At 35.6% G+C, this 72,089-nt stretch overlaps 2 long non-coding RNA genes across 2 annotated transcripts; one reads left to right on the forward strand and one right to left on the reverse strand.

The window, feature by feature from the left end:
* The first annotated feature begins 22,115 nt into the window (after positions 1 to 22,115).
* On the forward strand, positions 22,116 to 45,730 carry LOC141385855 (uncharacterized). Its single transcript, XR_012406967.1, has 3 exons — positions 22,116 to 22,618; positions 35,725 to 35,773; positions 44,360 to 45,730. It is a non-coding gene; the product is annotated as an uncharacterized lncRNA (long non-coding RNA).
* LOC110439827 (uncharacterized) lies at positions 23,538 to 38,160 on the reverse strand. The gene is made up of 3 exons (XR_012406966.1): positions 38,098 to 38,160; positions 37,299 to 37,414; positions 23,538 to 23,596 (listed from the first exon to the last, which is right to left on the reverse strand). It is a non-coding gene; the product is annotated as an uncharacterized lncRNA (long non-coding RNA).
* Positions 45,731 to 72,089: the final 26,359 nt, after the last annotated feature.

Consider the following 72,089-nt stretch of genomic DNA (forward strand, 5'->3'; position numbering starts at 1 on the left):
AACCTTAATTTTTATATATTTACCAAGGAAAATGTACAAAACATCTTCATGAAACATGATTGTTGCTTAACCCTCTACCGCACGGTGTTGCCATATGGCAACATGATATTTATGTTAATTTCTCTGCCACTGTTTCTTTAAGACCAACATTATATTTTCATTGTTGGAAAGAGAAGACCTTAGTTTAGCCAATGATGTGGTTTGGTTAAGTCACATGATGTGCAATATTTTTCTGTGGAGCAATTTCTGACATACTGGCTTCTATTGCGAGTAGTTGCTGAATGCAAATGAAAATGTCAATAAAAGGATTAACTCATGTGAGATCCCCCCAAAAAATCTGAAACCTGACACATTCTGATGACACATTTTAAAGTAAAAAAAAAAAATAAATAAATAAATATATATATATATATATATATCAAATTATTTTTTTTGTAAATGGATCAAATGTATGTGTTGCTAAATGGTAACACTGTGCACTAGTGCAATGTGTAATATTACAATAGGTAAGCTTGCTAGCAATGCTAGCTGTAATCTTTTAAGTTGTAACAGCAACTTGGATTAGTCATATGTTAATTGCATTTGCATAACGGATAAAATTTCATTTTAATGGCAATACTTTTGATTATATATAAATAAAAAAAATGCAGGGAACAGTGTATTACTGAGGACCACCATGTTCAATTACATGGGTGGCCAACCCTGTTCCTGGAGATCGACCTTCCTGCAGATTTTAGTTGCAACCCATATCAAACACACCTGCCTGTAATTATCAAGTGGTGTTCAGGTCCCATTTAATTGGTTCAGGTGTGTTTGATATGGGCAGCAACTGAAATCTGCAGAAAGTTCGCTCTCCAGGAACAGGATTGGCCACCCCTGTTCTATGATAAGTAAAAGAAGAAAATTAACTGCCTCTTTCTGCAGATGAAACTAAGGATGAGATGGGTTTCTAGTGACCATGAGAATGATGCAGATTGGACATTTGATAAAGGCAATGATGAGGAAAGTTCACATAAGTTAACTCACAGGCAGATAAGACAGGTGTAGTATAAAATATAAACATTGATAGCTAGTGGCTACATTATTCTGATGCATCTGGATATATGAGACTTGTCATTTATTTGTTATAATAATTACTGGAGGAAATATTTATACCAGCTATATGTTGTATACGTGATTATACAATATTATGTTTGGTTTTTATAATAATTAGCAAAAAAGAATGGACTAAAGGAAAGCTGTTGGAATTTCAGTTGTTGAAAAGTATGTACATTGTAAGGTTTCATTTATACGTTCTGTGTTAAAGCTTATAATACTGCTACATAATCTATTTGTGTTTGTGTGTGTGTGTGTGTGTGTGTGTGTGTGTGTGTGTGTGTGTGTGTGTGTGTGTGTGTGTGTGTGTGTGTGTGTGTGTGTGCGTGCGTGTGTGTGTGTGTGTGTGTGTGTGTGCAGTCTACAAAAAATACCAAAATATCAATAATTTACACTTTTTATTACAATAACTAAGGGTAAACAAGAACATAAAAAAACGTCAGTCCCCCATCCCACCCTCAAGGAAAAGAATGAAAAAAAGAAAGAAAAAAAAAACCCACAACATTAGCACCTAGAAGAATTGTCAATACAACTAAATAAATATGTATAAAATATGAACAGCAGACATACAGATTGATTAAAAGAGCAGAGATTTTTCTTGAAAGAAAAAAAAAGTCTTATAACAAATATATTAATAAGGAAAGATCTAAATTTGAAATTTCTAAGCTAGATTTATTATGATTGATTATAAAGTGTATTTGGCATGCTGTCCCAGGAGATAGTCCTGAGCTCATTAGATCTTCAAGCCCAAAGGCCCCTCCTATTTGGGAGGCGAGAGGGGAGTTTGAGCTCAGGTAGATCTCGCAAACTCCCCGACTGTAGTAGATAATGAACAGATTTTGATTAGAGATAGGAGATAGGAGCAAGTCTATGCTGGCGATTTGGATTAGTCAATTAACTTAAGTTGCATGTTTTTTTTTTTTTTTTTGGATGGTGGTAGGACACCGGCGAACCCAGAGGAAACCCACATTAGCACGGGAGAATGTGTAAACTCCGCATAGAAACATTGGCTGGCTTGGTAAGGACTAGAACCAGTGACGTTCTTTTAGTGAGGCAACAGTGAGGAGTAGGGTGGAAGAAGGGGAGTGGAGGGTTCTAGGAACTAGCGGCTTAGATATTGTATGACTGGTTAATTATAAACTGAGTAATGCGGGGCCGGCTGCAAGCCATCATAAGCATGTGATCCTCTTGAAATTAGTTCATTAATAAACTATAGGCTTCTTTAAAAAAACATTGTCCTCATTTTTTTTTTTTTTTGTTAAGCCATACCAAGAAAAGGAAAACAGTCAAATATAATTTTTTAATGATCTATCTTAATGTGTGTAGTAGAGGGTTTTAATATTATTATAGTTTTGTTGTTGTTGTTTTTTTGTTTGTTTGTTTTTTTTTTTTTTTTTTTTGCATAAAAGAAAAATCTAAATTTGGACTCATTCAATATATTTTCAGCTATTGCCAAAAATATCCTCATGCAACAAATTGGTCTAGCCAGAGCCACACATGTAATATTCAGCTGGCCGGCACTGACCGTATTATGGCATGACATTCATTTATAAGCAACCCTCCATTTCTTACCACATAATTATTTTGCAGACTTGGTCGTAATGCTCTTCCAATACATGTCACATGACCTTTGGCGAGTGTTCAGCATAGTAATCTCCCTCTAATATTAAACATCACCAAATTTTACTCAGTGGTCGAAGTTCCTCAAATGTTAATCATCCCAAACTTAACCGTTGGCCATTGTTGGAGAGGTCAACAGAAGCACATTAGCTAATTGGAGATTGGCATTTTCTAATTAGTTTTAAGAATGACAAGAACAAAGAACACAGGTTTTCTGCACTCTATTCATTGCCTGCTGCTTTGTGCGCTTAGACTGAGGGAAAGTGTGCTTTGAATGTAATTACTTCATATAAAGAATTCCACCTTAATGCATGTCTACGGAAATAACTGAAGAATTTCAGTCAGGACAAAGCGCCCTATCTGCACTAAACTCACTTTCTAGCAGAGAGGATAATGGTGTATCCTCAGTCATTAAGACTTTATCTTTGCTGTTGCTTAGAAGACAGAGTCAATACACTTGATCAGTGGTGAGTATGGAAAGGTTATCAGTGTTTAATAATTCATAGTGTTCTGACAATAAGAAACTAGGTGCAGTAGTAAATGGAATTTTTAAATGTGAAAACTGTCATTAATTATTCCTTGAATGCATGAATGTTTTCTCCAATCAATGACATATTCAGATTTTTTCACACATTGGACTGTAACACACGCTATGTTTCCATTTAACTATTTTTATGTGCATTTTAGAAATGCGCATAAAAAAAAAAAAAACTGTTGATAAAAATGCCATAATGCACAAAAATTTTGAAAATGCACATAAAAAAAAACACATGCACATAACTGAGTAGGATAAACTTTATTCGAGATGCGCATAAACTACGATAGAAATGCTTTTACTGAACAAATTCCAGTATGCTCATTAAAAAAGGTAATGGACAAACCAGCAAGCTGAGCACATTGTAAAACATCTGAAATGTTGTTTTGGTCATTCTGAAATGCCTTAACCATATCAGTATTAGTGTTATTATATTATTGATTACTTCCAGAACTGTCAAGAGTGTCTGTGCTCTGCGCCTCTTGCCTTCTAACGCCACACATGTTCAATACATTGTCTTCTGAGGCGCAAGTAATTTATTAAATGCAGAAAAGATTCCCACAGCTTCTCCAACCACATCAAATTTTGTCTTTACTGTTGATATTTGATGCAAGTTAATCAGGAAATGACGATTTTGTTCTCTTTGGCTCATTGGATAGAAACGGTGCTTTTGTGCAATAGTTCAGTTTTTACATTTAATTTGCATCTTTGGATGGAAACATAGATACAAATGGATCTGCAATGACAAGTAGATCGCCTGATGTGCAAACATAATTGCAAAAACATAAAATAAACATTTAAAAACTTTGAAGAAGAGTTTTTTTTTTTTTTATCATTACAGTCGGTGATTTCTTCAGGATATTCTGCATATTCCTAAAGCCATATTTTTAAAATGATCATTTTGTCCTCTTCAAAATCAATAATTAGATTATTGTCAGGTCAATCAAAAGTGACAGAAAAGCTTATTTACATTTAGTCGTTAAGACACTTTTTCCAAAGCGACTTAAAAATGAGGAGACATCAAGTGATTGTATGATTTTGCTAGCAAAATATAAGCTAGGTTCATAATTTATTAATTAAATAATTAATTTGAATTTAAGCTAAGATGTGTCTTTTGAACACCATATTTGAAAGCATCCACTAATTCCAACAACATTCAAAACAATTTTGAGCTTTGCTGATAATATTCTTTAGTTTTGATGGCTGTGGTGGGTATGAGTGAAACATCATGTCTGTATTGCGAACTGTGCTTGAGTCATCAGATATTTAAATATTGATGCTCAAGGAAAATAACTAATGTCACATTTTTACATGTATTTAGCTCTGATATTCAATGCTCTATAGCATTGAAAAAAAAGTGCTTTAAAGCAAATAAAGTTGGTAGCACTTTATTTTGATGGTCCATTTGAGTATTAAGTATTTTAAGACTGTCGGCTAAATATCTGTTGATACTGCTTCTTCAACAGACATTTAACTGACCAAGAAACTTTGCAAGTACATGTCAACTTACACTAACCCTTACTCAAACCGTAACTCCGATCAAACAGTCTACATATAATCGTATGTGAATTAGTTGGCATGTAGATGCAATGTAACTTAAATTCAACAAATGTACAACAAAAATAAAGTGTGACCATAAAGTTATCTGTATTCATATTTCATAATGTGTGCATATATAAAGTAACTGAGGATAAAGCAACTAGTTTTCTGTAGGTCAGTAATTTAGTATACTGTTTGAAGAACAGTACTACCATGAAAGTATCAATAACTTCTGTTGTCAGTACTGCCAACCTAATTTTTACCAAGTAGGACATGTTCCTGGATAAAAGTCTGTGTTGATCCTGGAGCAATATTCCAATCAACCAATCAGAATGCAGGGATATGTATGTCGTTTATGTTAAGTTTAGGCTTATGGTTTACGTGTATGCACTTCAACGTGATTGACATCCAACTGATTTTTACCTCTGATATTGAAAATAATTTACAGTTCTGGTTGGGTTTAGGGGTAGGAAATAGAATTACATTTTTTACAAAGTAGCAGTAGGTGATCTGCCAAAATGTTAATCGGTTAGCATATTAGCTTTGGACGGCAGAGGAAGGATTGTGTTTCAAAGTCATGCCTCCTTAGTTCGCGAACGCGCCCACCGCAACACAACAGCAGACAACTCACTAGCAGTGTTGCCAGATTGGGCTAAATTGCTGTAGAAAGGTCCCTTATGAAACTGAAAGTAGTCACATCAATGTTTCACTGGGATATGTCAGTGGCTGAACAACACGTCTGCATATAACCCATTTGTAACAACATCCGCATCAGCTCTGCATGATGCTAAAATAGTTTTAAAACAAAAATGTACCTCTCTAACAGAAATACGTTAGCCATGTTGTCGTCCTAGCTTCCTCCAGCATGCAAAAGTAACTCCAATACTGATTCAGAAGTTTAAAAAGTTTAAATTTTGATTTGGCCCTGACTTTGATTGTCTATTGTGCACGTATCGTGAACGCGCTGGCCCACCTAGGTGTGCACACGGTAATGTATTTTTTTGGACAATATTTAATTGGATGAACATTTTTTTTGTTTTATGCCTCACCCAGAATATAAAATACATATTAACACATTTAGATCATTTACTGTAATCATTAATATTGGACTGTGAAGAAACTATCAACCAGCACAACAAAAAATGTTTCTGAAGACAATCACCTACTGCACCTTTAATCCTGGATCGCATCGTACTTAGCAAGATCATGACATGCCATGTAGAGCATGTAGAAGACCAAGTTGGAGACTTGCACCCGATTCGAATGTTATCATTTGATTGAATGGGCGTTGTCAGTGATTATCAGCTAATAAAGATGAGCCAGTAGGAGCCTTCTGTGCATACTAGTAGGCTCAGAAGGCTGTTATCATCCATCCACATGGTTAATCATTTATACTAATAGAGAAGACTTTAGATCCTGATCTGTTTTTACATTACTGTGACTGTTGGGTTTAGGGTTTGGGGTAGGGGTAGACGTTAATAAAATACAACCAGTGAGAAATTTAATAAATAATATAAATAATTCTCATTAACTTCCAACTGCAGCCGTATGATATATATAGCTGATTAACCATGTTGATGAATAATAATAGCCTTCTAAGCCTATTAGTAGGCGCAAAAGGCCCCTACTGCCCCATACCTATCAGTTGATTACCATTGATAATGCCCATTCAATTGAGTGATGACATTCAAATCAGCTGACACTTGGACACTTTTCTACTGGTTAACACTTTATTACTGGTTAAATAAATAAGCTTTAATAAACATTAGAAGACTTGCGGTTCTTACTGAAATGTGTCTCAAGTGATTGTGCGTTATTTGTAAAACAAAAAAAAACAAAAAAATTAAATATTTTATTAAATATAATGCATTATTGTTTTTATTTTATTGATATTTTATTTATTGCACATAGTGTTTTTATAAGTCTCTTGAAAACACATATGTTTATTCACAGACTACTTTAATTCCAATATCATCTACTGTACAGGCCAATGGATCCTCTCTGAACTTGTCAAAAAAAAAAAAAAAAGGATAGACACCCTTGAAACCTAAAGATGAGTCTTTGAAACTTGTAAGGCTTTAAGATAAAGCTGGCAGGTTATTACACTTTTCAATTCCAGAGTCAAATATAAAAATTTCTATTATAAGGACAATTAATTACCTTGCAAAATGGCAAATGTGCATCCTTGTCAGGTGGAGTGTACTCTGATGGCCTTTCCTCAAACACTGGATGGGCAGATTTGATCTCTGCTAATGGTTCTTCTGGAAAGGGTAATTACGCCATGGTCAAAGCTAATTTGCTCTCTGCCAGATGAACTGTTGTATTTTATTGTAGGCTGACATTTGAAAGTAATTATGGTACTGTTGACCCTGGACCATTCCGGGTTTGTAGCACTGTCTGTGGTGGCCTGGCTCGCTCTTTCTCTCTGTCTCTCTCTCATTCTAGTTCCTTGGCTGGTAGTCAGAATTGTAACAAGCCAATGACACGGACCAGGAACACCATATGGGGCTCCGGTGAGCAGCCCAAATGCACTTGCTCTGGCTTCATCAACACCCGCCATTGAACACGGAGCAAGTGGCGCGTGATTTTCGTCCATGTCTCTCTGTTCTGTGTAGATCCATGTATCGGTAAGTGTGCCATTATGTGCTTCAGTGATCACCTCTGCGTGGCCTTATTGCTGGGGAATTAAAATAAGCAAAAGGTCACGCTGGGTTTCCCTCCCAATATTGCTCGCTCCAAATGAAGTGCCGATGAGAGCAATTATGGATATTTTTCTATCTCAGCTTTCAGTTTTCAGTCTTTGAATACCGCAGAAAATTAGAATCAATAGAGGTCTTTTTACCCTTCCTGTACAGAAGCAGCAGGTTATCCAATATATCTAATAAGCTACACTACTCAGATTAGGTAGCATATTGGGGATCTTTGGCTTGTAACAATACTAGAATTATTAAGTGACAGTTCACCCAGAAATGAAAATTTGAGTTTCTTTTTTTTGTTGAACACAAGAGAAAATATGCTGGTTGCTGTTTCCATTAGCTTCCATATCATTTATTTTAGTAAGTCGATGGATTGCTGCAATCTTCAACATATCTTATTTTGTGTTCAACAGAAAAAAGAAACTTTAAAGCATGGGTGTTTAAACTTTGTTCATATAAAAGGCCAACAACCAAATATTATTATGAGTCGTGAGTCAAAGGTAAATATACAAAACTATAGTTGCCATGGGTGAGTTCTTAATATATTTCATAATATTTTAAAATAATAATAAAAAAGTCATTACTTTAACCTGTATTAACTAATGCAGTGTAACTTTAAATATTTATTGTACTTATTGCAGTACAAATATAACTGAAAAGTGGAGTTCAGTGCTGAAAACAATAGTCAAGCAGAATCTGCCTTTACTTAGATTTGCTGACCAACTTCTTTGCATTGTCCTATGTCCATCAGGTGACAGTGTGAACAGTTAGGCTAAATTAATGTTTATTATTTAATTCAAACATTCAATTTCTGTTAGCTTTTAACAATAAAGCAAAAAGCAAAAGTTTGAGAATCTCTTAACCATCCCTATCATTCTTCCTCTCCTCTCAGATGGGGGGCCAAATCAAAGGTTGCCATAGGCAAACTTTGGCCCACGGGCGCCCTAGTTTGAACATATGTGCTTTAAGGTCAGGTTTAAAACCAACGTAGGGAGAGTACATAATTAGGTAATTTTAATTTTGGGATGAACTAAACCTTTAGGCTATTTATAAAGGACAATGATTCAAAATGCTAAAGGAAATGAATACCCAGATAGCAAAACTCAACTAACAGATCTGACCCAGATGCATTAGCAGTTCAAGGCCAGATCTGGCAAATGGTCTAGGGCCAGTGTCTGTTGGCCCAATAAGCCAATACTGGCTCAGAAGTGTTTTACTTATCTGAACCAGCTCTGGGCCAGATCTGGTTCAGTTCTGTTCTGGATCGGGTCCACTGCCATGCCAGATCTGCTGAAGATCTGAACTGAATCTGGTCCAGCATCTGGTTACTAAGGGTTGACGGTGCATTATCTTATTTTAAAGATAATGTTTTTTTTTTTTGTTTTTTTGTTTTTTGTTTTTTGTTTTGATGAAGATACTTGCTAATGATTAAATTATAGGTAGGAACACTTCAGTAATTGGTGGATATTGGTGGGGACACGTCCCCTCGGTCCATGCAAATTCTAAGCCCTTGATAACAACAAACTATAAACCATTTATTAAGCATTAGCAAATAGGTAATTGATTATTTTTTAAGCCTTAACTCTAAATTAGCAAATGTTAGTAGCAGTTTATTACTGCAGATATAAATGTTCTATTATTAAGTATGATGCGCTTAATAATTGTATTTTCATACTTTGTTTATTTAAATTTTTTGATGTATTATTTATTTAATACTGAGCATTTAATTGTCATTTATAAGGAATTTCATTCTTTATTCATTTTCTTTTTAGCTCAGTCCCTTTATTAATTCGGGGTCGCCACAGAGGAATGAACCGCCTACTTATCCAGCAGGTTTTGCCCTTCCAGCCGCAACCTATCACTGGGATTATAAGTGATTTATAAAGCATAAATAGTCATCACTTTAGATAAAGTAACACAACTGGATGAAATTGAGTTATTAATGCATTTATTAACAGAAACAGTTAACTCTTAGTATATGCCAGAATAGTAATAATAATAATAATAAAAATAATATATATATATTTATATATATTTTAACTGTAATTATTTTTACTGGCCTGGCCGGAGTGTTACAAAACCCTGTTTCTTCTCCAGCCATATTATTATCTCATCTCCATTAGTTAGCAGTGGATTAATCCATCCTGTGTCTTTGTTAAATTACAAGACATTTTAATCAGGGACGGGAATTATGTTAGTCCATTGGTAATGATCGCTGACAAATGGTGCTACAATTGAGCCTCAAAGTCAGCCATTAGCTAGCGTGACAACCTCCAGCACTGAAATCGCTGGAACATCCCGATCCCAGGTAGCCTTGCCAAGTTTTCTTAATTCACGACACATTAGGTTCCTTCGTCTGGAGCGGAGCTATTATTATTAGCCTTTATTTCTCTCGTGCGCCGTCCTTCTTGCTATCTCTCATTGGCCATCCTTGCGCTGAATGTAATAAAGACTGACACTTGTGACACTTCAAACATGTAGCCACCAACAGCTCTGCTACAACAAAAGGAGTTCTCCGAGCAACACAAATTAATAGTGGGGGAGAAAGAGGGCTTGCTTGGGCCAGCTCAGCAGGTGTGCTCCCACATCTTTGCACCTCTTAACACCCCCTCTCATTCCGCCTGACACGTCGGACAATGGCACAAAAAGCCCTTTACTGACGTCTGCACAATGAGCCAGGCGCGGAGACAGACCAATCTTTTGCTGTTTGCTGCAATACGCCGGCGTAAACACTCTCCATTGTGAGCCGGCTGCACTCGAGGACATGATGAAAGTAGAATTCTAAAAGGCTTGGGATTGAGACCATGGCTGGATTTGACAGTTCTCACCTGAGAGTCTGATAACCACTTTAGCGTGCATCAATCTTTGTATATTGTAGAGTTTTTTTTTTTACCCTAATCAAGCTCATTAGCATAATTCCTAATGTTGTCTCAGTGTGATTTCGTAATTGATAACACATACGCCCACGTTTTCTTTCTTTTAAAATGAGGTCTTGTTTGAAGTTATTCGGATAAGCAATCCGCTAGCCCCTTATTTGATTTGTGCAACACTAAACAATTAGATTTGGGGATCAAAGCCCCGTTCAATTCTATAAGCAATGGGGGGTGTAAGTGAATACGAAGGCCCACTGAGCATTGAACAGCTCTCAATTCCCTCTCTGTATTTTTTTTCCATACAGCCACATGCTAAAGGAACCAGGACACAGCTCATCATATGGTCTAACAATGCATCCACGTGATACCGATGTATATGTTGTGCTTTAGATTCTTCTTAATCACGACAGTTAATTCGTTAACAATGAATGCAATTAATGCACCTAGAATCCACAATGAAGCGCTCAGGCGTTCTATTATGCGACTCATATATGGCTTAGCCTCATCCATTAAAACCAATATTAAGCTAAAAAGAGCCTATTTGTAATTGGTTTGGATGTAAGTGTTTGCTAGTGCCTGCGCGCTGTTAAGTGAATGTGTACATGCGCTTCTCTAAATCCACCTAAACGGATGACTAATTTTACCAAAATGATTTTCTGGTGAGCTCCACACTTCTTAATCACCTTATGATATTTAAAAATACCCCCTTTTATGGGTGGATTTTCCTTTTTTGGGAAATCAGCTAACAAAAAGACTGTCCCCCAGTGTACTACAAATCTGCATCAAATTCAATTAAAACTATGCTAGCCTTGTAGCGAAGTCCACTGGATATCTCTTCCTCGATAGATCACGAGAAGATCTATTGAGCGTCGACTTCATCCGCATGATTCTTTTTTTATTATTATTACAGCTGCTTGACCCTCTTATGGATTTGCTACAAGACTCTGGTAAGAAGCATCTCTTTCCGTACTGCTTTCTGGGTTTGAGGTCTAATCCATATTTGGCTTGGATGAGGCACGAAAAACGGTTTCCTAATTCATCTCGCAATCAACCAAGCATATAATTTAAATACTTCTTTGGGAATTAGTGTAATGTTATGATAATTATGCTATGATTTGGTGTAATAATTTCACTCCGCTTTAAAAAATGATGGCATAAAAGAGAGCGTTATAGGAGAATTTTAATTGCTTAATAAATTGTTGGGAAATAAAAACGAAGAGGGATCGGGGCTGCCGCTTCATTTGACCTGCTACAGCTAGCGTCTATCATAACACGAGTAAACATAGACAGTTGTGCTTCTTCCTCTTTATTTTCTGTCCTAGAGGAGTGAGGAGAAGAGATGGGATGAATGGGGAATAAGGAAATAGAGAATAGAATAGCTGAATGGAAGAGGCCAAGGCAAGTCAAAGGTTGGAGGGATTAAGCTTTCATTTCCTATTCTCCACGCTGGGTCTGTTTTGCATCCAGGGACACTCCCTGACGTCCTGCTGCTGTTTGAGTTTGTACAGTAGACCTTGCAAGGGCCTTGGTCCGGTTTTTGATCTCGGCCGCAAACGCAAGGCTACAAACATACATAGATCTTATTTGAATTCTGTCCCAGATGTCTCTTACTTTGAAATTGTAAGTTCTAGAAATGTTTCTCATACATGTTTTTTCCATGTCACTTGCTGTTTTTGCTTCCGTAAAGGCTGTACATATCTAATAGCCTTTTCTATTTTAATATATTTGTAGGAATATAAAAAGTAATTCACAAATAATTGAAAATGAGATGATTTATTCATAATAATTCTCTATGGTTACTACTGAATTATTTACAAAATAACTGTAAAAAATGATAAAATAAGAAATGATAAAACATATGATATAAATTGTACCTAGCTTAAATGTAAAATTAAAATTACCAGAGGTAGAAGGAGAGACACAGGGGAGGGAGAGAGAAACAAAGAGAGCAAGTACGCATCAAAGAGGCAGAAAAGATAAACTCCAGAGTAAATTTCAGAAAAACTGACTGCAAAGGATCCCGGGTTTCGGCACCATCTGTAGGAATGGGTTTTAACCACTGCGGTTCGAACTGTAATCCTGCTGAATGACTAAAACGTTCTCAGCATGATGGTAAAAAACTGTACATTTCTAGTCAAACCATTTTTCTGCAATCTCATACCAAAAACCAAAATAAGGGCAGTATTAATAGCTTAAAATGTGGGAGAGTGTTGATATTATGTATTTGTGTTATATTGCAAGATGGAGCAATTAAAGCATATGTTAAATCAAAAGTAATTCACAAATACTTGAAATAGAATAACAAAATAGTCACAAAACAACTGTAGAAAATGATAAAATATGAAATGATAAAACATATGATATAAGTTGTACCCAGCTTAAATGTAAAATTAAAATTACCAGAGGTAGAAGGAGAGACACAGGGGGAGGGAGAGAGAGACAAAGAGATCAAGTAGGCCTCAAAAAGACAGAGAAGATAGACTCCAGAGGAGGAAAGGAGCAGAGCAGGAAAGCCCAGTCCAGGAAAAGAGACAGAGCAGAGTTTTACTTCTATTTTGTATCTTTCTTGACCATGTGACTAAAGCCCAAATGCTGAGACATTAAAACTGAACAATCAACATGTGACCACATCATAAATCCCCAAAGTCCACATACCAGGCCCTGATATTTTTAGTATCTGACTTTGGAGTCAGTATGGACCTTCTTGAGTCGAAAAGACATGTTTTGACAAATGCATATGATAATTTAGCCTCTTAATTTTTTTTTTTTTTTTTTTTATATAACAACTATGTGTTGGAATCTTTATACATTAATTGCTATTTTATGAAGTTTGAGAATTTTCCAAATATCAAATGCTTCCTATGAACCCTTATTGAAACCCTTATTTTAATTTTACACTATTTTCTAGGTAAAATCAACACTACGGGTGAGTTTAGTAAGCAACACTACGGGTAAGCTCTCTAGCTTACTTTGCACGTTGTTGTACTTTTGATGCAGAGTGCTATAGTCTGTGTACAGTGAAGAATTGTTCTACAAAAGATATAAAAGCAATGTAAAATTAAGGTAAAACTATGCGTTGTGATTTACTTTATCTTACATATACTTTTGAAAACACTGCTAGTTGGGTTAGAGGAAAAGTTTAGGTCAGTGGTTCGCTGGGGAATTGAGGTGTACAAGTAGGACATGTTTCTGAAACTAATAACAAAACACACATAAACATTTACAAAAATGTACACAGATCCATCTAATGGATTTGTCATTTGAGATGTCCATTTAAACATAACTGAAGCAATATATTTAACATTTTGCAAACATCTGAGTGGTTTTAGAAGATAAAATACTTTCACATAATAGATTTTAATTTTGAATTATGTTCGAAATGCAAACTTTTAGATTAGTATAGATTAAATCTGAGAGCTCCCTTATCCTCCATAAAAAAACAAAGGTCTTGAGGCATTTGGAGTCCAGAAAAGGAACCAAATACATTGTCAAAACAAATATAGGGACACAACATAAAACAGGCCTATTACATATAGTTAACGTGCACTCTGATTTGATTCAGGAGACACAGAAAAAAATAAAGTTGTTTAAACAGATTTTTGGTGCTCAAAGGAGCTTTGTGTGATTAAATTTGAACTATTAAAGTCACATAGAAAGTTTTTAGTTCCTTTTCTGAACTTTAAACATCTTGGGACTGTTGTTGTCTATGGAGGATGGGGGAACTCTTGGATTGAATCTAAAATATCTTATATATTCTAACGTTTGTGTACTGGAGATGAATGAAGGTCTCAGGGGATTGAAACAACATGAAACAACATTTTAGCAAAACAACATGAAACAACATTTTAGGATAATTTAGCAGAAGATTTAACAATTGATTTGGGGGTTTTTAAAACTGAAGTTTAATCATTGTAATGAAGATCTACTCAAATTAAACCATTTATATATTTCAACCTGGGTTTATGCATATGAATGCATGCCCTGCGTCCGAATTTGCAAACTTCCATACTTTATAGCACACTAAAATCAGTATGCGAGCCGAGTAGTATGTTCGAATTCATAGAATAAAAAAAAAAAAGTATGCGAGAAGTCCTTAAACAACTTACTACCGGAAGCTCATCTTCCGGTGAGATACTGAAGTGCATATTCGATAGACGCAACACTATCCCATGATTCCATGCGAGATAATTCATGAATAGGAGTGAATCGATGCAACTGAAGCGGGTAGATTACATGATTATGACAAAATGGCGGATGTAGTACATCCGAGTTCCATTTATACTGCCCATATTCATATCGTATAGAACAGGGGTGTCCAAACTCGGTCCTGGAGGGTCAGTGTCCTGCAGATTTTAGCTCCAACTTGCCTCAACACACCTGCAAGGATGTTTCTAGAAAGCCTAGTAAGACCTTAGCTGCGTCCCAAATCGCATACTTATGCACTATTTTACGCCATTTTGTAGTATAAATAGTGTAAGTAGTGTGTTCACATTGAAAACTCTCAAAATAATAAGTGCACTTTAATTACCCGGATGATGCACTCATTCAGCTGCTAAAATGAAGTGTGTAATGATGGACACTTCACGCACTCAACGACCGCAGGTTTGCTTACGTAGCGGAAGGGGCGGAGCTATCTGACGCACATGTTGAATAACTTTATTTATTTTGGATGGTGAAAGCAAAATTCTCCTACAAGAGTGATTATAGCGCCTCCCGATGGTGAATGCGGTTATACTCACGGCAGGTATTACTTGATAATTCAGTCGTTTATTTCACTGATTTGGCAACAGTCAAACGTCATCAGGGAAACGGTTTGAATTTCCGCTTAGTAAAAAAACATTAGTGTGCCATTTGGGACAACACTACATACATATACTATCCTGTTGAGTGTGTAAGTGCATAAGTACATAGTGCATGAGTGCATAGTGTATAGTGTGCCATTTGGGACGCAGCTCTTGATTAGCTAGCCCAGGTGTGTATGATTGGGGTTGGAACTAAACTTTGCTGGACGCCGGCACTCCAGGACCGAGTTTGGACATGCCTGGTATAGAACATGCTTCTTTAAACACTGAGTAGTAAAATTTAATTCAAATGCAAATTTTGTTAATTATGGATGTAGCCAAAAAGTTGAATTTTATGTGGTATGTACATACAGTGGATATTATGGGGTGAAAATATTTTTCCTAGCTTCTATGTTTAGTTGTATCGCAGGACACTGTGCATGTTTCACTTCATAATCCATCAGATATGAGTTAAAGGTGGTTAGAAATGGCAGATGATTTGTTCTGACACTGCTGTGTGAATTGGAAACACAGATGCTCAAACATTTTCTGTTTTCTAACTATAGTCAGACCTAACAAGCCACAAAATTGCGTGTTAGCCAACAGTATGAACGAATAGCAATGCAAGGGGGTGAAAAATAATTAGCTGTGAATTGATTGATGTGTTCTAGATGGTTAATGAAATGTTCCTGTATCAGTTAAAGTATTCAGTACATTGACAATGTCTCTACTCAGCATCTTCAATACATCTGAATGAAGTTTGGTTCAAGGTCGCCGAGCCCTACTTGTTCTTGTACACCACAAAGGGTGAGTGCATTTAATGTGAGCGTGTTGTAAGGCTCGCATATGACTGTAATTTCCAGCCTGGGATCACAAAAGAAGATGTGGAAATTGCATTTCTGTTCACACAGTACATACTACCATATTTCCTTGTCTCTTCTGCTCACTGCTAACCCCTTGGAGACAGAAAATCCATTACAAAGGAGTGACACTCATGGTAAAATGCTCCCAAAGCTTGGCATGTGTTGTTGAGGTCTCTATCCAGCTATCAGCAGGAACACTGGCAGACTTTTTCACCTGCCTAAATCCCACCGCATTACACCCTTAACATCCGGGTCTCTCTGCCGCTGACCTGAATAGACAATGTAGTGTGCTTAGAAAGAAAGTCACAGACACTACATCCCACTGTTCTTCCTTATGCACAAAATTCCTAGTTTTGCTCTAATTAAATAGACATGTCAAATAAAGTTAATGAAAACATCAAGAGAATAGGAATTATTTGTTATAATGGATGACAAATAAATATGTTGTTATTAATTAGGTGTAGATTTAGTTGCCGCACCTTTACTGTACTATCGCTGTTTTTCAGAGAAACTCAATTGAACTTAACCTAGTTCTAAATGTCAGTGTATTTTAATTAAGTCATCATCATTTTTTTGGAACAAGAGGATTTTATTATATATATATATATATATATATATATATATATATATATATATATATATATATATATATATATATATATATATATATATATATATATATTATAATAGTCAGACACAAAATTATCCATGCCCCACAATAATGCTTCTTGTACACTGTCCAACCCTGGCTCATTCTGATTAAGTACCCCTATGTACATTTATGGAGAGTACCAAACACATCCCAGGAGCTACGTTAATTTGCAGTTTTTTGTTTTTGCGAATCCACCAGAGGCCACTTTGTTCGCTTTTTTAGATCTCAAAATTCTCTCCTGAATGCTGTTTGTGTCTGCTCTTTGTGTAAATCCAACAGAGGCCACTGTCGACTGACTGACTGACTGATTGACTGACTGACTGACTGACTGACTGAACGACTGACCCACCCTCCACCTTTCCTAAATCCAACTAATAGTGTTTTCAAAAGCACTGATTGACCCGCTTTTTTGGCCTTACCTGCTTTCTGGAACTGTTCTTCACCAGACTCGAATCCTGTCGTCGTGGTCAATTCCTCTCCTAATCTCAAGTCTGCCAACGTACATGGCGAGCTTCTGGACAAACTGGTATACGGGAGGTAAGCAGCCAGCTGGTAACCATAAAAAGGAACTGCATTATACCACCCCATATTGTTAGTTTTAAAGACGAAATGGAGCCATACATACTTCGGAACAGCAGTGTTGGAACAGCTTAAGTTGAACTTAAGCTAGTTGTAATCGTCAGTGTATTTTAATAAAGTCATCATTATTTTTTTTTTAGAAAAAAATTATGATTGATTTTATTTATTATTTTATTATAACAGTCAGACCGAAATTATCCATACCCAACAACGATGCCTCTTGTACACTGTCCAATCCAGGCTCATTCTTTAAACGCAATACTAAATACATTTCTGGGGAGCACCATGGTGGTAAATTTTTTTTTGCAGATTTTGTTTTCTCGAATTCACCAGAGGTCGCTGTGTAAGCTTGTATCTCAAATTTCTCTCTCGAGTGCCATTTGTGCCTGCTGTTCTTGTGTAAATCCACAAAAGGTTGCTGTTGACTGACTGACTGACTGACTGACAATCCATTGACCCACCCTCCTCCTTTCTTAAACCCAACCAGTGCCATTTTCAAAAGCACCGATTGACCTGCCCACCCACTTCCTTAAACCCAACCGACAATTTTCAAAAGCAATCCAGAAAAACAAAAGCCCTCACCTGATCTTTAGCACGTTTTCACATTTTACCAATTCTCACCATGTTATTTACTTGTTTATTTTACTTTGTGGCATTTATTTTTGTTTACGTATTTTCTGGAACCGTTTTTCACAGGACTCGAACCCTGTCATTGTGGTCAACTCCTCTCTGCATCTCAAATCCACCGACATATAGCGAGAAAGCCATCCAAATGAAGCTAAGCTGGGACCTTATTTCAATGGTAGCATTCATTTTAAAGACGAAATGCAGACATGTGTACTTCTGGATACATAATTTGTGATCTCCAGAAATGTATATGGGGCTATGTTTTCAGAATGAGCCTATGTTGACACTGTTTTATTATCTTTTGGGGAAGAAAAAAAAAACTTGCTGGTTAAGTTTGACAGGGTTATGAATAATTTTGGGATCGACAGTAAATAATATGCAGTATATATCTGCAGTATACTTCTAGAATTGCAATGCAATACTGATATTTGTAGAAAAGTATCAAATGAATGATGCTTGAATCATTACGCTTACGTAGTTCTTGCATATGCTGCAAAACGTTAAATATTTAGCAGGGGAAACAGATTTGCTGAGCATACTTATCAATTCACTCTAAGATACTTAAAATGTGAGAAGCATGGATGAATGGTGACGGGGGTACAGTTTAAGGCTTGACTGACAAGTGTTTTATATAAGTACAATGTTCTTATTGAAGCACCCAACATCGAGTGGCCAGGCTGAGTAGAGCACTGAGTGACTGGAGGTACACGGCTCAATTTTAAACTGATTAATCGGCTCCCCTCTGAGACAGAGCCACACAAAAGACGAGCAAAGCCAAAGCTATTTTACAGAAACCCAGATTAAAGAATGAGAAAATAGGAGCGAGCTATAGATGCGAGGGATCATGATTGGGGGTGTGCTTACTTTTACACAAGTTGTAACCAAAAAAGAAAAAAAAAGTGCAGAAATGAAACTAAACGAACCAAACATTTATGCTAAACGCTAAAGAGACGTGCATTTTCACGGATGACTTAATTTGCTGTGAGAAAGCTGGCGACTCCTCTGAAGTGCTGCCTCTCTGAGCTGCGCCATGACCTTCATCGCCACTCCACCTGCAGGAAGCCATGTTTGATTCTCTGTCCACCGAGACGGACGCTTGACAGCAGAATGGTATCATAGGACCCGAGTGGAGGAATTTCTCTTTCTCTGTCATCATTAAGGGGCGTCCCCCCACAGTGAGGGGAATGAAAAGTACGATTTAATGTTCTCACGAGAGTGGCAGGAGAAGAAAGGCTCAAAGCCTCGCACGCTGCTTTCTGAGTGGGTCACTCTAGCCCTTGCAGCGAATGGGATGTCCCTGTGGAATTTGACATAGACTTGCCTGAAAAGAAAGGGATTAAGGCCCTTTTAAGGATGGAAATGTAACAAAAGAGCACTTTTATGATGTAGCAGCATAAAATGAGGGCCTCCATTGTGGCGCTGATTGCAAAAGATCTTTGAAATGAGGCGGCCCGCAATGTGTTCTCCGTCCCCCGCGGGCGTTAGTGGTTTCTACAAAATGACTTGTCTACATTAGAGGCACTGTGGCTCGCCTTCAAGAGGCAAAGTACAAGATTATTGTTTTGTTTCTGTTTTTCGGCTTCACCGTTCTCTCTCACTCTAGTGTGTGCGCGCGCTCTGCCTTTCTCCCTCCTTTCCACCCTTCCTCCGAGTGCGGCAGGTCCCAGTGAAAGTTGGTTAATTTGAAGAGAGAGCGCATAATTAGCGTCCCCCGCAGGCTAGCGCCCCTCTGTCCTTCTGCTTGTGTCCATCATTTTAACACACTGTAAGGAAAGACAATTAGAAATTGTCAGATTTGAAAGCTGATGGATCAGAATGGTAAAGTTAATAGGTTTCTTTAGGTGTTTTTAACATAATATATATACATATTTTTTTCCCAAGCAAAAATGTTTAAATATGTTTAAACATATTATTTTATTTTCTGTCAAGAAGTGCATCATTTATGGATTATTTTCAGGATTATTTGATGTGTATGCTTACTTCCAGGGCCATTTATATTGAAGTACCATATTGGTGTTTCGTAACATCTAGTTTTTATGAGGTGGGTTGTTAACCCAACGCTTAACCCCAAACCTGGAGGACCAGGACATACATGCATACACTACGGACAATTTAGCTTGTTCATTTCACCTATAGCACATGTCTTAGAACTGTGGGAGAAACTGGGGCACCAATAGGAAACCCATGCGATTTCTCACACTCAGGTGTCACACTCACACTCACTTCCTTTTTTCTGTTAAACACAAAAACTAACAACCAACGAAATCAATAATGGGAGAAAAAAATACAATGCAATTCGATAGTTACTGGTCATTTGTGTTTAACAGAACAAAGAAACTGTAACAGGTTTGAAACGAGGGGATAGTTAACAAATTCTTTAATTTGTATAAGCAATCACTTTAAGCAAAAATCCCAGCAAACTTTAAATTTATTACTAAATTGTTAATAAAACTGTCCCTGCTAATATTAATTCATTTTCTTGTCGGCTTAGTCCCTTTAATACTCCGAGGTCGCCACAGCGGAATGAACCGCCAACTTATCCAGCAAATTTTTAAGCAGCGGATGCCCTTCCAGCTGCAACCCATCTCTGGGGAACATCCACACACACATTCACATACACACACACACACACACACACTCATACACTAAGCACAATTTAGCCTACCCAATTCACCTGTACCGCATGTCTTTGGACTGTGGGGTAAACCGGAGCACCCGGAGGAAACCCACGCGAAGGCAGGGACACCATGCAAACTCCACACAGAAACGCCAATTGAGCCGAGGCTCGAACCAGTGACCCAGCGACCTTCTTGCTGTTAGGCGACAGCACTACCTTCTGCCCCACTGCATCGCCCCCTTCTAATATATAGTATAGTTTTTTGAGTCTAATGAGTCGATTTTGTGGTGCATGGATGATTTTAGTAGTTACTATTTTAGAACTGTCAATGCAAAGCTGGGAAGGGCTACAGTATTATTTAATATAACCCTTACTTAACAATTTTTCCATTAGTAAACTCAACATATGAGTGATATGTAGGCCTCAAATAAAATATGGGGTAATACATTTTTTATTTCACTTTATTTTACAGCATGTGTACTTAAAATGTAAATACAGAGTACTTATGTAACAACAACAACAAACAACAATGTCATTGGTAAAGGTCAGGTTTAGGTATAGACTTCTTAATTATTATCTAGATCATGTGCAGAAGTAACTATACCCTCCTAAGGCCCAAGCTGTTTTTTGCATGTACTTTTTTTATTTTTCTTTGCTATTTTGGCTTATTGGAACCTAATTAAAATTAAGCCTAAGTATCATCTTTTGATTTGATATACTTTTAGAGAAAAATGATGTCCATATATGTGAACTCATGGTCCGAAGTCACCTTTGTGTAATAGAATAAAAAACTCTTTATTTCCGCCTTGAACACAGCAGTTTTTTCCTGACTGTTTTTTTTTTTGTTTGTTTTTTTTTATCATTAATAACACATACACAAATATTTTTTGTACACGTTTTGACTATCAGTAAAAACAAAAACAAAAAATTGCCCATTTTGGACAGTTAAAATATTTTTGGGGACATTTCATATGCTGCAAAGCAGTTGCAGGATGACACTGTATGTCTGTAACAAAATATAAAATATAAGACATAAGATATAAGAGCTAAAATGTGCTGTCTATGTATGTAGCCACTAAGCCCTATGAGGATACACTGTACATGCAATTGTACATTTTATAATAATGACAGCGGTTCATTCCGCTTGGTGACACCTGATTAATAAAGGGACTAAGCCGAGAAGAAAATGAATTAATTATAATAATGACAACAGCTGGGTGATAACTAGATTTTAGCTTTGAACCTACCTCTAAACCTTTCTTACCCAGTACTATTTAGGCAAGAACACTGTAACTGCAGCTCAGCCACAACTGTACTGTCTGTAAACATTAAGCAAACAATCAGGTCACTAAAAGAACTGCCAGATATAACAAAATCATGACAAAAAAATGCATAACAAGTAAATGTAAACGCGTTTCTGCGTTGCATTCAAACATGAAACAAGCATAAAAACTCAGGGCTGCTTTTGTTGCTTCGAGGAATACAGACATGCGAACACTAGAGGGGGAGCTTAGCTATGCTGGATGCACAATTGCTCAGGGGTCTGACATGGGGTCCTTCCTCTAGTTTCTCATCGACTCGACCCAGAGCAGGAGGGACTGAGGGGGGTCAGATGTCGCGAGAAGAGCGAGTTGCACCGGGCTCGTTTTATTGTCGTTCTCTTTGAGACTGGTGAAGGATGCGTTTGTGGGCTGGGGATTTTTTTTTTCTTCTTCTTCTTTTTTTGGAATTTTTTTGTATCCAAGTGTAAGTGAGCGTGTGAGTGAGGGACCCCCATCTTGAGCGGCAGAGAGAGTAGGGAGGGCTTTACGCTGTTCTGTGAGACGGACGGAAGTTTTAGTCCTCTCCACACAGAGATACAGAGCTTTTAAAACCCCTCTGGAGGCTCTCTAATATCAGGAGAGGGATTATTACTGCGGCCCTCCCTTTCACTCTCTCCACGCTCGTCTATTTCTCCACTATCATTTGAATGTCTGAGGAATAATTGAATGAATTATCATAAAATTTTGACAAATTCATTGACTCCAGTCAGCGAGAGCATTTCCTTTCGTTTTAGCCGTGCAAGACATGACATTTGAAATTCGTTTATATGCGGCCAAGACCTTTCACTGCTTCGCTAGTGGTCTGAAGAACAAAAAGAGGTAAGGGCAGAGAGGTAACCTTGCGGTGGGATCTGAATGCGGCAAACCAAACAGCGTATTTAGCTGTGCATGTGGTAAAATATGCAGGCTTTCTTTGGAACATGGGTTCAGAAAGGAGGGCAGAACTTAAAAGAGAGGAACCGATGTGGGGGGAGGAATTGTCTGCTGCACCGTGCTCTCTCTGACCTCGGCGTTCCCACATTTAAATGCTTCCCTTGCCCATTGCTCACAATGAGCTTGTGTGGAGTATGTTTTTGCTTTAACTGCATCGTTGTTCTTTGGTGGGTTTATATATTAGCACTCTAAATTATGCGAGTTGTATTTAATTGCAGTAGTCTGTAAATGTAGGAGTGTGACAATTTAAAATTTGTATCTAATAAAGCAAACCCTTATGTGTTTATAACTCTTTCATAACGCAACTCTTTTCCCATAAGCTTTCTTGTCACCATTTTATCATGTATTACCCCAAAAACTGTTAGCTTAGTATTGACAATGATTTGCATTTTTTATTTATTTTTTTTTTTATCTGCACACCTTGGACAGTTTTAAAGAAGCAGTGAGTCTTTGGTTGTTGTTTTTATTTTTTTATTTTTTATCCCCCAATGAAGCTTTTACTCATACAGAAGCTCCTGCACTGGTTCTGTTCGCAGAAATGGCTGTGTTTAGCTTAGCGGTCACAGCTGGTCGTCCGCAGGCTTTGATCACGGTGACCAACATTAAGTCGACAAAGTGGTAAGGGTCACATGAGCAGAGGGCCAGCTGTCACCCTGTGCTCCCGACAACACCATAATGATTCTTGTTAGGGGCGCACGTCTCTCCTGGAGGAATGTTGTTTGCTGGCGACTTGGGCTTTGGGTTCAGGCTCAAGGAGGCAAGGGTGCTGGAAAAGGACATAGTGCTTGAGATGAAGCAGGTCATTTGTTTTGCCCTCTGCCATCGAGCAGTTGTGTAGTGCTCTGTTAGTTTTGCCCAGTTGCACTATCAAACCATGTGAAGAAACAATAAAAACAAACAATAACAGCAACAACAATCAGCTTTTAAAATTTCATCTTAAAGATCATGGTTTTCTCTACACTTAAAATAAATTAGTTGCTTGTTCAAACTACTTAATTAAAATGAACTGAAACAACACAATTCTTGAGATTTCATTGGAACAACTTAATTTTTTATGTTCAATCCACATAAATGTGTTAAAAGTGTTACGTTATAGCTTAACCGATTTGTGATGGGTCAACATGAATGAATTATGTGGAACCCTGCTTTTTTTACAGTGTAAATAGACTATATGATCCTGCTTCATATGTCCTTAACTTCTACAATTTGTGTTTGCGTTAAACTATTGGACATAAATAATTTTTATTTATTTATTTTTTTTCAAACTTGCTCATTTCTTTAGTTCTTTAGTATTTAGGTTTCATCTATAATAATTACCAAACCAAGCCATGCTGTGAGGAATAAAGTTAAACAATCTGTCCACAGGACTGAAGGTTTTCAAATGGAACTCATTTGTACTTACAGTAATGGGTGTTTACTGACGTTTGTGCGTATGCATTCTATTGCCAACCATATTCCATTTCATAGCTTCAATACATAATTAAATATATAAATAAATAGGTAAATCAACATAAGCAGACAACAGTTGTTTAATTTTATTTCTCATATGTAGATAGGAGCAGCGGCATGGGGGTTCAGTGGTTAGCATGATCATCTCACAGCTAGAAGGTCGCTGATCCGAGTCCTCACTGGGCCAATTTGCATTTCTGTGGGTTCATATAGGTTTCCTCTGGGTGCTCCGGTTTCCACCACAGTCCAAAGACATTCACTATAACTGAATGAACTAAATTGGATGTAGTGTAAGTGGGTGTGTGAATGTGAGAGTGTATGGGTGTTTCCCAGCACTGGGTTGCAGCTGGAAGGCCAGCTGCTGCATAAAACATATGCTGGAACAGTTGGCAGTTTATTCTGCTTTGTCGAACCCTGACAAATAAGGTATTAAGTCGCAGAAAAATTAATGAATGATTGAATAGTAGTTGACCAAGAATGTAATGCCGGGGATGTCAATTCAGTTCTAATGATCTATTAAGTCTATTGAGTCTGTTTAAAAAAAAAATAAAAAATTGTTATCCAACATTTGCGCAAAAAGTTTGGCCACATGGTCGTGCCCATACTGAGCCTGGTTTCTCTCAAGGTTTTTTCCTTCTTTCTTCTCTCTCTCTCTCTTTTTTTTTTTTTTCAAATTGGTGAAGTTTTGTTTCTTGCCACTGGCTTGCTTGGGTTGGGACTTGTGGAGCTGCGCATCGATGGATTTGTTCTTTAATGTACTCTTTAGTAACTTTCAGCAGTGAAAATAAAACACACTGAACTGAACTGAACTGAACTGAACTGAACTGAACTGAACTAAACTAAACTTAAATTCTGAAAACTGGACTGACACAATTTCAATTTACTAGGACTTTTATGTTAAGCTGCTTCGACACAATCTACATTGTGAAAGCGCTTTATAGAGATAAACATGAATTGAATTGAACTGTGTTTGTGTGTGCTGATTTGTGTAACATACTACTGAACAATAATTCCTACAAATATAGAGAGTTCATAAATTAGCGATTCCAGGTTTAGTTGTCATCTATGTTTAAAGTTGTGTACATGTACCCTTAGTTAGAACTAATATGTCATGCTGTAAATATAACACAATCACAAGCAGATTAGAGTCTTATCCGTATTTATATCGTTTTTAAGAAATTTCCTTTACAAGAGCTTTGCCAACTGTTTCTAGATGTCAGATGTACTTCTAACACATATTTAATATAGTTTACTTTACTTCCACAATAAGCACAATTGCAGTCTTAACAAGCAGTTTTTTCATGCTGGAAGAATACATTAAATTCATGAAGTGATAAAGAGTGAGACTGATCTTCCTTAAAAGAGACCATATTAATACATGCATTTGTGTAGTGCCAATTAGTTTCCTATTTGTTTATGTTTATAGTGCTACATCTCCATTTTTGCTGACATTAATATCCAGAAATTCTCTAAATGATAGAGCAGCTGGAAAGCTGCAGATCAAGTGCAGCTTCACAGAATTTATGCACAATTTTAATAAATCTTCTCAATTTATTACAGTCTACCTCCTTCATCAGTCTATAGTCTAATCAGTCATCTACTTGTTACATCATTGGATAAAAGACTTTTGCCGAATGAGGGTAGTGTAACATTCATTATTTCTGCTTACTGTGATCAAATGAGCTTTTTAAAAGCCCTCGGCTGAAGATGCTTGTAAAAATATTAATTTGCAATGCAAAGTGATAAAATTGCAGTAGTTAGGCTGGGGTGTGAATATTATACATGAGCGATTCTACAATTGCGGGTACAATTAATGTCTGAAAGGATTCGAAGAAAAAAGGTTAAAATAATAATTATTTGTAGTATTAATAATAATAATAATAATAATAATAATAATAATAATAATAATAGTTATCATTTCTGTGTGGATTGTGCACTTTTCCCCGTGTTCATGTGGGTCCAGGTGCTATGGTTTCCCCCACAGTTCAAACACATGCACTATAGGTCAATTGGATAAACTAAATTGGCCATAGTGTATAAGTGTGTGTGTGAATGCAAAAGTGTGTTCGTGTTTCTCTGTACTGGGTTGCAGCTAAAAGGGCATTCGCTGCGTAAAACAGAAGGTAGAATAGTTGGCGGTTCATTCACCCCAGATGAATAAGGGACTAAGCCGAAGGAATATGAATTTATAATAATAATAATAATAATAATAATAATAATAATAATACAAAAATCAACTTTTTTTGATAATAAACCTAATTATATTAAGTTATCTCATATATATATATATATATATATATATATATATATATATATATATATATATATATATATATATATAGGGATTTTTTTCCTTAAAAAATTAACATAACAACTACCATTATGCCTAAGTTTGCAATATCTCTATTTTTATCTCCAAAATGTGTATGATTATTCTACTAACTTTAATAATCAAGCATTAAACATTTATTTTCTGAGTTATTTGTAATTTAGTTAAAAAAAAAAAAAAAGACATTGATCCATGTCATTATGCTTCTTTATACATATTTTCACAACGCCAATAGTAGACTAATTGTGTCAACTCTGTTATTGTGACGTTTTTGTACATTTCTCATTATATATATATTTTTTTATGTGATAATATGGTGAAAAATGCATACAATTGTATTTTAAACATGCCATGTGGTATCTTATTTATGATTAACATCTTGAGCTAAAGCAAATGATGGTGGAAAATGTTGATTTTGTCAACTCTGTTAGTGTAATAAGTGTAAAAATAAGTTAATAAGTAATTTTATAAATAATAAGGTAATAAGTAAGAACAATATTACCAAGTAATAATAATCCTAACACAACAGTTAGTAACAGAATAAAATATCTCCTATCACATTTAAGCATTTTGCATAACTTAACTTGTCACCTTAGAATTATAAGGTTCTAACATTTTTGTCAAATTTGAGCTATTGATATATTCTTATTAATTGACAACTTATTCACATTTTGGGATGGTTTATATATATATATATATATATATATATATATATATATATATATATATATATATATATATATATATATATATATATATATATATATATATATATATATATATATACATATATATATATATATATATATATATATATATATATATATATATATTTATTTATTTATTTATTTTTTTTTATTTTTATTTATTGTCTACATTTTAGGACTTTTTATTTAAAAAACAAATGTTACATACATACTGTTTGCTATATGAAATGCAAAAAAACTTGAAAGCTCAAAATTCTAAAATCATGCAAAATGCAGATAGAACCTTATAATTCCAAGGTGACCAATTGTTTTAGATTACTGCAAATTATACATTTGTTCTATGCCCTTAAAGTTTAAGGAAAATTAAGTGCTTGAAATCTGCCCGCAATTTATTATTTATTAATTATTTATTTATTTAGTTAATTATTTAATTTTTTGTTTTATTTTATTATTTTTTTATTGATGTCCCAACATAAGTTTAGTTGTAATTAATAAAGATTGACTAAGGGAACCATGAACATTGGGGTTCATCAATTAGCAGGATTAGTTAGTCAGGGGGCACATAATCCATGCCGAGGCGTTTTCCACAAGCCTTCCATGTGATGGAATTCAGAGCAATGATGTTAGCTACTTGCTTTCTTGACATTGCACTTGAACACATCTAAAAAGGTGAAATTATTGCTGTTAGGATTTTAATAGACAAATTCATTATGTAGTTATTATTTGTTATACAGCCCTGAATAAACCTTTATCTGAGGACACTAAAGGGTTGAGGTTTTGTCTGGTTATCATAGTCCAGTTAGCCCCTGCTGGTAGATGTAGTAAATGCACCAATCTGTTAGCAAATTTAAACAGGAAATGCAAATAAGTGTTTATTTGTATAGAAAGTAGTATTATTGATTAAAAACTGCACAGTTTTTTGCACATAATGGAATACTCAAGCCAGTATTTTCTCATGTGGCACTCACTTAAACACACGCACACACAAACTCTCTCTCTTTCTCTCTTACTTCTGCATTCTGTCCCTCCGCACGTTCTATAGCTCGTAATCTACTAATAGAACTTCTGGATTATAAAAGAGAAATGCATATTAAGCAGATCTCTCTTTTACCTCCCATCTTGCAATTGGCATTTCCCTTTTTGAATACTTTATAAAGCCTTTAGCTGTCACGAGAAAAAAAAAAAGTGTGAAAAAGGGTAGACTTTGAAGCGCATGGGAGGTAATTTTGAACGTTTACTTAATTGTATTTGATTGTATTTTTCAATATTTCATCGATTTTTTTACGCCAATATATTTATTTTTTGCTTTATTCACAGCTTTGAATTTAAAACTATTATGTCTTATATGATAACTAAGCAGAATTAGGATTAATGTTTTAATTTAAATTAAATTATACTCTCTACTGTCCTATCAATTAAAGGTGATTTTTTGAAAAATGTTGAATACATGAGAAAAACGAAGGAAATAAGGATTATGTTTTTATGTTTTATTTTTTTATTATTATTTATTTTTTTTACTTAACTTCAGGCATTCCAGTTCTGCAGACAGAGAAAAAAATTCAGTTGGCACAACTTTGAAAGAGTATTTCACTTCTTTTATTAAGCAATTTATTATTATTATTATTATTATTATTATTATTATTATTATTATTATTATTATTATTATTACTGGGTAGTTGATTGCTTAAATCTGACTAAATAATTAACTTTCTAGGGTGTGCAAATATTTTCACATACTGTAAATCCAAAGTTAAAGTAGTTCCAGGCATCTCTGGGAAAAAAAAAAAAAAAAAAAAAAACATTGAACACATAAGAAGTATTACAGTTGATTTCAGGACAAAGTCTTGACAAATGTCTGAAAAAAATAAAATAAAATAAAAAATATCTGCCAAATGTCTAGAAAGAAACATCTGAACAGTATCTTTAGGTGTGGTAACCACATTATAACAATAATAATGGACTCTGGTCATTGAATCACAAGAAAATAATAATGCATTCTGGCCGCATTGTCACCTTAGGTGTAGATTAATAATTCAATATTTTATAAATATTTTAAATATTTATGTATTTTTTGCATTCACTTTTTTAGACACAATAAATGCAAAAGGCAAGATTTACAAATTGGACTCACAATTGATAATTTTACAGAATTACATTTTGAGGAAGCAGGCTGAAAAAAAAAAAAGAAAGAAAATATTTTACACAACGGATGCCCTTCCAGCTGCAACCCAGTACTTGGAAACATCAATACACACTCTCACAATCACACAGATACACTACGGGCAGTTTAGCTTATTCAATTTACCTAAAGCGCATGTCTCTGGACTGCGGGGGAAACCGGAGCACTTGGAGGAAACCAACATAAACACATGCAAACTCCCCACACAAATGCCAACTGACCCAGCCGGGACTTGAACCAGTGACCTTCTTGCTTTGAAGTGACAATGCTAACCACTAAGCCACTTTGTCACCATGAAAAGAAAACTGCTACTGAAATGTTCTCATGAATATGCAAGATGGGCCTGGTCAGCTGTTGTCATCATGTGCTAACACTGCTGCAGTACATGTAATTTCCTGGTAATATTTCAATATCTTATATTCTCCATTTCAATTAGTCTGATTGAGTAAAACCATATAGATTGTAGGTGTTACATATGGCTTTTCAACTGATTCCTCTAAATCCTGCATGTCACAGGCTAATTCTCTAATTTGAAAGTATTCTACGTTGGGGAAGTCTGAACCCATCAGTGTTAAGAACAGTAATATCACAAGACAGATGATGCACCACAATGCCAAATTCATTTATGATCCATTTGAGTTTTATCAGTTTCATCAGTTTTAAAATATCTTTCTGGTTTCCTTTAAATATATGGAGCTCTTAGTGCAATCATGGGACTCATATATGTCACAGTTATTCATGAAACAAAGTACATTTACAGGTCTTTACTTCCTGTGCTCAAGATATTGCAAGGACATGATCGCTATCTGTGTGGTGGGACAGTGTTATGACTTTGCTCTATGTTACTGCTTTCTTATGATCCTTTTGGACTTTCAGACTAGATGGTTTTTAAACAATCAATTTAAAAGTAGCAATTATCTATGAAAACACACACACATACAGCGTGATGTACTCAGTAATAAACAAGTGCAAAATAATCATACTTGCTTTGTCAAAACAATTTATTAACAAATTGAGTAGATGCCTTGTTAAATCTTTTTAAATTAAAATTTTTGCTAGCTATCTTTTAGCCACTAGAAATACCTGCTCCTTTTTATTTGTGCTGTGGATGTAATATAGACTAATGGCCTGTCTTTACTGAGTGGTACGATATGGTGCTTCGATACGCTTTTACGACCTTTTCTACTGTCAAACGGTACCTAAAAGTGAACCGTACCATACCACGTTTTGGGCATCCTTTGCAAAGGGTACCTAGCACAGCAAAAGAGTACCAAAAGGCGGAGCTAGACTCAGAACTGAATGCTATTGGCTCATACCTGTCAACCCTCCTGTTTTCCCGGGATTCTCCCGTATTTTACAGTTCTATCCTGCTATCATCCCGTTAGGGTATTGTCCCGTATTTATTCCATCTTTTCAGTCTTTCTCTGAAGGGCGGCAAGGAATATTAAAAAGCTTAGCCTCCCTGTACGCAAACCATACCGCCGAACCACCAGTGGTCGCCCCTTTCACTTAATTGTTAGTGTGTTCTGTGCTTTCGCTTTGTTTAGGCATGGAAACACTTTGAAATAAATAAAAAATGGCGCTATTCCCCTTCCTTTTCATGACAGGTGCTGTCACCACTCCTATGTTATCCTCAAAACAGTCATATAATGGTGCATGACAGTCAGCTCCATAGTGATAAATAGACGCTGTTTCCCAAACAGATTCTGTACACGCCATTTAAAGCGGGGCGAAAGTCTGGCTTTTGGGTGTGTGTCTGAACAGATATATACACAACATTTAAAATAATAACATCTAAAGATGTTGATCTTAGTAATTTTTTTTTTTTTTTCAAACACAGCTAATTTCGTCTTAAATGAGCATAAAAAGTTAGGAAAGCAGTTGAATGCTTTCATTATAAGGTTAAATGTGTGCAATGTAATACAATATACCTTTAATAATGAGCCATGGTTGACCCGAGCTCAAACAAACTGTCGTCGTCTTGATGAACAGCCACAAAGCCAAGAAGAACAAAATCTGCTGTGTCCTGTTGTTGTTTTACGGGCCCGCGTAAAAGTGTGAGCGATTGACTTCCGGTTACGTGACCTATAGAGTAGGATGTGTTTGCTAGGAAGTCCTCCAGAGTTTGCTGTTTTTTCCTGAATTAAGGCACATTTTTATTTAATACCAAGTGCCTGCAGATAATTGTGCCTAAGGGAGTTTATTTTAAACTAATCCTGTACAATGAAGATGAAAACTAAAGCCAATAAAAGGGCTACCCATCGCAACAGTGGCCTGCAACAGCTAATGCATCCTCAGGTGAATGTGATACAACTGTGGGGGGTCAAGGGATTGAGCTCGGTACGGCTTCAGGCAACTCTCAAAAGTGCGAGCGGTTTCCTTTTCTCCAGAAAGCTGGCATGTGCATCTATATTTGAAATAACAAAATTCTTGAGCTCATATTAATAATGCACACGTGATTAAAGTGAAGTGCATCTGAAATCCAATAAACTAGAGAATGAAGTGCAAAAAAAACAAACGAGAAGCCGGAAAAAAACAGAGCAGCAAATGCTTGTTTCTGCAACCTAAAATATGAACAAACTGCTGTGTTTAATGATCATCGCCTTTTGGACTATTATGAACTGGGAATGATGGAATTACTTTCTAACAGAGGTTACATGTGCGGCCATTTTTGTAGTGTTGTTTTTGAATCCAAATATGGAATAAATGTATTCTGTGTGGGGGCAGAAAGGTGGTGCAGTGGGTAGCACAATTGCTACACAGCAAGAAAGTCGCTGGTTTGAGCCCCGGCTGGGTCAGTTGGCATTTCTGTGTGGAGTTAGCATGTTCTCCTTCGTCTGCTTCGGTTTCCCCCACAAGTCCAAATACATGTGGTACAGGTGTATTGGGTAAGCTAAATTGTCCGTAGTGTTCGTGTGTAAATGAGTGTGTATAGGTGCTTCACAATGATGGGTTGCAGCTGGAAGGGCATCCGCTATGTAAAACATATGCTGGATAAGTTGGCAGTTCATTCCACTGTGGTGACCCCAGATAAATAAAGGGACTAATCTGAAAAGAAACTGAATGAATGAATGTATGCTGTGTGTAGTTTTTCTGTAATTGGTAAAAGATCAGAGACTGTAAGGGTCTGTATGTGTTCATATATGTTGCATTTATTTATTTAATTCATGTTCAGCACTCGCAGATGTTACAGTAGACTATTTCGCACCATAATTTATCTGCAGTTATAATCAAATCATGTTCATAGAAAGGTTGGTAATGAATATTTATACACAAGTAAGTATGTATATAAAGCATCTGTTTTGTAAGAAGTGCATCTCATATGATATGTGAACTGCCAGTACAACTTTACTTGTCTGGGTTCAGAAGGAAATAAGGCAATGTAAACACAAAACAGCCGAGAAGGTGGCAAGGGCGGGACAATCGAACTTGGTTTCGGACCAGGCAATCAACCCAAGTGTGCAAGCACCCTAATTTATAGTTCTACTCAACAAGCAGGATGAACAGAGATGCATTTAGAGTTGTGTTTTGAAACATTAATGTATATGGAAACACAGCCAGAAATCAATATCAACCTCTGCATTAACATATAACTTTTAATAAAGCCTATTGCTCTCCCTTCACTCCAGAAAAAAATAATAAATACAGTGAGAATTGAGTGATGTGACCCAATGTATTAACATACAATAAAACGTAAAACAGTCTGTGTTTTTTTTTCTGACAGGCCTGTGGGTTTTACATCCTCAGATTTTTGTTCAATTTAAATTGATTATTTAAAAGCTCACAAATACAAAACCCATTCAAACATTTACTTAATACAGTTTAGTGAGTTCCTTCCACTAATGGGTGATGTCTGGTTTAATACTCATTCATTCCTTTATTCATTTTCTTGTCGGCTTAGTTTTTACGCAGTGGATGACATTCCAGCCGCAACCCATCTCTGGGAAACATCCACTAACACATTAACACACACACTACGGACAATTTAGCCTACCCAATTCACTTGTACCGCATGTCTTTGGACAGTGGGGGAAACCGGACCACCCAGAGGAAACCCACGCGAACGCAGGAAGAACATGCAAACTCCACACAGAAATGCCAACTAAGCCAAGGCTCGAACCAGCAACCCAGCGACCTTCTTGCTGTGAGGCGACAGCACTACCTGCTGCACCACTGCTTCGCCCCTGGTTTAATAGTTAAAATTATTTTTATTATTTTTTTTATATAATTTAGTATTTTTGTAACCCTGTTTAATTACAGACAGTCAGAAATATCAGAAACGGTCCCATACTGATTGTGGTTTGTGATAAATGTAATAATATGACAAAATATAATGAGTTTGTGAGAGGATAATTTTCCAAAAATGTATGTATAATCAATTTTAATTATAGTGCCTAAACAACAACTTTTTTATAATAATTGCAAATTTAGAACACAAGTTGGTTTATCATTCCATCGATTGAGATTTCTAAATATGATACATAAAATATTTAATATATAATAATATGTTAAATTACATCATGCTAAATATTATTACATTATTAAATATTTTATATTTAAAAAAGTACATTGTCATTTCAATTTAACGACTATAACCTTTTACACTTTTAATTAAAATGAAACACATTCGTTTTAACTTCAGCAATATTCTGCTGAGGATCTTTTTATATGTAATGAGTGCAGTTTATTGTCAGAGATGAGTTGCAACTGGAATGGCATCCGCTGTGTAAAACATGCGCTGCATAAGTTAACGGTTCATTCCGCTGTGGTGACCCTGGATTAATAAAGAGACTAAGCTTAAAAGAAAATGAATGAATGAGTGCAGTTTAGAATTGTATTCGAGGACTGACAGCTATTTATGACAACTTGCATTTTAAACCCTACATTTTTAAAAGTTTCACTTTTCAGGCCTGCAAGATGCCATTGCTGTGTAAATGAATGGCCAAAAACAAAACAAAAAAATTGTTTACGCTATTTTAATGTGCCTGTGTTACATTGTAACTATTAATTTAACTACTGAGAAATTACAAATAAACTACATTACATGTTTGAGGCTAAAATTAAGGTTAAGATTAAGGGGTCACACTTTATTTTGATGGTCCTTATGTGGAATTTAAGTTACATTGCATCTGCATGCTAACTAATTCTCATTAGATTATAAGTAGACTGTTAGGTTGGGGTTGGGGTTATAGGGTTAGTGTAAGTTGACATGTACTTGCAAAGTTTTTTATAGTCAGTTAAATGTCTTTTAAAGGCGCAGTATCAGCAGATATAAAGCAGACTGTCTATTAATACTCAAATGGACCATCAAAATAAGGTGTTACCGATCAGTCTCAGGAGCATGTAATTAATTGATAGTAGACACAATAATAAAAAAATACATTAATGTGTTTCATAGTTTACATAGTTTAGCTGAAAATTGTGTAAACACCCAAAGTACAAACATGCAAAAGTGATGCAAGATTGATTGTGCTCTAAATGTAATTTAAGCTTATTCTGACATGTCAATCCGTCTCTTACAATAATAACTAACAAAACCGGCACTCACACTGAGCGTGTGGTATTTACAGCCGGTCGCGGAGACAAATATAGATAATAACCTCTTGAGGATCATTTCACAATGCCGCATGCAGGCCCTCTTCCTCTCCACTACCCATCATTCCCATTTGCACAAAGCCCATCCCACCGTAGTTGTCGCTAAATTAATATTCAAAGGTTAAGAGGTCTGTGCCTAGCGTGTAATGAGGAAGCAGACTAGTTAGTTAGAGCAGGTTCATTGAGCTCTTGCATTAACACATTGCACATGGATAATTTATGATTCCCATTGTCCCTCCTTCTGCGGGAATAAATTTTGAATTATTTATGCCCTCTTCATGCTTGTGGAAACGGAACATTTTAGTCTGTGTCGGCCATTCACTCATAATCAAGCAGTGAAACATTCGCTCTAGCTGGGGGAATAATGTTCATCTCTAGTTATTAAGTTCCGCCATCTATTTCTCACTGCCTCCAGGGACCAAAAAAAAAAAAAAAGAATGGCGGGTAAATAATAAAAAAAAGGATCAAGTCGTGAACTTGTCGTCAGTGTGAACCAGAATATATTGCATTGCAGTGCTTATTTGCCATTTGTTTAGTTCTCTTTTTTAGACCTCTTAGCATTAGTGCGGTTTTCTTGTGTCCTAAATGGGACAGCCTGTCCCGTGTTATGATGTATCACCCAGAGAGCCGGGGAGCTGACCCTCGCCTATTAGACACGGAAAGCAAAGTGGTTTTATTTGTGAAATCCGTGTCAAATGTCAAATCTTTTAATCATGTTTTTGTTTTTGCACAGATGAAAATGGATGGACGTTGTGAACCCGGCAAACGAAAAGGTGCTGCAGGTTAATAGCGGCTTCTATTTTGCACAATTTGTACAGTTACTCTTTTCTAATATCATTAGGGAAATTAGCTGTGAGGTGATTTATTCACTTATTTATTAAATAAATCATTTAAACACACACTGAATCTTAAGTATGCGAGAGGAAGACAAATTGGCAAGACAACTCTGCCCCTCTTAAGTAGAACAAAGATAAATCAAGTAATAAACGTACGGCCGTGTTTTGCATAGCATTAATTAGAGCTGCTTTAATTTGCTTAGAACATGCATGGATCCGTTTAAATGTGTCGTACATATTTAAAGGGTGGAGATGAATTATGATAGAAGGGAATTTGATTTCTGTTGTGCCCATTTCATAGCTTTGCTGTGTATGATGTCCTATAGTTTGTTACCTTATTTTATGTAATTACTTTTTTCTTTTTATATATATGTTTTCCATAGTATTGTCAATATTAATCTCAAACTCAAAAGTATACAAAGTATGGCAATATTTTATTTGGTACCTTGGTATCAGGGTTACAAAACTCAATATTTGTATTATTATTATTATTATTATTATTATTATTATTATTACTAAATTTGAAATGAAGATCTGCATAGACATGTTTAGTAAAACTTTAATTTAAAAATACCAATATACGTATTTTTTAGTAATTTAGGGAGTTAACGAAATAAATGGATTTCATAGATTAATATTTTTTTTTAACTGAAAGCCTTTATTTGTGCATTTACTGTAAAGTTATTGTATGACGTGATAATTAGTGGCATTAGTGTGACAAATACTTTTTAAAGATATCCATGTCACTACAATTAGATGCTTTTGTTACTTCTGTTTTCTCACCTTTGTCATTTGTGTGTAAGTGTACAGTATGTGTGTGTGTTTATTTTGTTATCGATAAAAAAAAAGAAAAAAAAAACATGAAGCACACATTTAAATAAACATCTGAACATCACTCTTAGCACTGAGGACATAAGGATTTGTGTTTGTTGTATGTCACCTCAGAAAGGTTTCATGCCTCTTTTTTATCTTAAGTGAAGAAAAATGCTGTATGGTATATTGACAAATACACAACCCAGACTCATTCTGATTATGTACACCTGTATACATTTCTGGAGAGCACCAAATACGTCCCAGGAGCTAAGCTTTCTTGCAGTTTTTGTTTTTGCAAATCCACCAGAGGCCGCTGTGTACAATTTTACCGATCTCAAATTTCTTTCCTGAGTGCCATTCGCGCCTGCTGTTCTCATGTAAATCCATCAGATGCTGCTGTCGACTGACTGATTTATTGACTGACAGAGCAACCAACTCAACCTCTCCCTTCCCTACCCAACAAATAGTGTTTTGAAAAGCACCCATTTACCCACCCACCTGCTTCTCTTATCCCAACCAACAGTTTTGAAAAGCATTTCAGAAAAAGAGAAGTCCTCACCTGATTTTTAACACTTTTTCAGATTTTAACACATTCTCATCCTGTTATTTACTTGTTTATTTTAATTGTTTGGCTTCGTTTTTTTTTTTTTTTTCTTACCTGCTTTTGGGAACCGTTCTGGAACTGCATTGTTGTACTCTTTTCTGCATCTCAAGTCTGCTACCAGACAAGCTGGTAACAGTGGGAAAGCCATCCATAAGGAGGTAAACGGTCAGCTGGTAAGTGAAAAAAGGAACGGTGTCATTCTGCCCTGTAGCGTTCATTTTAAAAATGAAATACAGCCATACACAGGTCTGGCTACATAATTTGCGATCTCCAAAAATGTATAAAGGGCTACGTTTTCAGGTTGAGCCTATGCTGCAAAAACAGTATACAGATTGTTTCAAGAATTTCCTTGAATTAAACAATATATTGTTGGTAAAATAATTGAAAATGGACTGGCACCTTGTTACCAGTTTTTTGTTCCATAATATACAATAAAAAAATTAAGGTCTTATAATGCAATTTAACAGCATAAATATGTGTATTTATATATAAGTGTATTTATACATTTAGCCTGCAGTTTACTATTTAGAACTGAGGCCTTGAAATGAAAAACCATATAAGTCCATATTTTCAAATTTTGAAAATATATGTATATGCTATTTCATTTCCCAGAGAAGGGTTGCGGCTGGAAGGGCATCTGCTGCGTAAAAACGTGCTGGATAATTTGACGGTTCATTCCACTGTGGTAACCCTGGATTAATAAAGGGACTAAGCCAACAAGTAAATGAATAAATGAATATGTTACTTCAAACTGTTCTCACGCTTTGCCATCTCACGGTATAAATAAATATATAAACAAATAAACTCTACTCATTCTTTTTTTCTCCTCTTTAATTTAAATATGGTTTCCTACCATCTCTTAAAACCTTTCTTGCGCTGTCCTTCCATTTGTTCATGTTGGCTCTCCTTTCTCTCCATTCTTCTTAGTAGACATAAGAGTTAATTCTATTTTTATGTTTAAAATGCAAACTCTTGGTCACACAAAAATATTCTCAAACTATTTCAAACTATTTCTATTCACAAAGTTTACACATTCAATAAATGTCACAAGGTAATTCAGTTTTATTTTTTATTTTTTTGGACTTACCGTTATTCATCAAATGCACTCAATAGTGCTTTGCAGTAATTCAAATTGGATCCTTGGATCATTTCCCACTCTTCCTTGTTTCTCTCGTAAAGGTTGAAACAACAAAGCAAACCTTTTTACAAAAGTTTAAAACATCAAATGTTCTCCCAGCTCCTCGCTCTGCACACCAGCGTGACTATTTTTGCCGTGCGACTAAATTAGCTATTAGATCGATGTGACTTTTGTGCATAAATGGTCTCTTCCCTCCTGCCCAACAATGTCTAATAAATCTGTGAGGGGCGATTATTGATGCTGCCGGTGACGGTGACACAAAAGGGGGGTATTTAGAACGAGGCTGCGAGGGTCATGAACAGTATTTTAAGCTGGCAGTTTAACCCTGCATCCTGTCAGCGCTGACCTTTCGCCAACCCCAACGAGTGGCTCATTCCTCCCTGCTCCACTTCTTTACAAGGAGAGAAAGAGAGAGGCAGAATAAAACGATGTATGAGAGGTGTCAGACAGAGACGTTTACATGCAAAGGAGTTAGGAGCCAGCTGCAAGCCAGCGATGTTTTGCAGTCACCTCATACGCAATAGCTAATGCTTTAGATTGCAGTTCGCAAATTACATAGTAAGTGTAGCAAACTTACTGTATATGTTGACTTGTAATGACAGTGAAATTATAGAGTACTTACATATAAGGATAAGGGAACAGTACGAAAGGTTTTGGGGGAAACTAGAGGGTAGCAAGTACCAACTGTAAAACGTAATAATAATGCAAATCCATAAATCTATGGTAATAAGACTGGCAGCAGGACTTTTAGATATATTCTATTAAAATGGCATCAAATAACAACAAAATTACATGCCATTTCACAAAATTACATGCCAAATACAGAACAGACTTTACAATGAAAAATAATTAAAGTACAGTATTTTTATTATAATAGTATAGTATTACATTATAGTAATTTACAGTAAAAGTTATTTTATGTCTACATAGAATCCTTTTGTAAAAACACATATTATCATCTATAATAACCAGCAGGATTAAAATGAAACCCATACAGCATAAAATAACAAAACACAAAAAGAGCTCTTGATATTTCAACCTTGATTTACTAAAGCATTCAAACTGGCTGCATACATTTCAGTGTCTGCTACTTTTTCCTGCATATTTGAATGCACTACCTGACAAAAGTCTTGTTGTCCAAGTTTTAGGAATAACAAATATTAACTTGACTTAATGTTGATCGTTTGGTGTTAGAAGTGGCTTATATGAAAAAAAGGGCCTCTAGATTAAGCTTATTTTACCATGATAAAATCTGATCATGCCTTGATTTTTAAAGAGTTCATTTGGATAATAAGGTCTGACTTTGCTTAGACAAAAGTCTTGAAACATAACAGAGATAATGTACAGTATAGAATATAAAGTCATGGTGCTGTGGAAAAAAAGAATTAATATTGTGAGCTTGGAGGACTGCATTTATACATCTCTTCAATGACTCAAAAAACTTAATAAAGTCATCTTGAATGGCAAAGTGTTCTTGCAGGACTCCCAGAGTTCATCAAGATTATTTGGATTCATCTTCAATGCCTCCTCTTTCATCTTACCCCAGACTTGCTCAATAATGTTCATATCTGGTGCCTGGGCTGGCCAATCCTGGAGCACTTTGACTTTCTTTCAGGAACTATGAGGTGGAGGCTGAAGTATGAGAAGTTGATCTAACCTGCTGAAGAATTTGCCCTCTTCTGGGGTTTGTAATGTAATGGGCAGCGCAAATGTCTTGAAACATCTGGCTGTTGATGATCTCTGCAGATCTCTCACACGGGCTTATACTGAATGTAACCCCAAACCATGATTTTTCCTTCACCAAACTTGACTGATTTCTGTGAGAATCTTGGGTCCATGCAGGCTGTAATAGGTCTTTTGCAGTATTATTGATGATTGAGATGCAGTTCAACAGATGATTCATCAGAAAAATCTACCATCTGCCACTTTACCAAATGATCAACTAAATATCTAGTTATTATTTGTTGCTCTTTCAACTAGGATAGACTATAAGACTTTAGATAGCATTTGATAGCGAAACCAAAACTTTGAAATGTCTTTTAAACATAAAAATACAGCATTTACACTTTGGCAAGAAACATTTTGCTCTGCTGACAAACTAAGGTGTGTACCTTTGTGGTGGTCTAACTCAATTATTGGCTGTATAACAAAAATAAACAAATAAAAATATATATAGTTTTTAAAATAATACCTTCATAAAACATGATGACAGACATGCAAAGCTTAAATCTAAAATCTCAATAGAAGCTTTGATTGTAAATACGACATAAATAAATAAAATCTGTACATGTTTATATGAACATTCAAAATGATCCCAATGGCCATTCAAATACTGAAGAATTTTGATAGTTCCAATATTAATGGCTCATATTTATATATTTGGAGGAGTGTTGACTATGTTATGTGTGTGTGTGTGTGTGTGTGTGTGTGTGTGTGTGTGTGTGTGTGTGTGTGTGTATGTGCTTGTGTGCATGTGTTTGCATTTATTTATTTTATTTTCATATTTTTTAACATACTGCATATAAATATTTTTATGACTTTTTCTTAAGCTGGCAAACTGATGTGCGGCTAAGGCTTGGCCAGCATGTGGATGGTGATCTGGGGGCGTTATTGACCCGCCCATAAGCCCAGGCGACCTCTGTTTGACCCGGAGTTCACCTGCAGTTGACCTTGAAGGAAGCCTCTTACGCACTGTTCTCTACCCTCTCTCACACACACCCACACACATGCACAAAGGCTAAATCATGGGTGAAAACCTCTCACCTCTCTGAGCTCTCGGTTATTAGCGCTGAAGTCAATAGGACTGAGAAGGAAAGAGGGCAGTGGAAACATTGAGCAGATGAGGCCGCAGGGGGAATTATATACACAGCTCTTCTTTTAATGTATTCCTTGAAATAATGCTTTACATTTAAACATATATTATATTATATTATATTATACATTTATTTTCTTTCCGCCTTAGTCCCTTTATTAATCAGGGGTCGCCATAGTGGAAAGAACTGCCAACTCCAGCACATGTTCAACATAGCATATGACCTTCCAGCCACAACCCAACACTGTAAAAATTATATTTAATTTAATTTAATTTAATTTAATTTAATTTAATTTAATTTAATTTAATTTAATTTAATTTAATTTAATTTAATTTTATTTTATTATGCTATGCTATGTTATATTATGTTTTATTATATTGTTTTATATTATATTATAATATATTATATTATATTATATTATATTATATTATATTATATTATATTATATTATATTATAAAACATTTTTTTTCCTCAGATATTTAAACTGCTTTTTTACTATTATGCCTGGCAATGCAATGTGATTTAGTGTTATCATGTTGTTTTGTGTATGCATGGATGTATGGATGTTTGTAAGTTTATAATTTATAATTTTAAAACTTTATATTTAATTAAAACATGGTCTAAAAACCATCCCACATTTGCAAAGTTTTAATTTATTTATTTATTTATTTATTTATTTATTTATTTATTTATTTATTTATTTATTTATTTATTTATTTATTATTTTAAGTTTTAAAATCATAAAAAAAAATAAAAAAAAAAAAATTATCAGTTTTGATGGTATGCAAATATTGAGTGATATCTCAATATTTCCTTAAGAACAGGATGCAGTTCATTGTTGGTCAAACTTTTTTCACTCAAATTATTATGCTGATTGTAATGAAAATTTATGTTGCAAATTTCAGAAATGGGATCCTGAATGTTACTAGTAATCTCTGGTTTTTGAACTCAACTTTATGCTTCTCTCATTTTATATGTGTGTGTGTGGGTGCATGCAGGTATGTGTGTGTGTATGTGGTGGGGCAATGGAGAGGAGAAAAGGGAGGGAGGGAGGGTGATTTAAACCAGTTTGAAAGCTTTCTGTAATTATACATGAATTATCCATGAAGGCCTTGATGTTAAAGCTGTCTCTGTCGACGTGAGGTTTGTCTGTTAGAGGTGACAGACAGACTGTGGTTAAGCCTCTCACATCACTCTCAGGTATTTTGAGGGCTTATGCCACTAAAGGTGCACTTAAATCTCGACACAAGTTCTTTTCATAGTCGCTGTCACTGGAAAATCGTACATGGAGCAATTAGCCTAATGTATGGCACAAGACGACTGCTGAGTTCACTGGTAAATATTCCTAGTCTGAGACCACAGTTTCTCCATTTGACCAATGAAGTGAAACACTTAACCCCACTCTATTTTAGGGGCGCAAAGGTCGACCTTTTGCTCTGACCCCTCTTTATATTTGACTTTTCATTATCTTTAGCAAAATTATAAAATTGTGGGGTGCATTTGCCCAAAAGCATTGGCAATCAACTAAGATTGCATTGAGTTCTGTCGTTCCAAACAGAATTTGGGGATTTTGTTTCCTGAATCCCAACAAACATTCACTAACAGTTTTCCAATAACTGTCTACACAGCTAGACCTGTGGTGAGAAGCAGAGCTCATGGCTGTGCTTTATTCTCAGTTACCTCCTATGTACAGTGGCCGAGAAAGCTTAATATGCAACAATTTAAGAAAGCATGTGCAATTACAAAAAAAAACAAAAAAAACAGCAAAATTAAAAAAAAGATCAAATTAATCGTAATAAAAATTAATTTAAAAAATAATAAAAATTAATTAATAAATTAATTAATAAAATAATTAATAAAAAATAAAAGAGCAAATAAAAAAAAAAAGATCTTCATCCGTTTGATAGCACATGTGCTGCAAATCCTCACAAGGCATATAGATAAAAAGAAAAATTACTGCGTTTTCTCACAATGCAAACAAGCGATTAAAATGCGCTTCATTTTCTTGAAACGCAAATAATTTACCAAACGCGCTGCATTTTGTCACAACACTTGCAAAAAGAACAGAGCGCAACAAAAATGTTTCAAGAGGACCCAGAAACGTGATGAACACCGATGTGCCATGATTATCGCTCAGTGAAGTTACAGGTGATCTTTTTTGTTTTGTGAATTTTTTTTTGTTTGTTTATTTAACATCCTTTTTTGTATTATATTAGCCTAAATTATCATAACTGACATAGCCAGGTCCATTAAGTTTTAGGGTCTCCTTGAAACCTTTTTGTTGTGTTTCATTCCTTTTCGCAAGTGTTAAGAGAAAATGCAGCGTTTCGTAAATTGTTGGCGTTGTGAGAAAATGCAGCAGGCTTTTTAAATGTGTTTGCGCTGTGAAGATTTGCAGCACATGTGCTATCAAAAGAATGAAGATCTTTACTCAATTTGCAGGTGTTTTTTGTAATTGCATGTGCTTTCTTAAATAGCAGCACGTTAAGCTCTCTCGGCCACCGTGCCTATGTGTACTCAAACACTTCACCATACACTTTGAACAATTTTAAAACATTAAAGTTGTCTTACGTTAATAGTATATATAGTTAACATCCAGGCATAAACACGTAATTTAATTTATGTTTTAAAAATATACATCTCTGCTCTGTTTAGAGTGTCAAACTTTTTTTTTATAATCAAAAAAAAATTATAAACATGACACTTTTGTAAAAAATTAAATTGTAAAATGTAAAAACATAAAACCAAATGTAACTGTTTAGAAAACAAATAAATTAAATAAAAATATTATACAATCAATGAAAATATTTTTACATGTCATTTTATGGCCATTCATTCATTTTACTTCCCTTTAATCTCTATTTCAGAGTTCACCACAGCGGAATGAACCGCCAACTGTTTCGGCATACATTTATCCAATGGATGCCCCTCCGGTGGCAACTTAGTACTGGGAAACACATGTTCAAACAACAGACAATTTAGTTTACTCAATTCACCTATAGTGCAAACACTTGTCCATACGTTATTTTTTTTCTTGAGCTACTTTGTTGCTTGGGAAATGGACCCCTGAATAGTTGAAAAACCTCCCAAACAAAATCCAGTGTCTAATAGTCCATAAATAAAGCACAACATAATTATGTTCTTGTCATTTGTTTGATTACAGATTCACATGCGCATCGTTCGTTTTGGACTCCTCCAAATAGCTTGGTTCTTCTGGAATACGTGTGATCTCTGGAGAAGACCTAGATACAAGAAACAAAGAGTTCCTCTGCCTGAAGGATCCAAGTCAAACCAATCTGTTACAAGTTACATTTCATTATCTCTTCAGATACAAACCACAAGGTCCCGCAAATAGAGGCCTATTTTTCCGGCTCTGCTAATAGAATTGAATTTCACAGAGTGTAACTTAAATTAGACATTCCATAGCAGCTCTGAATGGCAGAAATAATCGGCATGGGTGACTAATTTGGCAGAGCGTGCGCTAAGTACACAAATCCCCTTTTTTCCACCCCTCGCCCGAGGTTTGCGAAGAGCAGCGCACAACCCACAGACAAAGGCAACACGCGGCTCATAAAAATTAACATAGTAAATGACCTGGAGAGGAAGGCACAATAAATAATCTGATCTTATCACCTCTGAGTATGCGTGGCATGGAACGGAGGCGTCCAATGAAAATATCCTCGTTAATCTTGCGTACCCTTGGATAAACTTCTTCACAGGAAGCCATTTCTCCGGGGGTCGAGACAAGGTTGTCTACTTCTACAACTCAAGTCCTTCTTTTTCTGAGGAGCAAGTTGAGCGAAAACTGACCACGGCTGATTTAGCCATTTGGCTTGGTTGCGTGATTTGATTTTTGTCAAGACTGCAGCATTTGCAAATGTTCTATAATATGCTGGCTTGACTAATACTTGAGTCTACTGTATTATATTATGTTTTAATTGTATTTTTATTTATTTTTTGTACTTTTGTTGTGTCAATGCTGACGTCCAAATAAAAAGAGCAGTAACTACACATTAGGCCAAAATATACTTGGGATAGTTCACCCAAAAATAAAACAAAATAATAATTTACTCAACATTATTTGCTTGTTTCAAACCTTTATGAGTTTCTTTCTGCTGTTGAACACAAGATAATCTATTTTAAAGAAAGCTGAAAAGCCGTAACCAGAGCTTGACATAGCTTGATCACCAACCACTTTCCATTATTTTTTTCTTGCCAAAATTTTCTTGATGGGAAAATATATTTTATATGCATAAATTTGACATGCTAAAACTACTTGACTTCCCTTTTTTTGTGTATGAACTCGCTTAATGTGCTTGAGCAAATGGGCTGTGGTTTCATAGTGTCGCATTGCAATTTGTTTTTATTTTACAGGACTTTTAAGGTCTCAACACTGATTTACCAAATTTATCTCTAGCCACACTAAACATAAAAATAACAAATTTTTGTTATTTATTTGCCACAAATGTTAAATAATATGTAAAACCTTGCAGAAAAATAGCTATATAGATGCTCTTTTTATTCAACAAAATCTAAAAAAAATAAAAAAAAAAAACACAATTTAAAATAATATATATATATAGATTGCAACCCAAGCTCATTCTGAAAACGTAGTCCCGCGGACGTTTCTGGAGACAGGGGAATATGTCCCGGGAGGTACGTACAGCTGCATTTATTTTTTTCAAGCGAACACTACGGGGCGGTGTGACGATGTTCCCTTTTGCGCTTGCTGGCCGGTCGGCCGGCCTTATGGGGGGCTTTCCCGTTGCAACCCATTTGTCCACTCAGCTGACCACAGCGATCGGTTTCGAGTCTGGGGAAGAGCAGTTCCAGCAATCAGGTAAGACAAAAACAGAATCCCAAAAATTAAGTGAACGAGTTTTGCAACAGGGTGAGAACGCAGTGAAATTCAAAAATGCGGTAGAAAAAAAAAAAATCAGGGCTTTTCTTTTTTTGGACAGCTTTTGGAAACTGTTGCTCGGGTTTAGGGAAGCGAGCGGGCGGGCTGGTCAATCGGTAAAATTGGTTGGATTTAGGGAAGGAGGTGGGCAGGTCAGCCGATTGGCCGGTCGCGCAAGCAATCATCCAGTCAGTCGGACAGCAGCCTCTGGTGGGTTCACGCGAGAACAGCGTGTGTGTGAACTGCACTCCAAGAGGCGTTTGATTTGTGAAAAAGCGCACACAGCGGCCTCTCGCGGATTTGCAAAAACAAAAACTGCAGCCGTACGTACCCACCGGGACGTATTCCGCGGTCTCCAAAAACGTCTGCGGGACTACGTTTCCAAAATGAGCCCGGGTTGATAGATTGCCATGTATCTAAAACTATGCACAGTAGCCTAGTCTGCCTAAGCTAAAGATCTCTTAGATCACTAGTTAACTACACATACATGGGAAGTTAATATCATATTAAAGTAGTGTTATTGTAAAAATTATAATTAAATATTTTTAACAAAAATAACCGTAAGCAAAAGAAAGCTGGTGAAAAACATACTGTGCGTTATAACGGAAGGATGATCACGCGAACACGGATAACAGTAGGCCCATAATCTGCTCTGTTGAAAGAATAGTTCAATCAAAACCAGCAACCGCTGCTGCTTACAAAAAGAGAAATTTTAAAAAACATATGAAGCTTTTGGAAGCCACAGGATTGTGGGTGCACGAGCATCACTTTTCGAGCAGTCTATTTTAATGAGAACCGACTGCAGCAGTTTGCGTTTCCAAACATGGTTGCTTCGTGCCATAAAACGGAAATGCGCAAGCTTTTTTTAAACAGTTGTGCGCATCACATCACCTGTGTGCGTGAGTGATCATCCTCTCATTCTGTATTCACCTGCTTTCTTTTGTTCGCGTCAACGCAATTTTTGTCGGCCATGCTGCTTCTCGATTCTAAAATCACATTTGCATGCATATTGGGCCATTTTTATCACCGAACCCTGCTTTAAAGAAAACTATCATTTAAAAATTATATTCAACCAGCCAAAGTGGCTAGTGAGAGTATCTGTCTAACCCGCCACAGCTGAAATACCCGCATTTGGCAGCTGTTAATGTAAAGCCTTGCCCATAACCATTGACTTCCATTGGTTAATGGTTTCCAGCTATCTTTAAAATATCTGCTTTTGGATTCAAAAGAAGAAACTCATAAATGTTTGGAACAACTTGAAAGTGATTAAATAGGGGGTACATTTCTGGTGAACTATCCTTTAAAGGCCTAAAATGGGGCCGGTTTCACCATCAGTGCGAAAGATTTAGCTTAGTTGCGACATAATGAAACACTAAGTTGTATTTTACATGTTACTAAATAGTTATGCGATGCACCATTGAACTTTAAAAGTAACTCTACATTCCAATCAAATATTTGCACGAATCCTCTGTCCATGTATAACGGTTGTAAGAGGTGACAACAAGATTCTATTAGATTGATGATGAAGATCCACAACTTTTAATTTCCTTCATCTCTTTCAGCTCACAGTCTTTCACATTTGTGTATGTCCTGCCAAAGCTCTTGTAGTATTAAGTTAGTATTTTTTATTTTATATATATATAGGAGTTGTTTTGTTTGTATTCATTCATTCATTCATTTTCTTTTTGGCTTAGTCCGCCAACTTATCCATCACATGTTTTACGCAGCAGATGCCCTTCCTGCTCAACCCATCTCTGAAAAAACATCCATACACACTTATTCACACATACATGACGGACCATTTAGCCTACCCAATTTACCTGTACTGCATTTCTTTGGACTGTGAAAGGACCACCACGCGAACGCAGGGAGAACTTGCAAACTCCACACAGAAATGCCAACTGACCCAGCTGAGGCTCGAACTAGTGACCTTCTTCCTGTGAGTCAACAGCACTAAATACTGTGCCAAAGCGTCGCCTTGTTTGTATTAATCAATTAAAAAAAAAATGACTTGTTGGCTGAATTTTTTACCCTGTTCCTTATTTTTCCACATGGCTTCTGATTAGCTGTATGTATTTTTCAATGTGGCTATGAATTTCTGGTCACACTTGTTTAAATGTACAATGTATGCTACTAACAAACCATTAACTAAGAATTTTAGCTCAATAAACTACCTATTATCTGCTTATTAATAGTTAGTAAGGTAAAAGTTGGGTTTAGGTATGATCAATGATCAGCAATTTTAAATAAGATCATATTTATCAGTGAATATCTTAATAATATGCAAGTAGTAAGCCAGCTGAAAAGTGTTGTGAATTATTTTATTTTTTTTCAATTAAAGTGCTACCGGATTACTTTACTGAGAGCTTACGACTCAATTACTACGCTCTGTTTTATTTAAAAATACTGTAGGCTCAAATAAGAAAATAGAATACTTTTGCTTATCTTAGCATAAATCATCAGATTAGATTACACCATTAGCATCTTTCTCAAAAATATATAGTTTCTATATTAGAACTATTTAATTATTACTGTATTTAAATGTGTGTACTTTTACTTTATTTCTCAATTACAAGTTTGTTGTGTTGTGATGAAATTTAGTCAATATTAACAGGAGACTAATACTTTTTATTTAAAATTCAACTAACTTGTAAAATGAGCCTATTTCCAATAAAATGTTGAGTGTTCCTTTAAGAACATGTGGTGCAGTCAAACTAGACTAGATTATTAAGGCTGTGGACTTTACAGTCCAGTTTAAGCACTTACTTACAGTCAGCTGGTTTAACCCCGCCTTGGTGTCCTGGTACAGTTTTGTGCTGCTTCTGAACGTTGAAATCACTCATTCATCCACTACAATTAGACTGGATGATGTACGCTTTTTTAAAAGTTTAAAAGTTTCAGAAAGGTGCCTTTACATGAGCAGGGAGAAATTTATGTTTGTACATCTGTTATTTTTCAGTTGTCCTCATTCCTTCAATAGGTTGCTATGGATCAAAGCATCACCTAAATGATTAAATGCGAATGTAATTATATGATCTGGTTTGCGGATCTATTTTGGTGAGTTAATTTACTTACAACAAAGTGCTTCAGTTTACCAGTGTTCATTAACTGTTCAGCTTCACCAACATTATTGCCTTTGATGGGATTATTTTGATTCTAATTGGATTAGTTTCCAAAGAACATTGTTAGCACATTGTTAATAGCTTGTGATATTATTTTTTTTCTCTCTCTCTCATCAGATTTTATGAAGACTAAACCATTTTTTTCATTTTAATGGCATTTTTTTTTACTTCTCAATATTGTATTTTATTTTTATACATTTTTACAGATTTTATTGTCTTTGTTTATAACACTGTATTTTGATGAATGTGTTTGTCAATATTCAAGTATCTGTGTCATTAGTGCAATATTATGTTTGTATTGTCTATACATGATCTGGTGTTAGGGTGAGTTAATTAACTCTCTAGCAAAAATGCCTCAGTTTACCAGTGTTCATTATCTTCAGCTGCACTTACATTATTGAATATGATGGGATTATTTTGACCATAATTGGATTAGTTTTTCTTCCAAAAGCAATGATAGTGGATTGTTAATAGCATGTGGTGGTATTTTCCCCCTCATCAGATTTACATTGAGAGCATGTTATTTAAACTCGTTAAAATCTATTTAAAATGTAAACTGTCTTGATACATTTTACAGTTTATTCATTTACTTGATGCTACTACATATACTGTAATAAAACATTTTACTTTTTTAATCTTCATTTTTAATGTTTCCATTGACATATTACTTTAAAAGTAGTGCATTCCTATAGTTCCATCAAAGATGCAAAATTATGTTTGTCTTGTTTGAAGGATGTATTTGGGTGTGTTAATTAAATGCATCGATGTTGATTCATAGTTCTGCGTTACCAACATTGCTTACTATGATGGGATTAACATTATTTGGCTATATATTTTTTGATTATATACAGTTTTCTCTCTCTTATTTTGTCAACAATAAAACAATTTCAAACAAAGCTTTAAGTTTTTGTCCTTTGATGAAATATATATATATATATATATATATATATATATATATATATATATATATATATATATATATATATATATATATATATATATATATATATATATATATATATATATATATTCTCATTATTAACAGGATATTAATATGTTTTATGAAAGGATGGAAGTTCTTTCTTTATCTTGCTGATTCCGACAACATAGGCTCACTCTGAAAATATAGCCCTATACATTTCTGGAGATCACAAATTATGTAGCCAGAAGTACAGTATGTGTGGCTGCATTTCGTCTTACAATACAAGGCAGTATGAGGCTGTTCCTTTTACAGTACGTTGTGCTTACAGTACCAGCTGACCACTTACCACCGTATGGATGAGGAGTTTACCACAATGACGGGATTCAAGTCTGGCAAAGAACAATTTCAGAAAGCAGGTAAGACACATATAAAAGCTAAAAAGCAAAAAGTAAATAATAAATAATATGGTGAGAATGTTGTAAAATCTGAAAACATGGTAAAAATGAGGGGGAAGGGTGCAAACTGTAGCAAAACTGTTGGCGTGGTTGAGGGAAGTGGGTGGGCGGGTCAATCGGTGCTTTTGAAAACACTATTGGTTGAGTTTAGGGAAGGAGGAGGGTAGGTCTGTCAGTCATTTAGTCAGTCAGTCAGTCAGTCAGTCAGTCAGTCAGTTGACAGCGAGAGGTGGATTTACACGAGAACAGTAGGCACAAATAGCAATCGCAAGTACATTTGAGAAAACAAAAACTGCAAAAAATACCTCCTGGGACATATTTGGTGCTTTCCAGACATGTATATTGCATTTTCAGAATAAGCTTGAGTTGGATTTAGTGGTCAAAAAATAACTCGTGACAATCATAACAGTGGAAAAAAAATAAAAAATAAAAAAACTAAACTATGTACTTTTCTCATCTAAAATGACCACACAATTTCATAAAACCTATGCTGGTACCTTTATCATAAAAAATACATAAGCCTGTACTGTATTTAAAAAAAAAAAAACAAGGGGTGCCCGCTAATTAAACATTGATGGAATGCTGCACACATAAGAAGGATAAAATTCAGAGAGTTTGTGATGATGAATGATGAGGCATGCAAAATAGATCTGAGGATCAAAAAATTTTAGTGAAGTGGGTAAAAACAATTAAAAAATACTGTATTATACATCACTCGCACAATGTGGAAATGCAGTTTTGTAAAGAAGCACTATGTACCTGTGCATACATGATCCTGTAGTTCGTCATTGTTAGTTTGATTTTAAAGTATAGTGCTGAATCCTGAACACATAAAACATGAAACTTTGTGTACACTAGAGGTCTGCATCCCCATGGCTGTACTGCGGGAGCCACGGGACCCGACCAGATTTCTTAAGGCGAGGGTATAAGTTTCCGAATAAAGCGCAAGAGTGATCGGTAACTGGTGGTTACTTGAATGGGAGTGGGCAGTCTAACAATATCGCTCCCTACTCCCGAGCACGCAAGCACGCATATGTATGTGTGAGAATGAGAGATTCTGCATTTAGCTTGTTTGTTGTTGTGTGTCTATGTGTGTGTTTATACAGACAGCTTGTTATACCCCCCCACAACCCCCTTTAGCAGGAATGGGTGCGGCGGGTAAAAAAATGGGAGGGTCTGGCAGCGGGACAACAAATGCTGAACATAAGTGGGAAGCATTCGGGTTTGGACTGAAACCTGCCATGAGCAGGATTCAAAATTTTGCCCCGCTCAGATCTCTAGTGTACACTACAGTCAATAGCAGTATGAATAATAATAATAATAATAAAAAAATTATAATTTAAACTTTGATAATTGTTTTGTGTGTCCAGGCCCCTAACCTGATGTTAAAATGTAAAGGACTTATCAAAACACAGATCCATTTTAGATAAAAAAAAATCTATATAAAAAATGTATATTCAAAACAGTAACATTCTCATACACTGCACTAGAGCAAGCTACCCAGTGTATTCTGCAGTGAGTTGTGGAACTGTCTGAAAACACATGCAAATGGATGTTCTTGTAGGTCTATTGTACTAACATTATGCGTGCGTTCCCGTACCTCAGGGGATGATACGTTTATGCAAGATCCATTTCAACCGCTTTACAGTGCTAAATATGTACTAGAAACCACCTGAGGATGAGTGTCACAGATCTCTCTGTCTCAAGACTTTCACTTCTGTGTCCCGTCGCCCTCTGAGGAACTTCAAAATAGAGAGGGCCGGGACGCTTGTCCCCATTGAGCAGGTCATATTCAGTACAGTATTCATGTCAGCCAGGAATATATGTCATTTGTCAGTGTTACAGAGGAGCTTTGAATCAGAGCTGTAGCCTTATAGCTGTGAAGGCCAGCAAATAAATCATTGAGGATACACAGCAACTCTCTCTCTCTTTCTTACAGACGCACAGAATAGCACATAAACAGAGTGATTTAGTGATTTGAGGGCCCCACTTTTGCCTTAGTGAATGAGAAAGACATGAGAAAGTTGTCAAAAGCAGCAGCCTGCGCACTTTGGTCAAACCGTGGCCTTGAGATGGTATAGAATTACTTTCTCTTGACTGATGTTTTGTTACAGATGATTTATTGGTTGATAAGAGCTTTAATTTACACAAAAGGTGCTTTCCTATGTCTGTCTTGAGATGAGAACGAGGACACAATTGTCACGATTTGTCTAGCTTCTGGATTGAATTCAAAATTATATATGATTGATTTTTAAATCCCATGGCCATGTATATACTGCTGCTCAATGAGGTTGTCATTCCTCTTTAGTTTCCTAGTTTTGTTGTATGCAAACAGGTAATTGGCAATTTATGGGACTAAAAAGGCTTTTCTATAACCACACTCACTCTCAATGAAATGAGCTTCTCAGCAGAACTACCAATGAATAAAGATGTTTTAAAAAGCAGAAACACATCCATCTGTAATGCAAATGAAGGTTTCTGAGTTATCTGATAGAAGTCTCTTACTTCATGTTCATAGATTCAAACAATTTATTAACATTTTTGTAAAAAAATAAATAGACAAACATTATTTTTTTAACATTTTTTTTGTGGAAAACACAGTGATCAAAACTGCAATGGCTGTAGCAAAAAAAAAAAAAAAACCTAAAAGGATACATAATTTGTAGGAAACATCTCTTTGAATGACTTCCATAATTTTACCTGCAGCCAAAACAGTCTGCTAACCATTAGGTATATCCAAAGATTTAATCAATCCTGTTCAACTTCTACAGAGACATACAGTGTGCAAATTATGTAGTGTGATTTTTTCTCACATATTTCAACAGAGTACAAAAATCTTGATGGTTCTATGAGTCTTGTCTATCAAATTTGATCTGTATTTTGTACTTGACTGACTAGGCCATTCTACAGCTTGATTTTCTTTCTCTGAAACCATTAGAAAGCTTTCCTTGGATGTGTTTTAGATCATCATCTTTGCTGAAATGTCCACCCTGGTTTCATCTTCATCATCCTGGTAATGTAGATGTTGGACTGAAGCAGTAATATTGCTATACAATGACAAAGGGCAGACGGTTGCTTTCATGAAGCAACTCCCTTTCTTCATGTGTTCAATACTTTATCTCTGTGTAATTACATTTTATTGCACATAACTTAATTTGTAATTTAAATAGTAGGCATGTCCAACAGTTTAATAATAGTTTTTACCGTCGGAAAATATCTTTACAATAAAGTAAGACTGCTGCTCAGCACGGATCATCTCCTGATTATTTCACTCATTTTATAGCTTTAAAGTCCTTAATAAAAGAAATGTAGTCTTCTTTATATTAGTCAGTGTCTTTCTTACCCCCATGCTGCGTGGGTTTCCTCCAGGTGCTCTGGTTTCCCTCAAATCCACATACATGGGGCATGCGCTGTAGGTGAATTGAATAAGCTAAATTGAGTGCAGTGAAGGAATGTAAATGAGTGTGTATGGATGTTTCCCAGTAATGGGTTGTAGCTGAAAAGGCGTCCGCTGCATAAGGCATATGCTGTATAAGTGAGGCGTTCATTGCTCTGTGGCAACCCCAGGTAAAGGCACTTTATTTATTAAGAGGTTACATGAATTAAAATGGCATCAGAATATGGCAGGTGAATGCTAAAATTACTTTAATTAAGCTTGAACTTAAGACTTAACCAAAGAGAGAGACCCCGGACCAGGCTAGTTTCCCAGCATAAGTTGCCAAAGTAACTGAGTTTGAACTATCGTAAATTTTATTTATGAAACCAAATCCGCCATCATTGAACCTGACTTAACCAAAATAAGCCTAGCTTTTTCTGTAAACTTGGTTTATGGAATAGCCCCCTGGTGAACATTTCAAGTCAACAACACCTTTTGAAATAAGTTTTCTTAGAAATATTGTGACATGTTCAATACTTATTTCCCCTGTTATATATCAGCAGTAAATTCCAAAAAAATGTGTCAAAGGAAAGTTTTCTGTTCTAGAATTATGTACTTTCTGTACTGAAAGGTCCTAACACAAACTCCTGGTGTGTGTAAGTACTTCTAAGTGAATATCATTCTGATTCTGATATCTCAATTATCTCAAATATATCTATATTTCTCAACGATGAGAAAATATTTTTTTAAAGAGCTGTTGACATGAAGTTGTGCAAGATTTTTGGTAAACCCCAAACAATCCTAAGCTCGCAATAAAACAAATCAAATAATAAAAAAGTTCATGTATAATAGCAATAGAATGACACAAGGATAACATACTAAACTACTGAAATTTCTTAAATGATTAGTATAGTTTTGGGGGGGCAGCTGCAAGATGCTTCTTCATAAAAATGTAGTATTGTGATGTCAATATACATCAAAACAACTGAGAACGGTTTCCAACACCATGTTGAATGTATACCACAAATATTTAAGGCAGTTCTGAAGGCAAAATTGGGTCCAGACCAGTAGTAAAAAGGCCCACATTTTTTGCTATACTAATTAGAAATGTATAATTTTTTACATAATCATGATTAGCAATTTGCAACAGCTTGTTCGGTTTGTCGCTCATAAGATTAAAACAGTGCATATTTGAGTTATTTAATACACCACAGTCATTGGCCAATAAGCCTTCAGTCCTCTTTATCATCACCAAAGGCATCTTAAAATCATTTAATGACATGAGGCGTGCAGTCAGCTAACCACAAAACTTCCCTACATGACTCCTAATGCTCCACTAATGACTGAGCTAATTATTGACTTTGTGTTTGCTTTAGCAGGTCTGTGCCTGTCTGGTGTGTGTGTGAATGTGTGTGTATGTGTGAAAGAAGCAGGTCTTTGTCATAACCATTAGTGAGCGATTAGGGAGCAGGTTCCTCTGCTGTTTTTATCACCTCTTGTCTGTGTGGATTACAGAATTAAAGCTCTGCCTGTCAAGAGGGGAGAGAGCGAATAACAGCGATAATTCCCATTGTCACCAGGCTTCTTCCTCTGCTCCTTTTGTATATTACTATTGCTTTACTTCCTGTAATGACATGTTGTCCTTTGAGCAGATAGCTCGTCATGTTAAATCAGGTCAAGGTTCGTCTCTTTAACATTCAGAGAAGTTTTCAAAGGGTTCTGACTGGTGTAGATGCAACTATGGCAATACCAAATTAAATGTCTTTCTTTCTGTTTGCTTTCAACCCACGCTCATTCTAAAAAATGTACTGCTATATACAGGGATTGGCATTATTTATGATACTGTGATATGGTGGTTTAAAATGGCACAATATTTTAGATCAAAATACTTTAGTGTCTTGTATTTTTGTATTTTTAAAATACTTTGTGAAACATCTACATCAAGACATCATATAAATGCACCCTCTGTTTGGTGCTTTGGATGTTATTGATTCTTACATTTAAAGAAGAATTAAAAAAATATTAGGAGAAAGAGTATACCGTACAAATAATAGTAGTTTTACACAAACAATTTAAAAATAAGTCCTACAGTGGCGTTTCCTACTTAATTGGCTTCTAACTTAATTGTTTCAAATGCCACTTGTTGATCAGTAGGTCTTAAGATGTCACAACATATGAAACACAACTATTTAATAATCAAAAACACCTAATATGTGGCACCAATAGCCTATTGGTATTGTGTGCTGATATATAGCACCGAAGTGCTCACGGCACTTCCCCGCTCGAGGTCCTTTGCCGATTGCCTCTCTCTGCTCCCAATGCTTTCCTGTCTGAAATCTCTACTGTCCAATCATAATAAAAATCATAGGTCTCAAACTCAATTCATGGAGGGCCTCAATTTTGCACAGTTTTCCTCCAACCATAATCAAACACAGCTGATCTAGTAGTGTCTAGCAGTCTTGATTAGTTGGATCAGCTGTCTTTGATTAAGGTTGGAGCAAAACTGTGCAGAGCAGTGGCCCTCCAGGAATCCAGTTTGAGACCTATCATCTAGATTTCATCGTGAAAATGATGTCATATGGTTTTGTTTTACAGTGTCCTTGTTACAGTGTAACTATTCATTTAGCGACTCAGTAACATCAATACATTGCTTGTGTCTTTGGTTATAGTTAGAAAAACCCGAAATTTTAATCTAGTGGCTTATTAGTATTGTTTTTTACCATCTCATTTTGTCAATTTTTTGTAAAATTTGCTCAGGTACTCAGTCACTTTGAATGGGTGACGTCAGGCATTGCCGAACTGCATTGTGGATCCGTCGACACCGCTTTAGAGGTGTTGCTCGCTGCAGAAGTTGAATTGGACTAGCTCAACTTTTCAAGCGCCGACGGAAGTGTCAGCCAATCAGATCGCTGTATGCAAATGCACCAGCTAGACAGTGGCCTATAGCAGACTGAATTTCATTGGCTGACACTGCTATGACGATCGCTTCACCCCTAACTTCAGTCACACCTTCAGTCAAGTGTTGACGCTGAAGCCCTGTGTGATTGGGGTGCCAGAGGTGTGGATTGGGGCAATGCTTCCATTTTATAATTGTACATTTTCATTTGAATTCTTGCAAATTACCGGCTTTTTTGGGATATATGTAACAATGGCACCCTAAAAAGAGTTACCAAATTTGAAAAAAAAAAAGAACTGAAAATGCCAAAAATATAAAAATATCACCAAAGAAGCTCCTTGTTACAAAACATAACCAAAACTGCACTGCTAAAACTGCATATTCTTGTATTTGCTATTCTGTGCTTGGGCTTTTAGCAGTGACATTTACATTACACTGAACAGTACCAATCTGAACAGTTATCATTTTTAGAACTTCATCTATGTTAAGCTACTTTGACACCACCTACAGTTTAAAAGTGCTATAGAAATAAAGATTAATTAAACGTTAAGATATTCCTTTCACGAACAGTCTTAGGATTTAGTAAGGTATTAAATATTTATATGGCAATGTTAATGTATTTGGTCTTGGTGGTATAGATCTGCTACGCTGCTGCTGCTTTGATTATTATGGCAGAGCAGGTATCAAGACCTGCTACTGCCAGGATATATACACAGACATGCAGTCTGAGAATATAACACGCTGCTGCTGCTAACATAATACATATGTAACCCCCGTAACAGATCTAACAGGTGGAGCTGGGGTGGAGAAGGGTCTCCGAAAACGTGCCGCAGCTTAACACTGTAAAACAACGTGGTGCATTTAAATTTAAAAGGAGCAAGCTCATTTGCTGCCGAGGTGGCAGCAACCAATCTCCTACTCCATGTAGGAGTACCTATTAGCCTGTGTGCACAGAGTTTCATGGCAGCAAATTTTTACTTATTTTCCAAAACATTAATCACTGTAATTATTATTACAATTACTATTTTTGCATTTCAATGTAAAGCTATTTTCAAAAACATCTTGGTAATCTTTTAAAGATGGTCTTAGGAGCCCACCACAGCTCTTGTTGTGACTTTGTGCTTGTTTGTGGTTTTCGATGATTCCCCAGATCAGACCGCACACCTCTTGTAGTCAGGATTAGTTACCTTCTCTTTTTCAGTAGACACAAGACACCTATTCCTCCAGAGGTGCATGAATATTAATGCATTTACTTTTTAAATATTTTTCTTTTCTTCAAATGAAAGCAATCCATCTAGCTGTCAGAAGTCAAAGGAACGTATGACCTATACACTGTCACCCGCCTTGACTCATATTCTGTTTGATTTGGTTTCTCTCTCTCTCTCTCTCTCTCTCTCTCTCTCTCATAGTCTGTCAGTGTTTTCCACAATCACACAGATTCTTAACTAAACCCTGTTGATGTGAAGTTTAAGGTGCATGCATTGTGAGATCAGCAGAAGGTGCTGTTGTTCATAAAGAACTGGCACGCTTTTGACTTCTAAATGTTGCTGTAAACAGCACGTGTTGTCAGCTGTGTGACAATAGACTTGAATGAGCCTATCGTTGTCTCAAACAGATACACACACAAGCTTTTTATCTGGAGTGACGTACAGTGCAGTGATTCAGGGACGACAACCTTGAGCTCTCTTCCTCAAGGACAGCGTGCTGATAGAGCAGGAATGTTGTGTTGGTAATGCTCCAGGTCCTGGGTCACCTCTATTAGCAACCGAACCTGTAACATTTGTGTCCATTTGAACTTCACCCAAAGGGCCCGTTGCACTGGTTTCCTACTCAGGATTTCCTATACTCTCTTCCAGACTCTGGAATGCAACATTAGTTATTGAATGTCATATTTCATACACAGCTTTTCACATTTTTGACCTCAAGGCTGAAGTGACAGATGCCATTGAGCATTTAGAATCATTGTGGTCAGGAACACTTACATTTCTTGGGATAATTAAAAAAAAAAAAAAAACGAAGTGATGTTATTCTATTTTAACATTCATTCATTGATTACATTTTTTTTAGATTAGTCTCTGGACCACCAGACCGTCCCTATTTTAGCATTACTTAATTCATTCAATTTCTTTTCGGCGTAGTCCCTTTATTAAGCCGGGGTCGCCACAGCGGAATGAACTGCCAACTTATCCAGCACCTTTTTATGCAGCGAATGCCCTTCCAGCTGCAACCCATCTTTGGGAAACATCAGAATACAACTATTCACAATTCTGATGTTAAATTATTATGTTTGAGACATATGCCTGTCATTGTCATTGACAATGTCATTGACAACATTATTAGACTAATTTATTTTAATCCTACTGGCAAAATCAGGTATCTTGTCATTATCAAATTCCCTCTTGCATTATACTCAACATTATATAGGCTAGAGTAGTTATTCTGACACTCTTAAATATTTATTCTCATGGTCAACACTCTGTGTTTGCTAAGAAAAAAAAAAAAACATATCAAATGCTTGTCACAATCACATCTCTATAATGCGATATGATTATTTAACCGATGTGCTCGCTTTCGGTTTCATTTTTACTAAGTACGGTTCATACTTCCCACAAGTATAAATATTATTTACAACTCTACAACCTGTTATTCACAGCCTATGCAGGTCCTGTTAAGTACACTTCATTCACAGGTGAGCGCCCACCTGCCCTCTCTGTGGTAACAGGTCATGGTCAGCTCACGTCACATGTGATTTCGCAGCGATGAATACATCACTACATGGAGACAAAAATGGCATTTTTGGGTGAATTATACATTATAAATACAGTATGTGACTCTTTTACCATCATTTCAACACTATTGGTGTCCAAGTTGCTGAACAATGTATGTAAAACAATGTGAAGACTTGTGTGGCTGCATTTGCTTTTTAAGATTAACTAGGGGAATCGAGATCACAAACTTTTTTGATTAATTGTGCAGCTCTACTGTAGTGCTAAGGGGGGAAGGGGGGAAACTTCACTTTTTCATTCATTCATTCATTCATTCATTTTCTTTTCGGCTTAGTCCCTTAATTAATCACGGGTCACCACAGTGGAGCGAAATGAACTACTGCCTTATCCAGCACATGTTTTACACAGCTCTGCAACTTATCTCTGGGAAACACCTATACATTTTCATTCACACACAACCCAATTCATCTGTAATGCGTGTCTTTGGACTTGTGGGGGAAACCGGAGCACCCGGTGAAAACCCACGCAAACACAGGGAGAACACGCAAACTTCACACAGTAATGCCAACTGAACTAGCTGAGGCTTGAACCAAGACCTTCCTGCCTGCCCAGAATTAATTTAATAAACCCTATTCATTGTGTACACACTCCAATTTATGAACACAATCTCACCCAAAATATGATTACATTCCCTTTAATTAGAAGCAAGATTCCTTCTTCTGTAGAAATGGCAGAAGGACTTCTTCAATTAGACTATTAGAATTATTTCTAGAGACAATTATTTTTTGTAATAAACTGCACAAGCCTAAATATGCCTGAAAAGTATGCATGTATGCATTGTTATCAGTCAACTGACTTGCAGCTATGTTGATATACCCCCTTTCTGTAGTTTTCCTAAGCAGAAGGAAAGACCTTTTGATCTGAAACTGTTTGTATTCTCTTAATTATAATATTCTCTTTTAATTATGAGCTTTGGAACGCAGTTGAGGGATTTATTCATCAAGCTCTTTTCCTTGGGATTTCTGTGAAATAATTTTGTATCTTGCACTGCTCTGAATTATACATGAAACCAAATGTCGTGAACTCCAGTGTGACACACTTTGAGTTCTGACACTTGTTTTTTGTAACGAGGTCACCTTGTCATGCTCCTTTCATATTTGGCATCTTAAGACACACGTTAGATGTTTAAGAGACTGCGCACATTAAATACGAAGCTTTGTATCAGGTGTTTTGTTTATAATGGCAGACTTTCTGTCTGGAGTTTGAGTGTCATATGCTCTGATTGACTCTGAACACTTTTACAGTGGGATCTGAATTAATCGTTTCAGTTTTTTTCCCCCCTGTCTTTTAAGTGTTAGTTTGCTTTTATTCTCACACATTTGCTGCACACAGACCACACACTCTCACATTTCGAATTCATCTGAAGCGACATATTTTTGCTGTTTCTTTGTCTACACACACACCCTCACTTTCTCTTTCAGTGCTTTTATTTTGCACTCTAACTGATCCATTCTGCCTCTCTTATGACTGTCAAAATATTTGAGCTTGCCGGGAGTTTAAGAGAAACCGATGGCCAGTGATATCCCACTTGACTTGTAGTTCTTGTACAGCAAATAAAAAACACAAATCTGTTGTGAATCTGACCTCTGCATCTATATGAGGAGTTAGTGAAGGTTGCAGCCTTTTAATTAAATTAATATATATTTAATTACAGTGTGTCGGAAGAGTGTCTGTCTGTCTTGTCAGTGCATTTGTTCATAATTCTTTAGTTAATTTGTTTGTTCGTTTGTTTGTTCGTTCGTTCGTTCGTTCGCTCATTCATTCATTTGTTAATTATTTCATTCTTTCTTTCTTTTTTCTTTCTGCCTTAAACTGGCCTCCACATTGTCCAGACCTTAATAAATTAGAGACAGTGTGGGATTACTTGGACAAACAGACAGGCAAAAAAAAGTCTTTTGCAGGTATACATCTTTTTTTCACACGTACACACCCGGTCTGTCATCTACACTGATTTACAACCACGACTGTCTCCAATCTCCGTTGATTACCTGGACTATATATTCAGTCATTTATCCTCTGTTTGTTAGTTGGTCGTTGTCGTTCTTGGTATGTTGTTCCTGATCCTGTTCCTGTATCTTGTTAAAGTCTAGTTCGAGATAATCTGTTATTTTGTACTTTGAATTTTTGTATTTTTTTGAAACTTTCTCTGCACAATACGCTTTTAAAACTGCACTTGGATTCTACACCTGTTTTTGTTCCTGTTTTGATCACCTTAACGTGACGCATTGATCACAGCTAAAGAGCGTTGAATAGAAAATTAGTGGTGATGTTTTTTGTGCTTATATAAGAGCAGTTAAAACAGACCGGTCATTTTTGACCGGGAGTACTAAAGTAAGGGTAAGGATATGAACACAACATGAGGCTTAAGGAAAGTCAGAATGTGCGAATATAGCTGTACCCCAGTGCCAGTTTTGGGGAAATGTAATTGCTGCACTCTCTGGTCTGTCAACAATTACGCTGGACAAAGGGCATGTCTCCAGAGTTATCTAACTGGTGAATGACATAATTTTGTCTTGTATAAGGTTATCTTTTGTCATCTATTCGGTGCGCATTTGCATGTTCGTGACTTAAGGAGGTATGATTTTGCATGGCAGGGCTAATATGCTATCATGCTAATGTTAGCATTCTGGCAGATCACCTACTGCACCTTTAACACAGCATGTGTTATGCATATTTAGACTATGCGATAACAGATAAATCAGTAAACTATACTGTATAACACACATAGGTGTCTGTGTATGCGGTTAAAGGAACTGTTCTATCGCCTAACCCAACACTGACAGTTTAAAAAACACAATTGATATTTTTTTAAACATCTAATTCACAAAGACATGTTCTCATAATACATGTTCTATTGGGACAGTATGCTTTCCTCTTGACCTCTGGCCGATATATAATGTTATGTGTCTCAAATTCTGAGTGCTCGTCCAGAGTGGCTTTAGTAATAACAGTGGAAGATTGCTTACATTAGCAGGAAGTCTCTTGCCCTTAGATCAAACTTTATAAGCACACTGAAGTGTCCCGGTTTTCCCATAGACCCTGCTGTCCTCCCAGTTCCCCCTCATTAGACCAGATGCTTGTATTAAACCTCTGTAAACGCTGACAGTATTGCCATCTCAGCACTTCTTTTTAGGATTCCCAGCATGTAACATTTCTCAAGAAGTCAAGGGGAGCAGTTGCGTCTGTTTGTGTGAGTGTGTTAATATTTTCACCTCTGTGTATTAACAGTCTATTTATTATTCTCTGCATGAAGAGAGAGATAATGAAGATATGAGAAATTAATGACAATGAGCCTTCGCTGGATTGTTCAGTGTCGAACAAGGAAAGTCATGTGTTTCTTGTGCCCTCTCCGCTTGTTAATAAAAGCATTGATAGTCTAATTCATAAAAGGCGAACTGAGGACATAAAATCAGATGTATGAAATTAGAACACAGAGAACGAAAAAAACTAAAGTGTTACCAAATCATATTATTTTGTAATACATTCCATCATGTGAAACCTTTCTGTGAAATTGTTGTGCATTCTTAGTGTCACTCTGAATATTATTTCTTATATCCAGTTTTGAAAAAAAGAAAACTTGTAATTTCCAATACATGTTTAATTTCTGTAGATTAACAATGTACAATTTTGTGTTTGATTAAAAGTAAACAAACAAATCAAAATATGACAAAAGATGGAATGCTTACAGACAAGTTTATATAAATTTATACTAGTTAAAGTCAGAATTATTAGCCCCCCTGTTTATTTTTTTACCTAATTTCTGTTTAACGGAGAGAAGATTTTTTCCAGCACATTTATAAACATAGTAGTTGAAAAAAAAAAAAAAAATTCTAATAACTGATTTATTTTATCTTTGCCATGATGACAGTAAATTATATTTTACTAGATATTTTTCAAGACACTTCTATACAGCTTAAAGTGACATTTAAAGGCATAACTAGGTTAATTTGGTAAACTGGGCAGAGATGCTAGGTGAAACGCTAGTGTGGACGCGGATCATTTTTGATCTAAAACGCAGTTTTAAAACTGAAACGCATTAGTTCAAACGGGGCCAGAGTGTCTTTTTGGTCACATGGTTTTGTTTTGTTTTAGTGTTTCTGTTATCTGTTACGTCAGTGTTTATGTCCCGATCTGCTATTCTGTTCCACAGTCTGACTCCCGTTCCCATCTACATGTGACCACTTTGTGTACCTTTGTTTTGTTTATTTCCGTTTGAACTTATTCCTCTTGTTATACTGACTTTGTCAATAAAGTGTTTTACTTGCAATTGAATCTTATTCTACTCATTCATACACATGGAAGCATGACTATCTGGGCTAGTGTTTTGTTTCTGCTTGGTTTACACTGCAAAATGGATCAGCGAAAAGAGGGTTTACACTGCATGGCTTTCCAATAGGAAGAATCGCTGACAACTTTGTCCAAACTACGTCTCACAACCAAAAACACGTAGTATATATTTTTTTATTAACTACATAACGAAAAAGAAGCCTTTAATGGGGTAGAAAATGTACATATTTGCTCACCTGGCTTTTAAAAGGACTTAGCAATCTTCTCAACTTCTTCATGTTCGACCCGGTTGTGATATTGTTCAGATGACACATCAAACAGATACGAGTGTTCCTGCCAAATTTCCACAAGTTTTTCTTTGAAATAAACTGAAAATGAGCACTTTTAACTTCTTCCCTAACCACCCGCTGGCCTGCAGATACCCACGCCAGTGAATGCTGCTCTCTTATTGGCTGTAGGTAATTTCACACGGCGTGATTTGAATTGTCAACAGCTCCGGATATTTAGCATGCCAAATATCTCATGGGCATTGGCGACTGATTCTCTCAGATCTTATCTTTGATAGTTCATACTGTGTGATTTTACTTGTGTTAACAAGCACCGATTTGACTGTGATTTTTAGGCATTTTTATGCAATTTCTTAAAACCTGTCGGCGAATCAAAATTGGGCCTAAAATCATGCAGTCTGAATTCTGCATAAGACGAAGGAAAATTTATTTTTTAATAGGGACTATCCTCATAAATGCACCATATATTCAGGAGACATACAACTGCATTCTCACCTAAAATCTTTGTTGCACATCTTGCAATATGAAATATTAATCATGACCCCTAATGATCATTTAAAAAAACCTTTTATTTTGTATTTAATAAAAAATACAGTATAATAATACTGTACAATACTAATACTGTAAAAATGCACACATCTCCATTCTCGCTATGTATTAAGTATTAACTAACCATACCAAATTATTTAAACATTCAAAGTTAGTCTTTATCTCTCACTTGGGATTCATATTTTAGTGTTTGCATGGTCTACGTGCCGACTGACCACATAAGCCGCATGTTATATCTCTGTTAGCACAAATCTCTTTCTCTACTTCCATCCTCCAAGAGTGGAGTGGACAGACGAGGGAGGATCAACATCCAGAGTGATGAATGTCTTTAGACGGAAGAGTCATGCAGGATGTCCTTGACTTTAATCAAAACTATTTGTTTTTTTCTCTGTCTGTTTTTTTTTCCTTTCTTTTGGTGAGCTGGGTTGTTGTGGCATCTCTTCGCTCATGTCCACTGATAGCTTGACTTTAACGACATCATTCATCAGAGAAAGTGGGCTGTGCTGTGTTTCAGAGCTGTGCACTATGTTTCGATTTCAGGTTTGTTAGAAGTATTAAGAAATTTTCTATAGACGGTACACCTAGACTTTTGCTAATCCTGATTATTAACAAAATGAAAGGAGATGCAAAGTATATTCAATTTAATTCAAATAAATGAACAATTATACTTCTACAAAACACCTAAGGGTTGTAAATGTTTACTTTTATTATTTATTTATTTATTTTAAATGTAAATTTACTTTTTTCCCATTTTATGGAAATTTCAATTAGAAGTAGTCAATTTTAGCCACTAATGTATTTTTTATAGTATTAGTAGTAAAATACTACTAAATTAGCATTAGCAATGTTCTGTTTTTTTTTTTTTTTTTTTTTTTTACATGTGAGTTTAATATTATTCATTCATTAACTTTCTTGTCGGCTTAGTCCCTTTATTAATCTGGGGTCGCCACAGCGGAATGAACCACCAATTTATCCAGCAAGTTTTTACCTAGCGGATGCCCTTCCAGCCGCAACCCATCTCTGGGAAACATCCACACTCATTCACACACACACTCATACACTACGGACAATTTAGCCTACCCAATTCACCTGTACCGCATGTCTTTGGACTGTGGGGCAAACCAGAGGACCTTATATATAATGTATATATATATATAATAATAACTATATATATATATATATAATGTATACAAATCTCACCTCACAGCAAGAAGGTGGCTGGGTAAGTTGGCATTTCTGTGTGGAGTTTACATTTTCTCCCCTGTTCGCGTGGGTTTCCTCCAGGTGCTCCAATTTCCCCGACAGTCCAAGGACATGCACTACAGGTGAATTGGATAAGCTAATCTGTCTGTAGTGTATGTGTGTGATTGTAAGAGTGTATGGGTGTTTCCCAGTGTTGGGTTACAGCTGGAAGTGCATCCGCTGCGTAAAACCTGTGCTGGAAAAGTTGGAAGTTTATTCCGCTCTGGTAATCCTTGATTAATAAAGGGGCTAATCTGAAAAGAAAAAAAAGATTAATCAGGAATATTATATACAGTTTTCACAGGTTTTTAGTTTTCAGTTAAATTAAGGTAAAGTTAATTCAGCTTACTTCAAAAACTCATTAAATTAAGTAAATCCTGTACCTCAAGATAAAGCAATGCAATAAAACCTTGCAATAATACATTTGATAATATAGAGCAAACAGTTTGACCAATGCCTTATCATATTCACATTTTTCACAGCTTCCCTAATTTATTTTTTGTAAAATATTGAATGTGTGAAAGCATGTCAGATATGTGTTTTGTTGATGTATTCGGGTGCCTTTCTAAACAGCAAAAGTCCAATTAAAGCATCTGACAAACATCTCATGTAAACAGAAAATAACTGAAAGCCAAGACACACTTGACCCACAGGATTTAGCAGTCAAACATTTATGGCTTATCAAGCGCATCAGAAAGTCAAAAGTAAAAATGTGATGAATATGGAAGATATTATACCAGAGTACTGTACCCATGTGTATGTCATCAGTGCATAACCTTGATGAACACAGCGATCTGCTTTCAGTCAGACACAGAACATTACAAATGACGTTACAAAGAAATCAGAATATCCTTCCACGACTACAATGCATCCTTCAATCATCTCTGAGGTACACAGTTTACTTCTCTGAGCGGCTCGAGTACACAGTGTCTAAACAGAGGAAGGATGATTTATGTAGCCTACAGTCTGAGATAACTGTTTATCAGTACTAAACTATGGGAGGACTGCTTTATACAAGCCAAAAACACTCGACGATCATCTATTTTTTATACATGTCTTTAAAGTTTCCACAGAAAGGAAAGCAGGACTAGAAGAGAAATTCCCACGTTTGTCAAGATGAATCTCTACAGGCCGTTCAAAGATTGTTTTAATGTGTGTGTGTTTTCTCCCTTGTGAGATTCTTTTGGTCATCTTTGTGAAAGGCTTTGTGCTCTTTTCGGAACTGATAAAGTGTTTTCCTGACATCTAAAATTGCATCAATATGAATAAGTCAATGGAATGTAATTGCAATGCCATTGCCCCCAAATTATTACTATTTTAACGTTGCATTTACAACCATTCAAAAGTCTGAAGGTTTTTTATTTATTTATTTATTTTTTTTATTCTTGGCGGATTAAACAAAAAATACAGTATTTACATGTTAATTTATTTCTCTTTTAATTAGTATTTAGTATTGTTGTGTTGGAGGGGAGGAGGGCACCTACAGTTTGTTGGACAAGCTCTACATTTTCACCTTTGACATCTACTGTACTGTTTCAATGAGGATCAAGTGCAATTTCACACAGATTTTACATTTACTCATTTAGAACACACATTTATCCAAATCACTCACAAGTGTGCTCAACAAACCACCAGAGAGTATCAGTACATAAATACATTTCCCCACCTTCCTCTAAGCATATGGAAAGTATATATATATATATATATATATATATATATATATATATATATATATATATATATATATATATATATATATATATATGTATATATATATATATATATATATATATATATATATATATATATATATATATATATATATATAGAGGGGGAAAAATGTTCAACATGTAATGTATTTTTTTTTTTTTTTTCTGGGAAAAATATTCTAAAGGAGCTGTTGACATGGACTTAAATCTGAATTTGGTAAAAGCTCAAACAATACAAACATAAAATATTACGAAGCAAAATAAAATGGAAAAATAATATTATGTGTAATAACAGAAGAATGAAATCATGCATTGCTCAAGTGTAATTTTGTTCACAGACTTCAACAGGGTGTATAAATCTTGATGTTTCTGTGGGTCTCGTTTATCAAATCTGATCTTTATTTTGTATTTTCTATTGGTTTCTAGTCAGTTGATTGGATGGGCCATTCTACAGCTTGGGTTTCTTTCTTTTAAACCATTCTCTTGGCTGTATTTTGGATCAATGTGTTGCTGAAATGTCCATTCTGGTTTCATGTTCCTCATCCTGCTAATTTAGATGTTGGGCTGAAGCAGCTAATTTTAATTTACAGTGACGCAGGGCAGATGGTTGCTGAATAACTTTTAGATTTTAAGCTTTCAGCTACGGTCTGGGCTTTCACTGCCTTTCTTCGCCTCAAGTTCTTCATGTGTTCAATATAAATTCCCTGTGTCATTTTATTTTATTACATATATCTTCATTTGTAAACTAATTAATATTGTTTTTTTGCATATATTAATTTCTGTGGTTGTTGCATCTGGTAAACATCTGGTGAAAATTTGAAGTCAAAGACTCCTTACATTATTTCACCCTTAACATTTTTATTTTTTTTTTCCTGGTTGGCTACCGTACAATGACTTCCCCATTTAAACTTAAATTGGGTCAAGTTAACCCTTTACATGGAATGTTTAATGCTACACTGTAAAACAACAAATCCATAGAATGTATGGTGAAAATGGCAACTGTGAATTTCACAGTAAAAAAAAAAAAATTTAAAAATACAGTAGGAATGTCAGGAGTCAAACACCAATGTTTTGAAGTACTCACATATACACAAGAGACAAAATCACAAACTAATAAACTTAATCGTGGTCATCAAGGAATCGCATTCTTAACCAGGTAAAAGATTTTTGCTCTAGCAATTTACTAGTTTAAATTTTTTGGTTGAGATCATGGACGTTTTTTATAATGTAGTATCTTGCTACGGTAAATACCTAAATAATTATGTGCTGTCATCATAGAAAATACAAAATAAGTCAGTTATTAGAAATTATTGAAAACATTATGCATAATTTGTTGAAAAAAAAAATCACCCGTAAATAGCACTTAAGAATTGTGTTTTTTTTTTTGTTTGTTTGTTTTTTTTCAAAAGAATTTACCGAAGGTGTAATAGTTTTACCTATAACTTTATGTTTGTCCAAGGAATGTGCTTACTTAATTAATGTGCTCATTATTTTGTTTAAAGTGTTTAACGTGGCTATTTTTATGTCATCATCAAATCTGGGAAATATGTGTTCTGTCTGTTTAAATTCATTCAATTATTGTTTTATTTCTATACCACTATAGCACAGATTGTGTCTAAGCAGCTTAATATAAAAGTTCTAGAACATTGAAACTGTGTGAATCCAGTTTTCAGAGTTTAAGTTCACTTTAGCTCAGTTCAGTGTGGTTAAATTTTCACTGCTTAAAGTCCACACACTGAACAGCAAATCCATCGATGCACAGCTCCACAAATCCAAAACCAAGCAGGCCAGTGGCAAAGAACACACTGCAACAACAAGCAACTTCACCAGTTGATGACAGTGAAGGAAAAATAAACCTTGAGAGAAACCAGGCTCAGTTGGGCATGACCATTTCTCCTCTGGCTAAACTTCTATTGTTCGTCCATCATCCTATTGATTTTTTTTTTTTTTTCACCCAAAACTTGACGCTTAAAAACACTGAAGTAGGTGTAATCCAAATTTTCTAAATAAGATTTGATTTACATGATAAAGATATCAAACTTAGTGTTTTATTCACAATCATTAAACGGCAAAAAATATTTAAAGTATTCAGTTTTAGCCCTGCATGGAACATACTTGATTGACACAAAAACCGCTGAAGCCAACTTTTTTTTTATACCATGAAAGTTATCCATCAAATACCAATCGCTTTACGTTACACAAGCATTTTATTTCAAGCATTTGTTCTATAAACTCACTCTTTTTTATTTATTTATTTATTTATTTTTTTTTTTTTGTGATAAAATGTGGCTTTGGGACATTTGTGGCTTTCAAAGCAGCACATGTATCTTCTAATCCCTTTCAGCAGCAAATCTACATACTGTCAAAGAGTGTCAAGTCCATATCAAGCAAAGAAAATCCAACCTGGAAGGAGGGCAGGTGGAAAAGAAGCAGCAGGTGAAAAAAAAAAGTGTGCCATGCTGTGCGTTCCTGAACAAACACTCATGGTGAAGGGGTCGGTGTGCAAGGGCTTGACAAACAAATGACAGGAAATGACAGACTTTGAGGAAACACCTCAGCACAACCTGATGCTAATCGAAGCAAGACTGTGGATGTGGCAGGCCTGCTATCACCAATCTTTCAGCACTGGAGGCAACTCATATAGAGAAAACGCTTTTACATCCTTGTCATTTTGAACAAACAACACCTCCAAACACCAGATAGGGCACCATTGTCAGCTCTGCCTGATCTGATCTGTCCATCAATCGTAGAGTATGTATGTGTGTGTCTGTGTGTGTGTGTGTGTGTGTGTGCGTGTGTGTGTGTGTGTGTGTGTGTGTGTGTGTGTGTGTGTGTCAAGAAAGAATTACAGCAAGGAAACTCGCAAGGGTGAATAATAAGAAAAGCACAGAAGATGGACACTTATACCTGTTTATTATCTTATTATTCACAATACTTCTGATGCTATTCTATCTTTGAGAGAAGGTGCTGGTGTTCTTTTTTAGGGACATCTAAAACTGTGGATGTTAGTGTCGTTTTAAATTACCAATACTAATGCCTTGGTCAAAGGCCTACATTTCTAAGTATATTCAGTTAATATTACACTTGAACAGGTTCTCTTTCAGAAGTAAACACTAAACAAATGCTGGCGGTTTTCCACTACATCAATCAATCAATAAACTAATCAATAAAATCCATATTTTGTCCATATTTGCTATTAATAACTTTTTTTAGAAAAATAAAGTTAATTCGGGGACTTTTATCCTGAATATTCAGTTTGTCAGAGATCATTCAGTTTAACAGCATCAAGAGCCTAAGATTATTATTATTATTATTATTATTATTGTTATTATTATTATTATTATTATTATTATTATTATTATTATTATTATTATTACTACTATAACAGTGCTTGGCATAAATGTGTACAGCCCTCACAGATCTCTTTTTTAAATTAATATTTTCCATAGCATGCCTTTCTGTACTTTATTTGTGCATAGATTAGATAGTATACCAAAACTAGTCAAATAAGCAAAACTGGAAATAATTAGAAAAAAATCTTAAGATCACCGTCCAAAAAAAAGCACACCCAAATTAATATGTTGGTTAAAATATAATATAGAATATTAGTTTTATTATTCTTATTATTTTTTTGTAGTCTGCTGTTTGTTTGTTTGTTTGTTTGTTTGTTTGTTTGTTTGTTTGTTTGTTTGTTTGTTTGTTTTTTTGCTTGCTTGCTTGCTTGATTGTATGTATTATATTTCTATTACTAATAATTTTATGTCACCAAAATGTTTTTTTAATAAATATACCATAAATGTTTAATAAAATAGTTTTATTTTAAATGCACCAACAAATATTGCCTGTATTGGCTAAGAAAGTTAGGGTTGGGGTTATGAAACCTTTTGATTCACTTCAAATGTTGACTACTGTAAATACACACATACACATAATTCTACCCCATACATAATGCAGTAACTTCAATGATAAAACCTTAAATTAACTATAACCATGCGTTTTTTTGTATTATTATTATAGAATGATCTTAAATATCGAGTTTTTTCATGCATCTTTCATATCTGGATGTCGATGGTTTAAGATTGGACCTTGCTTGCAACGTGCAGCCTAACGTGTAAGTGTGTGTGTGTGTATGTGTGTGGGTGGGTGGCCCAAGTGCCCCTCTTAATTCAATCATCCCCTCCTCTCAGCTTGCTTTTTTATTCCAATTTGATTAGCAGAGCTAAAGCCATCACAATTCCACCCAGACAAAATGAATGCTTGTATTAATCCCACAATTTCCATTTAAAATGCGGAGCATTGACTTGATTAATAAGGGGGCCGATACTGAATAATTATGCTGCAAACATGGGCTATGGGTGAGAG

This window comes from Danio rerio, chromosome 5 (assembly GCF_049306965.1).
Source record: "Danio rerio strain Tuebingen ecotype United States chromosome 5, GRCz12tu, whole genome shotgun sequence".
Taxonomy (NCBI): domain Eukaryota; kingdom Metazoa; phylum Chordata; class Actinopteri; order Cypriniformes; family Danionidae; genus Danio; species Danio rerio.